At 46.2% G+C, this 72,089-nt stretch overlaps 2 protein-coding genes and 2 long non-coding RNA genes across 5 annotated transcripts in view; all 4 read left to right on the forward strand.

Annotated features, from left to right (window-relative positions):
• The window catches only part of LOC144104370 (uncharacterized), a 4,344-nt gene extending 3,421 nt beyond the window's left edge, over positions 1-923 (forward strand). For both annotated transcript variants that reach the window (XR_013308514.1, XR_013308515.1), the window contains one exon: positions 795-923. This is a non-coding gene — a long non-coding RNA (uncharacterized LOC144104370). The remainder of the gene's footprint in view (positions 1-794) is intronic.
• A 16,253-nt stretch (positions 924-17,176) lies between these two features.
• LOC144103829 (uncharacterized) lies at positions 17,177-22,143 on the forward strand. Its single transcript, XR_013308330.1, has 3 exons — positions 17,177-17,351; positions 19,612-19,674; positions 22,121-22,143. It is a non-coding gene; the product is annotated as an uncharacterized LOC144103829 (long non-coding RNA).
• Positions 22,144-22,250: 107 nt separating this feature from the next.
• LOC144103680 (uncharacterized) lies at positions 22,251-36,292 on the forward strand. The gene is made up of 5 exons (XM_077636339.1): positions 22,251-22,275; positions 24,841-25,062; positions 30,129-30,286; positions 31,606-31,893; positions 34,398-36,292. The coding sequence occupies exons 1-5, from the start codon at positions 22,251-22,253 to the stop codon at positions 35,976-35,978; spliced, it is 2,274 nt and encodes a 757-aa protein (XP_077492465.1). The 3' UTR covers positions 35,979-36,292.
• A 35,484-nt stretch (positions 36,293-71,776) lies between these two features.
• LOC144103681 (uncharacterized) overlaps positions 71,777-72,089 on the forward strand; it is a 10,801-nt gene continuing 10,488 nt past the window's right edge. Inside the window, exon 1 of the mRNA XM_077636340.1 lies at positions 71,777-72,061. Coding sequence (XP_077492466.1) covers positions 71,777-72,061 — 285 coding nt within the window. The remainder of the gene's footprint in view (positions 72,062-72,089) is intronic.

The raw sequence follows: 72,089 nt of genomic DNA on the forward strand, positions 1-72,089 counted from the left end.
GTATTCAAGAAATGTTCACAGAATGTGATTGAACCTTCTGTTATAGGAAAAGCCTTAGGACGCCAGCAGATATACACAGCAACACGAAAGCCGTTATAATAATTTTGGGACAGCTGCTGGTTAGCGGCCGTGATTATGTTTCAGATGATCTCCCGCTTAAGTAAGACAGCGCCGTCGCTTTTCCTCACATTAAAAAAACTAAAGAGGAAACAACAGGGTTGTGCGGAAACGAAGGAATCTCAGAGCAGTTTTAGATTACAAGAACGCGAGTTTTTAAGAATATGCAGCTACACTAGGTTTTACAGTTTAAAGAATTAAGCCAATGGTGATGACTTCACTCTCCTCTGCTCTGATTATAAAGACCACGCTCGATGTTCGACCCATAATTCCACGGTTCCATTTAAAATGAATATAGATCACTGCAGCAAATATCACAACAAATTTCGTTGACATCAAGCAATTCTAACCACGTTTTGGGGATGGTTACCAACGTTGTTAAACACATGTCAGCGCTGTCTCACGTCGTAAAATAGATGTACAGTACTCACGGATTGAAATAGGACATTCGGAGCGCGTGGCCGTCGCTGCATGCAGCGCCGCCCGTAGACGCTCATGGAACCAAGGTGGTGCATTGTGGTATGGCGTGAGAGGGAGAACATCTACAAAGCAGAATTGTTCCTTCCAGTAGCCAATCAGCCGGCCTGTGGTTTACCACATGCCTGCGTGGCACTGCAAGGCTAGCGCTCCGAATGTCCTATTTCAATCCGTGAGTACTGTACCTGTTTTCATTGCAGAAGTGCCTCGGCGACAACAATTTGACATCAGACCCTTTCCAAGTATCCGTGGATGGTTTCTCGCTCGCTCAAGCCGCAGCCTTAGCATTCGGCTGGAACTGAATAAAATGCATGACGTATGAAAATGCACTGCATCGTGTCATTATATTGCCACTATCTCGGCCACAGCCAGGATCGAACCCGCGTTTTTCGGGCCAGCAGCCGAGCACCGTAACCAATCAGCCACCGCAAAGCTCGCTAGTAGAGGTTTCGCCTTAAAACATATACCAGCTTGAGTAGGAGCGGAGACTTTTTCTACGGCGCATCATAAGGAGCCGATGTCATGCCACAAGGTCAGGTGACGTGGTAGTTCAGGGACTGCCGCTTGAATCGGCCCGGGAACGACCGTCACCTCGTCAGAAAATAACCCGCGCTAGTATTTCCACAAGCGCTCATTAAAGAGTGTCGGTATTCCCAATACAATTGTTAGACTTAAGCGCAGCGTATGTAAAGATAGGTATTATTCTCATTTACATCTTCTGATGAGCTACGGCTTTTCTGAGGCGGCTAGCTGCCTCCAAGAGTAGGCGACACGCGTTGCATTGCATTATCCGTTGCACATAATGAGGGCGTTGTTCGCGTAGCTACCGAGTCACCGACACTTGAGACCTCGCTGCGACTGTTCTCTGTGGCCGACGCAACGCTTTTCCGCGCATGTCGTGGAAAAAAGCTGCGTTATTTTCACCGACCAAAACCATTACCATATATAGACTGCAAAAAGGTGAGCACGGAATGTTTACTATGTTTTGCGCCCCTTGATGTGCACTGCTCGATGGAAATACGTTTCTGACAAAGGAAGAACACCAGATGTATACACCGCGTTGCATGTACTACCTCACCGTCCCGACACTGCCGTTCCCTTTCCCTTGTCCCAATTTAGAACAAATGCGACAATTTGTATGGAAGTCTTTGCGTGGCTGCAGTAATATACTGATTAGAGTATTGCTTTGAATGCTTAATAATTTGCTTTTTGTGTGCCTCTGTATGCTATCTGGCCGGGGAAAAAAATTCTGACGAGCAGTGATAGGTGGCGGCTTAAATGAGTAGGCAAAACAAGGAGGAAAAAAACTGATCTTAGCTTAAACCTCACCTTTGCTTTGATTTCATCCAGCATAACTAGCGCTTTGCATCATAGAGGTTCATCTGAAAGGACATCCACGTGGTGAACATCTTCAGTGTCGTAGTTTTAGTGGCACAAATAATAATAATAGTAATAATAATAATAATAATAATAATAATAATAATAATAATAATAATAATAATAATAATAATAATTGGTTTCGAGAAAAGAAAATGGCGCAGTATCTGGCTCAATGCTCAGAAAGGGTTTTAAGGGTGCGAGGCACTGCCGATGTGGTGTGCTGTGTGGGCCGTAATCGACACCGTTTTCATAAGACTGAGTTCGGGTTTTTTTTGAAAACAATAACAAAGACAAATATATTCCTGGCAAACATATCCTGCAACAGTGAATAAACAATTGCAGCGCCTCATTGCGCTCTGGATAAACTTCTGAAGCTCCTTTGGTTTCGAGCATGGGTAATGTACCCTTCCGCTGAAAGCCGCCTAATTCCGCCCATCGCAATAAACCCAGGTGGCTGCTGACCAGGCACGAGACGATTCACACTGGCGAGAGGCCCTTTCGAGGTGATGTTTCCCGCGCAGTCTTCTAGAGGAGAGAGCATCTCGAAGCTCACTTTCTCACGCACACCAGCACCAACGGTCGTTCTAGTGTCCCTGCTGTCTCCGACTACACAGGGCGGCTTCTCGTTTGCGAAGGTAAAGTGGCGTCCACCACCAATCAGGAACAAACGCTGTAATAATATTTATTGGGCCAAATATCAACAAAATGCACAAACATGTGGCGTCCTCAACCACATATGGCTTGAGCCGCAAAGCCCGACAGGCAGTGAAACCGTGCACATATATACGCAGGGCATGGAAAGATATAATAAATACGACAAAGCATCAAATTTGTTCATTCAGAAACATAAGTGAATAAAAACACACGGAAAAATCGTGTTCAGTATTGAATACTTTTCCTGCTAAATGTGTCGCGGAAGTGGAAGTTAGGAATATCACACGGCAACAACTAACATCAGTGGAAATAGAAATACAGGAGAAATTCTATTTCGACGCATGTGCTCAAAAAAACCGATCACCATACTGCTATGGATGCAGGCGGTATGCAGTTCTGAATTTTGAAGAAAAATAAACCCTGTGAATTGCTCTACTCGTAAGATTTTGCGTGAGTATATATATATATATATATATATATATATATATATATATATATATATATATATATATATATATATATATATATAGCGAGAGAGAGATAGAGAGAGATACGAAAATAAGTTGAGGAAAGGGGAAAAAGAGCAAAAGAAAAACGCGCTGTCGCCCGCAGCAGCCACGGGGAGCAGACAGAAAAAAAAGATAAAAACTGAAGAAAAGAACAGCACCCAAGAAACGCGAGGGGGAAATAGGCACCGCTCACGGGGCCTATTCTCCCCTCTTTATTTTGCACGTTTGCACTTAGATTCCAAAAACAAATGTGCACATGGAATTACGCCTTTACTTACAGGCCATATCTTATTGACCTTCGTTTTTCGCATGATTAAAATTAGCCAAACGCATGCCCCAGCATTAATGCGAATTTCACTGACAGCTGGGTTGGCACAATTGCCAATATCAGTCGGAGTGTTTAGTAATTTTGAATGGGATTGTAAGGAGCTGGTGCAAAGTAGGGTTACGGAATAGGCGTCTCTCCAGGGAAGCCGTCCGTCCTCGTGCGACCGAGCGTCGCACACATTTTTGACAAGTAGGTTATCTTTCGATAGCTGACCGTCACGCTTACAGGCCCATGCGTAAAGAGCTCCATGGGCCACGGCACGTTGTCATGAGGTCAGTGCGTCTGCTTAAGCTCTCACCTTCCCTGGTCGAACTTTTCCCGCCGCACAAAAGCCGCAAACCTGGGAACGTTCCCCAAAAAAAGCTGCCTCTCGAGAAATTGGAGGGGACACTCAAGCTCCGCATTGAGGGTATGACGCGATAACGTAATGGATTATGAATTTCCTACTTAAACCAAATTGCTACTTTTTTATTTATTAATCCTTCCGGGATTTCCCGTTCACGCCCAACACCTTCGACTCCGCGTTAACCTGTTGCTGATGATGCTACGTATGGTGAAACGGACGCGCGGAGCGGCAAACCACGTAGAAGCACTGCCAGGCGCCTTGCCGAAACGCGCGGGACTCAAGTTGCAGTCGTAGTTCGTCGACACATCGCCTTCGACAAACCCGATGCCACGGACACCAGCATAGCTTCCGCGCCGAACGAACGGGCAGCAAGCTTGTTATATCATAAAAGGGAAGATGAAGAATCGACCACTGGCACGGGTGTATAGCATGCACCAGGCTCGCAGCCATCGAACCATGTCATCACCATCCTTCATGTCACTCTGTCATCTCTGGGTTGCCTAATAACAACACTAAAAAGAAACATAAATCTGAGTATTATTTCTCTGAGCGAAACGGTTGCGATCCTTATCGACAGCATGTATTTGCACACACTGATTAGTAATACTGTTACACAGGTAATGCGTCATAAATGAAATGATGCATTGGACGCGAGCGCTAGCTATATTAGGTAGTCTGTGCTCGTGCCACCCAGGCACTTTGTGCCAGTACACGTAATGGAGCGCCTGCTTTTGTGGTTGTTCACAGCCACATGCGTCATTGAACTGGCCCTCTCGTTTTTGGTTTGTGCTGTCCAGGTTCATACGGGCAAGCAGTGGTTTCACTTCATCGCCGCGCCAAAGCGCAAGCAGCATTGGAATTCATGTCTCTTCTGAGGGACCTCTTTTCTTCTTCCAGTACCAGTGCCTATCAAATCTACGTGGTGCAAAGCCCATGATCCGAGAGAAGAGTGTTTGTTCAAACTTGTTACAAGTTGCCGCAAGCACTTCTGCTACAAGAACTCCACCAGCGACAGACAGGAGCATTATATAATGCACGAAGAAATTCCTGAGTTCCAACCGACCTCCCACGCCGACCTCCTCTCCAACGCACACTGATGAAGCGTGCTCCAACAGTGACCCCTCTCGTACTGCTTGCATGAACCTTCTCATGGGCCAAATCGCTCTGAAGTATTTACTGATCGGATATCCTGAAAGCACCAATGTAAACGGCTCTTTGAACTCCCCGATTTCGGGAACGAGACTTTTCACCTCGCAAATCCGCATTTGAGAAGTAAAGCAAACACGATTTGCTGCCCTCGCGCATCTAAGACAGTCTCCCGTCGAGCTTGTCACAAGCCCTTCGTCTTTGTGAGCTAAAAAGGCGTTTCGGAGTTTGTAGAACAAAAGGTCAGCGCCTACTGCCCCTCTTTCTATGTGCGAATGGGTGCCCGACCATTTGATTAGGCAAGGCAGAACAGAACTGCCGTCAAGACTACTTTCGAGCTCCTCAAATGTGTCCAGATATTCTGCTGGACGACTTATTGTCACTAACGATGTCAACTGGCTTCTAAGGTACACCGAGAAGGGCATGATAAAAACCAGCCATACGCTGTACACAACTAAACGTGGTTTCAAAGTCTTTTCCAGCTGTGGTTCATGCGTTGATGTGCCTAAAAGTGACGCTAACAAAAAGAGAGCCTCCTCTAGTACACACTGCACACTTTGTGCTCTTGAGTGCATCCTTCTAGCAACTGCAATGATTACTGCACAGCACATCAAGCATGAAAAGGCAATGACTACACAAAATGAGCTTCCGATGGTTTCGAAGAGAGACAGCACGCGGGTATGATTCGCTCTTGCGTAGAACGTCTCATATTCGAAACCAACCTCGGCAAAATTCACCGCACGTAATTCATAATTCCCTACTTCTGAGTTTGCAAGAAACATATCAATCTTAAACAGCATTAGGTCCAAATACGCGTTGGGAAGGCTGGCGTACAGACTTGTCTTCACTGAAAGATTTTTGTGCGTCATGAGATGAATGAAGCCCAAATTATGCTTGTCTGTGCACGAGTCCATGAAATCGTTCGTTATGCACCCAATATGGACAGATTCCCCTGAAAATTCTCTCAGCCGTCTTCCGACGCTTCTGTGCTTGTGCCTCCATTGACAAGAAGCAGAATAAGATAATGCGCATTCCTCCTGCGCTTCTTGAATGCGGAAAATTTCACTCAGCTCCTCTTGTTTGTCATATAAAGTACTAAAGAAATTACAGGAGGACTCATTTGGCAAAAGCTTGGCAAGAGGCTTCGTGCCTTTGTCATCTGCAAACAGCATCCAGTGAGTTAAGATACCCTTGTAAGGCCTTCCCTCCAAATTGTGCACAATCTTCTGGATGTCATCAAGATTTGCTGAAACGATTACTCTGGTTAGCTTGTTCGAAACTTTGTTGCGAGAAAGTACACCTTGTAGACGGCGAGCACCAGGCTTCCACGAAGTATACCGGTGAGGAGCTTGCTTAAGCCACTGGAAAGGCGGCATTCGGATATCATAGCGAATTAAAACGAGATCAGCGTCTTTGGAGTAGACATTTTTTATGTGCGCTCTAATTTTTGATGCAGTGCACACACCTGATGCAAAACATGGTGCAACATTAAAAAGCAAGAGAACAAGCAAGGGCAGATTTTGAAGCATCGTCAGATTTTGCTTTCCGTATTAACGTTTTTTTTTTTTCCTCACCAAAGAAAGCTCACATTCATACGTCGTTCCTTCTAGCCACAAGCTCTTCCTGAACGATGACGATGTCGTTGAACGGCGCAAACAATTACAGCGCTGGAACGCCTTCTCAAAGTAAGCCGTAAAGTGCAGAACAATAGATTAGAACATTCGGTCATTCATTCCTTTGCGCTATTTCCACAAGATTGGAGCAGTCTAGGCAACACGGCGTCCCTACTCGTCGGCGCGAGAGGCATGGTTGCCAGGGAGATGAAGAAATTGCGTCGTGTCGATATGTGCACACGGTGCCAAAGGTGTCTGGCACGCATCCGAAATGGCGTCAGTTGCTGTTTTTGATTTCTCTGAAAGATAAAGAACTGCAAATACGGCGGTTTCATATTCCGCTTTGGCTCCTTGTTAGCCGTGCTGTGTACAGGTTCATATTACAATTTACGAGTTGGCACATTAGAAGAGGCACTAATGTATTCTAATACATTCTTCCTGCAGACGCTCTTTTCCAGGTGACATCTCATAAAGAGAATTAGAGTAGTCCTTTCCGTGCAGATTATGCCCGAAATAGCAGTTATGGGACCTTGTCAACAAACCGTCTTGTGCCAGATTGGTAAAGTTGAAGAGCTCTTTTTGCAAGCTCATCGATCTGAAAACTTCAAAATAAATTGCAATAATTTAGAAAAAAAGCTAAGCATGCGCAAGGCTCCTCACTACACGGAGTATCATGCAATTTTTGTTTTCATTCAGACGAAATTAAATACCATGTTAATATAGTTAATCATAAGTATAATTTTTATGTATTTCCGTTGTTTGTAGATATGGCAGAAATGACTTAGAATTGTCAGCAGAAATGACGCAAAGGCTTTTTTGTTTGGAAAGGATAAGGAAAAGAAAATACATGGAGAAAAAGAGAAGCTTTACCTTTAAGTACTCTTAGCACAAAAGAAATGATAGTGCGAGGTAGCTGTTCTACAACGCAGTCGTTATGTGAAAGTAGGGGAAATCCCAAAAGCGACGCCAGCACGGAAGACACACAGCTTCGAGTTAAAGTCACAAAACATTTGAGCAAGGAGTAGAGGTGATCAGACTCTGCGTGCAAAATACGAAGGAAAGGTTTAGGGCATCAGCGGAGAAAGCTTTTAAGCGGGCAATAGTGAACCTGTTTTCTTCTCGCAAATGCGGCACCTTGCGCAGAGCGTCCGCAGTAAGCAATACTTTAGATTAGCTTCTATCGAAACCATATTTTAGTACATGAGTTTATGTTAGTAAACCGCCAGCTAGACTCATTTATTCAAGTGGAGGAATGACGCGTTCAGAGAAATATGCTAGGCAGCTCTCGTATGCCTAAAGCGTGGAGAACTTCAACTGAAACGCAGAAACACGCCGCGCGTAGCATAGGGATAGCGATACTTCGCTACTGATGGATAGAGGCGGTGGACGGCCGCACTACAGAGGCACTACAGAGCTTTTGTACCCTCACGGCTGTGCCCGAAAGCAGCATTTCGCAGGTGGAAGAACTCGTAATCTCACCTCCTCCCTCAGCCAACAATGTGTTTATTCTCTCTGGAGTTTCTTTCGTCTTATTTCGTTTAAAAAGAAGTAAAGAACGTCACGAAATACCAGAGAACGGTTAAGGAAGATAGAAACAAATTTCTTCTTGTGCACCTAATACGGTGGCGTCTCTCGAGCTGTACTGAAGCGAGTTTCAGCTGTGCTTAGTTACGCTACAGTGTGAATACGCTCCAGGAGCATTATATTTTGGAGACATATGGCGCACATTAAAATGCACGTCAATCTTTTAGGATGTTCGCAAGAAACTCAGTAGTTGTACAGCCTAAGTGCCAATAGAAGTCACAGCATAATGACTGCCCTTCAGGGCAGTCACATTTTCAAGGACTGCGCCGAATACTGAAATGCTGAGCAGCCTTCCAATTGTCCATTTTCGGAAAAGTTTCTGCGCATGGGTGGTGAAGGTGCAGGCAGCGCCATCTATAGGCGGTTTGGTTTTTGGTTCGAAAACATGAGCCGGCCGTGCATTCCTGTGCTGTAGTGATGTGAGCTGTAACTGCCACGTAACTGACAGGTAACTGCAGCGCGTTTTATCTAAGCTAACCACGTGTTTTGCAACAGTGAGACTTGCACCTAATAAAGGCCGCGACGAGATACAAGGCGCAAAAGACGAACCCGTTGATGGGGCCAGTAATGCGCACGTACAGCACGTTACGAAACGGGTGTTGTTGCTTTATTTCGCGCTTACTGCCAAGTATACACTGACCGGTCGTTCTAGAAGAGTTTTGCCACTGACGCAGGAAAACCGAATGATACATACTAGTATGAACATTCCCCATAAATGCTACAATGTGTTACCTGAACAGCGGGAGCACGGCCGAGCGCAACTTCACGTATATCCGCACATTCTAACGCTCCCGCGGCCCGTTAGCACTAAGAGCAACGCTCTGCCGTATTAGCACGAGCCGGGATTGAGATAGTACAACGGGTCGTTCACAAATCAGCTAAGTGTGCCCTGAGGCAAAAGGTGTTGCGTTAAGTTAGCAGAAACACCTGCCGTATCAAGGAAGCGCCAACGTAAACGTCTGTGCGCATTAGGAAAGTGCATCCATTATACTGTCACACTCGCCCGCGCATAGGCGCACATTCACGCACATTTTCACTTGGTCATTCGGCGTTCCGTTGAGGTACCAGAGTGCAGGTATCGCCACACATGGTCGCTTTTCAGGCTAAAACGCGCAAACTCTTCGGCCCACCCCGTTTCTAAAAACGGAAATGGGATGTTCGCCTCTTGCATCATACACTGTCGTTAGCAGACAGACGTTTCCGGCAAATAAACAACACTAAAACAACAAAACAAGCGCACGTGAACTGCTGAACGCTGCCTTGCGCAGGCTTGCTCGAGAGCCCCTTTCCAACCAACAGTGCCGGCGGAGCTTCTCTGCTTGCACGACAGGCGGCGCTCGCTTTTACGCTAATGGTCAGTTCAATACCTTTGACTAATCTAGCTTCTAGTGACGAAGTATATCCCTCTACATTCTCGTTCTTCAGCACCACGATAGTATGTATGTATGTATGTATATATATATATATATATATATATATATATATATATATATATATATATATATATATATATATATATATATATATATATATATATATATATATGTGTGTGTGTGTGTGTGTGTGTGTGTGTGTGTGTGTGTGTGTGTGTGTGTGTGTGTGTGTGTGTGTGTGTGTGTGTGTGTGTGTGTGTGTGTGTGTGTGTGTGTGTGTGTGTGTGTGTGTGTGTGTGTGTGTGTGTGTGTGTGTGTGTGTGTGTGCTGCAAAATACGCATTTTGTTTATAGACAATGTTATAAGACGTTGCTTTGCTTGAAAGGTAAAGAATATATATATATATATATATATATATATATATATAGGCTGAAGGCTCGAAGAGTTGGCGTAGAGTAGCTCTCGCTACAAAACATGGAACCCAATGCAAGAGCAGTGCAGAAAGAATCGTGAGCTTTTGGCCGCCGTAACAAAGCTTTTCGCCTCCACCAAGAAGGTAACGTTCTTGAGACGTTACATCTAGCCTTCACCTTTTCTTGTCTGCTCACGATAACTTCGAAAGGCGCAATAAACAGCAACGCTCCATAACAGAAACCGAGCTACCACATAGCTTTCGGTGAGTGTAGCTTTATAGGTGACGACATTCAATTATTTTTTCTCTTGTGATAGTGGGATTCGCATGCCGCACTGCAAGAACTCTTGATACCCAACTTGCCCTGAGAGCAGCGGCCATAAGTGTACTCCTACACTGTGTCCATGGGTGGGTACACGCGCCACCAAGGGCGGCTGGCACACACTAAAACGCTGCCCACTGCTGTTGTTTCTGGATTGTTAAGAAGAAGGAAGGGTTTAGAATTGTAGTTTTTATATATTCTGCTACAGTTGATTGTTTTTTCATGGTGTGGCTTTGTATCATTACAGTTTCAGTAGGGCGGCAGGTTGGTAGATTGGATGGCACCACCCAGATTCATGCATTAAATTTATTTTAATCACTCTCACTCAATTTTTAACCCAGCTCTTCAGAAATTCTTTACAGGTGGTATCACCACCCGCGTATATATGCGTGAAATAGCAATAATATGATCGATGGATGTATGAATGCAAGAATGGAGCGGTCTCTTTGAAACGGGGTGTTGGAAGCTTCCCCATGCTCCGAATTTTTTTCTTTATATTTTTAACGGTGTTATGACTGAGTCTATAAATTTGTCAATTTGTTTAAATAGATTTTTAATTCTATACTTGTAACCTCACGTCACCTCTCTGCTTTTGAGCCAGCAAACTTCCAATCGTTTTTTGCTAATTTCCTCCCCATTTTCATTCACTTCGCAATTGTTAACTCTAAACCTATGTCATCAAGGCTAGTAACTGTCCCTGCATCGACATCCGGATGGATACCATCACATTCGAGTGCAAGATGCTAAATTGTTTCTACCGATTTACCACAGACTGCACATGTGTCATTTTCTTAGTTAAATTTCTTTTTGAATCTGCGCGTTCTAAGACACCCTCAACCAGCTTCAAAGAGTTGGGTACTGCCTCATGAGTTATAATAGAACGATTCCTTCCTGATCCGTCTTTTCCAGCTGCGATATTTTTCTACACTATGCTTCTCTTTCATTGAACTAATCCAGTTTTTACCTTCAGCGTTTTTTTACTCCTCATTTAAAGATAATTTCTTGTCGTTTCTTGCATACTTACTGGTTAGTTTCCGAGTCCTTTTCGGTCGCTGTGAGTCAGCGCACTTTCTGAGTAAGTACTTAAACACCTTTGCTGCCCACCTGTTACGGTTAAATTTCCTCAAGTCTTCGTCAACAGAGCGTCCTCTGCCTGGTTGGCACGGCTGATGCTTTGATCCTCCAAAGCTTCTAAATCTCACAACTCAAATTATTAGATTCAATTTCAAGAAAGAGCAAAACATGCGTAAGACTAGTCTCCAAACATTGCAAGGTAATTTGATGCTCTAGTTTGTGAAAAAAAGGCCGCCACCCTCTGGAAGACGTTGAAATAACAAGCGTCAGCTTTATTGGCCATGTGTAAAACGGAAGTCTCCGCATCCAGCGGGGCCAGTGAAGAAAACCATGAGCGGTTCGGAAAAGTAACATAACTTTTCCACCTAGAGAGCGATCGACGCCTAGCGCCATCTGTCAGTGAACTTACGATTCACGTCTACTTGTTGTCGAGTTGCACCCCCTCAAGATACGTCCAAAATGGAATTTGCTTCGTTCTGGGGGGTCAAGGTGGGCCCAGAATTCGGCCTGTGGTGCGATATGGTACGCTTCAAATAGTAATTTGATTTATAGGATGCTTACCTATTCTTTAGTTGTGGTTTTATTTCTATACCACAACCCTTAGGGTTTTATTTACCTACCAAATTCGGTACACAACTGTCCCCGTATGGGTGCCCCTTGTTGTCGGAGTGTATATATATATATATATATATATATATATATATATATATATATATATATATATATATATATATATATATATATATATATATATATATATATATATATAATTATATATATATATATATATATATATATATATATATATATATATATATATATATATATATATATATATATATATATATATATATATATATATATATATATATATATATAAGAAGAGAGCTAACAGTCACCGAAACCAAGGTGCATCGGGGAATGTTTTTTTATGTGTTGTGCTTATCAGTGGGATATTATAGTACTTAGATTAGTAAATCGATCGCTTAAAGAAAATTACTTATAAAGCAGCAGAAAAAAAGAGCACCGGACGCGATATTCGGAGGTCGTGGGTTCGGATCCCACCGGCGGCATGGTTGTTTTTTCTGCTGCTTTATAAGTAATTTTCTTTAAGCGATTTATTATTCTAAGTACTATAATATCCCACTGATAAGCACAACACATAAAAAAACATTCCCCTATGCCCCTTGGTTTCGGTGACTGTTAGCTCCCTTCATAAGTTTGTCAAAACGGGCCCCTCGTTTCATTTAACTTATCTGCTTATATATATATATATATATATATATATATGTGTGTGTGTGTATGTGTGTGTGTGTGTGTGTGTGTGTGTGTGTGTGTGTGTGTGTGTGTGTGTGTGTGTGTGTGTGTGTGTGTGTGTGTGTGTGTGTGTGTGTGTGTGTGTGTGTGTGTGTGTGTGTGTGTGTGTGTGTGTGTGTGTGTGTGTGTGTGTGTGTGTGTGTGTGTGTGTGTGTGTGGGGCAGGTGGTTGTTTATACATCGCTATTGGGGATGGTGCTACAATGTTAATGTGAGATGTCCTGTTTTCTCGTTACTGCCACAGATGGCGCTGTGATCTCAGAGTGTTAGCAGACCCCCACGGAATCTCGAAACGTGATGATTAGTTGCTGCCGCAGATGGAGTTGCGATCTCAGTGTGGTAGCAGATCCCACGGAAACTCGAAACGGTCTTAAACTTTTTTTCTGCCTCAGACTATAGATGGCCGACCGTCATCACCTGGAAGGCTACACTGGACTCCACGGAGCCGGTGAGGATCTCTTCCGGTTCCGGCCAGCGTCACACGCGGTTGTTGGTCGCACGCTCTCGTCGCATCGTCGCCTCGCGCGGCAGGCGCACTCAAGATACGTGGCGCACCACCGCCGGACTTTTGGTGCAGGGTAGCGATTCTAGCGCAGCAAACGCTCGCTCTCGCCTCCTACGCCTGTAAATGCTCGGGGATGGCTTTGCCGCATGCAAGCAGTGCGCACGGGAAGACCCGGCCGCCAATATTGGCGCGTGCAAGAGTTAACCACCGATACCGCCAAAGCTTCGCCATCCCATAGGCGGTTAGCAGGAAGCCCTTCTTACGTATCCTTCTATTTCCGAGGAATGTCTCGATGAAGTTGTGCAGCTATGTAGGCTATTTGCAAGCTTAATAAATAGCACTCAAGCGTAAACGCTTTGTACTGACTTTGTTCCCTGGAACTAGGAGTCCTAGGCTCAATACGGCCCCCTAACGCCACAGTGGCAGCCCAGCGTGGTTAAAGCTCTTGGGGCAAAAAACGACAGTCAGTTCGGTTTGTAGCATGCCTTCCCGGACCTGAGCAGCGTTAGGGCTAACCAGGATACACAATTACCGGCAAGGTTAATATGCGTTGTTGACAGCGAAGTGAGCGGTATAGCAGCCTGAAAGAATTGTTGGGTTTGATAAGCTTTTATTTAGCATTTTTTTCGAGAAAACGTTGGAAGGTGTAGCTACGAGGACTGCACATGGAGCGCGAGACAGAGCCGTACACGGAGAACAGCAAGCCCATTACAAGTGAATGCGGAATCCGGTAGGGTAAACCAATTATTTTTGTTGTGTGTAGTTTCAGACATACATCTCTCTATCTCTTTAGGACTCTAGGAGCCGAGTGCCGCAATCAGCTGAATTATATTCCGGTTATGATTGCTGATAAAGCACCGGGAACTCCGAAACCGAGGGAAGTGGTGGGCGCCGTTCGCTCGGCAGTTGCTGGTCTAGCAGCGAGTGAGTAGGGACACCTTGACAGAAACGTATCTTCTCGCAGTGTTGTGTTCTAGCTGCTGTCCTTGGCCCTTTGTTGGCACCCTCAAATATCAGAGCGAGAAGTTGTGAGGCGCTTTGGGAGCAGTCTGTCGCACGTGGAAGGACACAGTAGTACTGCGGCACTCAGAATACGCGAACGCGGTTCCCTGTTTTGATTAACCTGGCTCGAGCGGAGAAATGTCACTCGATTACAGAAAGCTGGCTGATAAAAGGAACTGGGTATCTGCCGACAGCGAAGCTTGTGCTTTGTGCCTTTAACAGAGCAGGCATCGCTTGAGCTTTACCGCTTGCATCAGGATTTGCTGCACCTTGCGCCGTTGCAATTATAATATATTTCCTGCCAGTCTTAAACAACGGGTACCGTGCGATTTAGCATCAGAAAATTACTGCCTAAATTACATTACGGTTTAGTTGAATCGTTCAGAGAGAGCCGTGATGTTTTAACGGAACCTAGGCCTTTTTAACCAGTAAAATTTAAACCTTCTTTCCATTTTCATATCTCTTAGACCGTCACTTAATTTTCTCCTCACCTTCTACTTTTCAGCCTCTCTAAGCTTTCCTCTCTTCTTTCTGTCTTTATCTTATTCTTCTTGCCCTTTAGCTTCCTCTTCTTTTTTTCTCGTTTGGCTGGGCTAGGCTTGTCTTGGTGCCTCCGGTGCACTTGGGCGCCACGCAGGCAAGTCAATCCAAGCCAAGGGTACGACTTCGACTAGAATAAGCTTCAGTCACGACAACGTAAACGGCTAACGCTGCAAAAAAAAATAGAAAAATAAATCAAGCAAGCCCTAGTCTTTGTTTTATCAAGCAAGAAAACACATTTACAAAATATTCTTTTTTGTTGGACAGTTCCGATATATACTGCCATCGGGCCGCCATCTAAGAGATTTAGAACAGACTTCATGGCGAGACAAAGGCGATGCTTCTGGCCTGCGTTCTGCATCACATCCTAAAGGAGGTTCTACAGAGGCATCGTATTATCCAAAAGATATTTGAATCATTGAGAAAAATAAAAAAGAAAACACTATGAAGCAGCGACAGCCTGCTGTCGAATTTTTATGCCGTCCTGTTAAGCATAGTTACGAAGCCAAATAGTGCTTACAATTCAATTCTGGTACGTTCTCCAGTGGCCCAACTTGTTTTCCCGATGGGTTTTTTTATTCCAACGAAAAACATTACAAATATTGAGCCTTGCTGCGTTACTAGTGCTAAAAAACTTTCAAAATATGTGTTTATGTAGTTCTGGATACTTTTCGTTCCATTGAACAAGTACAAATCATTACACAAAAGAGTATAACTAAGTAGGCGATGTGTTCATTAGTTTATGAGCAAAGTTCAGCAGAAAATGTCTAAAATACATGGCAAGGATGTTACTCACACTGAATCCTTAAAGGCCAAAAACTGCTCATGAGCTATGAAAGGCGCTGCAGTGTAGTACTCCGAATGAATTCGGTATAGCAGGAGTTGTTTAACTTGCCATGACGTCGCACAGCACACATGTGTCTTTTTAGTCAGCGTTAGACAAAATGAAGTCGCTCAGTCCATATTTGTTTCCACTTCCTTGGGCACAGGAACCGAATCACGTATTCACTTAGCCACCGCGGTGGGTTGATGTCCCTTCGACGCACTTGGTGAGCACAGAAATAAAATATTCAAAATTTGAAATACGCTATTCTCTCCATTTATCTAATGTATGCGCATCCATGTCTATCAGAAGCAAGCAAAGTGTAAGACTTGACTGCCATATTTTGTCTTGCGAGCGTTACTTTATATTACCGCTGTTCTTTCCTGCAATTTTGAAATGTTTTTGTAAGGTTTTATGTTGGATGCTTTCTAGCTTTCGTTTGCGTTCAAACTGTATCAAAATATTTTCATTCCTTTCCTGATGAGCTCAGTTATAACCTCAACGGGTGCTTACATTCTGTAGAATGTGTACTGCGCTGTTTTACGGGCCATACGGCCGACTGGCTAATTTCCTTCTATTTCTACATGAGTCAAAACACAACGGACTTATCCTGTAGTTCCCTATCGCTTAGATTTCTGCATCGGTTACTCCAGCTCGCTTCCCTATAATAATCCTGGGGTAGCTGCTATGTGCCTCCACTATGGAACCGCTCACTTGCGCCCCAAGGAGATCTTCTGAAGACTGTATTTGCAGCGGCCCCGAGACCAGAGTGGTAAGTGGAAGGTTTTGAAAGTGGTACTTCCGTCCACTGGACACCATATAGAAGGCTACCATGTGGAGCATGTAATAAACCGCATAGCTTATGTATTAAACACGTTCAAAGAAAGCGGTTATTTTCTTAGGATATTGCCCGTACCTCACAATAAGTCGCTCAGTTCTCCATGCCAGTACTGGAGAACTAAATTCGAGGCTGACGATAATCAGAAGAACAGCCACTACAGAGCAAACTCACTGGTTTAAACCATGTGACGCAGCGCGTCGTTGCAAAAATTTCTACCGGCAATTTTCCAGTCACGCTATAGCATAGCAAGGCCGCTTTCATTTCTTTCTTCTCTTCATCGTCGTCCACTGCTTCGTCGTTTCTTTTTTCTGTCTCTTCTATGTGTAATCCTTTGTGCACAGGAGCGCCATCCTTAGTTTTTGAGACAACCACTAGCCTGGAATATGTGTCGTTGTTGTTGTTAGCCTATCAAAAGATGGCACATACCCACACTGGGGGATCGGCCAAGAATCGGGTGGCTATTCACCTGAACGCAGTTAACAAAAAGGAAAAGCACGTGGGAGCATAACCCCGGTGAATTTTTCGTCATGAACAGAAAACGGATGAGTGTTTTGATATTAAAATTTTGAAAATAATAATAAAGAGAGTGATTAAATATTAATGATTTAGTCAAAATGTAATAATTGATAGAAAAGAAAAGGTTGAAACACTTAGCAAGGCAGTCGGTGAGATTCTATCAGGAAATTTTGAACAGCGGTGCAAACAGATCTGTGGCTGTTGGTCATACAAACCGTTTCAGTCATCCTCTTCGTCGTCTCCAAATGAATCAAATCCCCATCAGCGCAGCGCGAGCATCACGTGACACCTTGCAGCCTGAGCCAGTTGACCCGCATTTTTAGGCCTCCGCCGTGAAAGGATTTCCTTCGAAAAGACCGCACAGCCGTCCTTCCCTCGCAGCCGAACCAAATCGACCCTTGGCCAATACCCTGACAACGACCCTCCAGGACAGCGATTCCACGTGAAGCCGCCGCGGTTAAAGACCAACAAAGGCAAGCACTGGGCTCTTTTCTCCACCTAGCATTGACGCGAATTGCCGAAGCACTCGAGCAGACTGGAATGTGTCAATTCCTTCCTTCTTAGACCGCGTATTATTCCCTGTCACTGGGATATGAATGATATTTAGGATGCCATGCAACAGCATGCGATGTATGCACCTTGCGTAATCGCACGAAATCCTTGAGAGTATAAACGGCAGCAGCGGATATGGCCGCCGCATGGTATCAGTACCTGAGATTTCGCCCCAATCTTGCGGTCAGCCATTACGTTATACGATGGCCAGCATGGCGACCTGCAATGCTGGCTAACATTTCAGTGCCTCATGACACGTGCTCGAGACTTCATGAGTACTCGCGAAACTTGAAGGGACGATGAAAATCCGCTGGCGCAGATAATGGGTAAACTTCTGCGCTAGACGTCGCTCCGAGGGTTGGGCGTTTAGTCTCCATTGATGCCCCATTGACAAATGTGTGCATGGTTGAATAAGTCAGAAAATAGGCTGATAGTACATTTGGGTCGGTATTGTAGGATTTTTCAAAAGTAAATCAGACTGCGAAGGACACCGTAATGGAGGGTTCGAGATAATTGGAGTTCGCGCTTTGATATCGCACAGTACACGGGCCTCCTTTGAGATGCGGCCGCCGCGGGCGCGATCGAACCCGCGACGTTCGTTAACTGTGCGACGTCAGTGCTTGCTAAGAACCCTAGGGGGGCGTAATCATCCGGTGTTTACTACCACGGCGTTCCTCACAGCCTGAGTTGCTTTCGGTCGTTAAACCTATAAACCCAAACTAGTGTTTTATTTTTTATTATTCGCTTGCACATGGCCCGTTGCCTGAAGGGCCGAGTTTCACCTCCGAAGACAATGTTGAGCCCATTTTACGTTGGTCAACAGATGCTCTTTCATTACGTGGTCTGCATGCGTCGTGGTGTAAGTAATCCTGTGCCAATCCTCGCATGAGAGTTTCAACTCTTCCAGCTAAAAGCGGAAGGAGTTAGAGGTCTTGTTTAGCTATTTTTCGCTACGTGAGAATAAGAAAAAACCTCGACTTTAAAACGTATTTCTTGCGGCCTTCACTGCCTGGATTCGCGCTAAAGGATAGAAATTGCCCCTAACTGCCCTAATTTGCCATCTTTTTGAGTTACAGTTACGTCGGGCAGACACAGAAAATTAGAGATTAAAAAGACGTTTACTGATTTCTGACTGCCAATACATCTTGTGGCCAGGAGTGAGACACGGCTAGAGGTTTTCACTGTAAGCACTTAAGTAAAATAGCAATTGCCTGTTTGATATACTAAGGGAAACAAAGAAAACTTTTGGAACACTAAGGGGATGTCGGTGCATCAGCGATATGCATAAAGCCTCTCTTCACATTACCCAAAACTAAAGACATTAATCGTCACGATTAAAATAACTCCGTCTTCTGCCCTTTGTCCTTTGCCAGATTTTTTATGAACGCTGCGCAAATAGATTTGTGAGAAACGTAGCGGCCTTCAGATATAGTCTTAGAGAGGACAATGTGCATTGATAACAAAATAATAACAAGAATGAGTGGAAGAAGTGGAGGATTACTGTCTAGCGTGATCTAAAGCTTAGACGTTCGTTCCGACTAAAACAGAATAACAAATTTTTCTTTGCTTGACCACGCCGTACAGTTGTAACAACTCAAGAACAAAGCTGAAGATTCTCATCAAAAGAGGCCTTCCAACCAATGGCGTCGACTGATCTTTTGATGTCCTGGTTAATCCTCTTCTTGGACTTGCTACCATGACCTCGAGTGGGATGGTAGATGGAAGGGCATTAACCAATGTTTAATCGCATTAACCGCGGTGTCACGACAATCGATGGCGGCCATTGAATGGAGGCTTTGTTTGGAAAGGCGTCTGCCACCGCTTCTTTCTCGAATTGTATCCGACTATGGTCCGGAGCAGTCATGACGGTGCAGGATAGGTACATCGTTAGGCTGCTAAGCTCAGGCATTCGTTGCAGCCTTCTTGCAAAAATAAGCCACGGTAGAGCAGTTCAACAGCAAAAGGTTAACAATGGAGACATAAACATCATTTCGTGTTAGACTGTACGCGCCCTCCCTTCCTGAACATAGTAGTACCAAAAGTACCAGAACAGCACCATGTCGACCTTCAGCAAACAAAGTGGCATGATTGTTTCTGGAAAACACTACGTTTGACGCGCGAGTGTACACGTTAGAAAACTCTGACTTTATTCGAGTGACATGAGTGCACATGCCTTTGAAGGACCGAATATGGAGAGCAGCCAGCCACGAGAGGAGGGCGAGCGGACAGGGACGACGTCTGCAGGTGCGTAAGCACTTTCTTCCTTTGCATGTCCTGAAATGATGCCCTACGTAGTAAGGCTGGAAAAAAAAAGAAAATAAAGCGGCCGCTCGCAAATCTACTAATGCTTGCTAAGCGACAGCAAGTGAGCACTGTCTGTCACTGAAGAAACCCGAGAAAATAATGTCTTAATTGAAATGAAGAAAAATAGGGCACGGATTGGGCATTGAAAGCAAACGGAATAAAACCGATTGCCCTTTGGGACAACAGGATATATACCACTAGATCAGGTGGGGTGATGAGAGCAGGGAGCATGCGCGGATACGCTTTGGCTGGAGTTGGGGTAGGACAGGGCTAGCTGCAGGTTAAAGGGAGAGGCTTTTATGCTACAGAGCATGTTAGTCAAATGATGTTGATGACGACACCTAGTATTTAAAAAATCTAGCGACCGTTTGAGAAGATGCATGTTTTCGCGCATTACCACTAACCTCATGGACACTAATTTATCACTGTTTGATCTGTTTATGCCTCATAATTTACTAGAGATGTGCGACAAGGAGGAATATAGCACAGACAAAGCTATTTCGGGCCACGTTCACGAATATTTCTCTACTTGTTGCCCAGTGAAGTCGTAGTCGCAACGTGAGGACATGGTTTGCACACCTGCGCGCTAGGCACGCGACCAAATCAGAAAAGAACACCTGTGAAAGCTTTAGATGCAAAGAACGTTTGAAAATACTCGGCTTGTAATGCATTCGTTACATTCCCCGCATCTGCGCATCAGTCCTACTTTGACAGTTAATCATTCATCCTTTGTACACCAGGTGTCCCGTCATGGGGCGATGCATGTAAGGTGGAAAATAAAAAGTGACTGCCAGAGAGATGCTTATGAATAGGCATGGTTTTCTACAATGGTTGATTTATGTAAAACGGAAGTAATTTCTTGTCGGAAAGGTTGTTATAGTCTTTGGCTGTGCAGTGTACATCAAACGTGTCAAGGCCACTGGGTCTGTGTTTCAGCGATATGTTACGGCAGTTTAGACGTTTAGGAGGCTACCAAGCTTTTCAGAGGTGAACGTGATAGTCCTCCAACCCTCCAGAGAGATAACGAGGCTTGGGGCTGTCGTAAATGCCTTACTACACACCTAGAAAGCAGTTTCTATGGCCTGAGAACTTTTGGTCAACCTTGTACATTGTAAGAAGACTGTCAAATTGCACAGTAAGCGCGCGCTAGGGATGAACGGCGTTGACATGGCTATGCCAGGAAAGGAAGTGAGCTATTCAGAAAAGGTGGTTGTTCGTGTAAAAGCTGACAAAAAAATACCTGCCCACGGTGGCAACTTACCTACCGGGGTGGCAACTTGCCTACCGGGTTATGGGCTAGCTCTCCACCGTGGCAGATCGCAATGAAAGTAATTCAAATAAATTCATTTGCAATTACCACCTGCCTGCCATGGCACTCCGCATTCGGTCACTCGGGTCAAAATAGCCAGCGTCCGGAAGAACGATGTGTGCAAAAATTAGCCTTATGGGAGCGCTGGAAGAGCAACCTGCATTTGAGGAGCTTTCACGGTGACTTTGTTAAAAACAGCGACCTGCGGCGGTGGTGGCGCACTGCTTAACCACTGCTCCAGTAGGCGTATGAGGGCTTCCCGCAATCTGTAACTGTATGAAGAAGGTGTACTTGCGCCCGGGAGGTCTCTTGTTCTACCGCCTTGTACGCTCGAGGGAAGGTTGCTTCGTCCAAGTTATTAATGAGTGAGTGAAGGGCAGTAAGATGACGGCGTTATTCTAAAACGATGATGCTTGAGTTTAGTAGTTAGAAAGAACGAATATGTATGCACGGTGTCACTCGAGAAGGCTGGTTAGGTTACACAATTAGGAATGCAAATGGCACTAGCGTATTTGTTTTCCTCGCTCTAGTGTCACGTAGAACAGTACTAGTTGCTCCCCAAGAAAAAACATAATCTCGAGGCATGTCCAAGTAAGGCTTTGCTAAACTGAAAATTATGCTGTGAATTAGCGCCTTAAATGAACCACGCTGGAAGATGAATGTATGCTCAGTGATCATAGGCGGATATATGCTGCGTTTGTCGAGCACTATTAAGTTGAAAAAAACTGACGAGTACGCTCTTCATATGCTGATGTTTATTGACTTTTTGCGCGTTCTTCTCGGTGTGAAATAGCTTGACGTGGCCTCCCACGGCTCTGTACTACATATGCAATATTTAATATGAAAGACCATAGCTACCTAAGCGTTCGATATAGCTACATATGTGTACTTACCTTTCCATGCTTAGACTGCAAAGAATAAAATCTGTGGAGGAGCAGAAGTGACCTGAATCTCGTTCATAAGCAAATTAAAGAAATAAAAACTCAGAAAAAAGCAATAGTATTTGTACTTCATCCGACGAACTCGTGATCGCAACAACTTTCTTTAGTCCAATGTATCGTTTTTTTTTGTTTTTAGCAGTCGACGAGAGCAAAAGTAAGTTTATTCTTTCTTTGTTTTTTTGCCTGATGATTTTATCCGCAAGTGCACAACGTTATGCCCTCGAGGGAATACATTCCGCATTCTGTTCTAACACTGAAAGATAGCCATGGACAACATATGCGCTGAGCCCAGTAAATGCATCAATTTTTTGTTCATGGAAGCGTGCTTGTTATAGCCGCTGAAAGAATTTAGTAATTACTGTTTGTTACAAACAAAAATAAAGAGAACGCCCGTTTTTTTTCGCCCAGAACCTGGTTTAGAAAAACTGAAATCTACTGTGTCTAGGGCGCAGCGTTGGACAATGTCTGTGTGGAGCCAATTGCCTGCTTTATATTCCATGTTCTTTACGGAAACGCTATCCATAGTAAGTCTATGCCCGTTTACCCGTATTTCGTTCGCAGGGGCGCGTTGCTGTTTAATTATTTTGTATATATACGGGTGCTCTCAGCTTAAGGCCACTCGCATTGCAGTTCTCTTTTTTACTTACAGGGAAGCGACACAAGTCGAAAAAAAGCCGAGGTAAGGTCATTGCTTCATTTCGCGGATAACACGCAGTTGGATGTGGAGGTCATCATCATCATCATCATCATCAGCCTGACTACAGCCACTGCACGGCAAACGCCTCTACCATGTCTCTCCAATTAACCCTGCACTTTATCAGCTGCGCCCACCCTATGCCTGCAAACTTAATCTAATCCACCCACCTAATCTTCTGCCGTGCCCCTGCTACGCTTGTCCTCTCTTGGAATTCACTCCGTTACCCTTGAGGACCAGCGGTTATCTTGCCTTCGCATTACATGCCCTGCCCAAGCCCATTTCTTTCTCTTGATTTCGACCAGGATGTCATTAACCCGTGTTTGTTCCCTCACCCACTCTGCCCGCTTCCGTTCTCTTAACGTTACATCTATCATTTTTCTTTCCATGGCTCGCTGCGTTGACCTTAACTTGAGCTGAACCCTTTTCGTTAGCCTCCACGTTTGTGCCCCGTAGGTGAGTACCGGTAAAATACAGCTGTTATACACTTTTCTCTTGAGGGATATTGGTGACCTGCTATTCATGAACTGAGAGACCCGGCCATATGGGCTCCACCCCATTCTTGGTTTTATAGGTATTCCCTCTTGTGATCTGGATCAGCTGTCACTACCTGCCCTAAGTAGACGTAGTCCTTTACCACTTCCAGCACCTCGTTGCCAAGTGTGTTCTGCTGTTCCCAGTTGAACATTACTTTGGTTTTCGGCATGGTAATTTTTAGACCCAGCGTTCTGCTCTGCCTGTATAACTCATTGATCATGATTTGCCGTTCATCTCCTGAGCGCCTCAGCGAGTCAGTGTCATCAGCGAATCGCAGATTACTATTTATTCTCCGTTAACGTTTATCCCCAACTGTTCCCAATTCAGGGCTCGGAATACCTCTTGTAAACAGGCGGTGAATAGCATTGGCGAGATCGTGTCTCCTTGCATGACGCCCTTTCTTATTGGAATTTTATTGCTGACTTTATGGAGCACTATGGTAGCTGTACAGTTTATATATATATATATATATATATATATATATATATATATATATATATATATATATATATATATATATATATATATATATATATATATATATATATATATATATATATATATATATATCCTCCAGTATTTTGACATAAGGCTCATCTACACCCTGATTCCGCAGTGCCCGTATGACTCCTGAGGTTTCCACTGAGTCGAATGCTTTCTCGTATGCTATGAAGGCTATATATAGGGGTTGGTTATATTCTGCACATTTCTCTATCATCTCATTAATAGGGTGACTATGATCTATTGTGGAATATCGTGTAAGGTTGTCCTGACTCTATTAGCGATTACCTTAGTAAATACCTTTCAGGCAACTGAGAGTAAGCTGATCGGTCTGCAATTTTTCAAATCCTTGGCGTCTCCTTTCTTATGAATTAAGATTATATTTGCGTTCTTCCAAGCTACTGGTACGGTCAAGGTCATAAGGCACTGCTTATAATTTCTGAGGAAAACCAACTCTATGTTTGAATACCGTAATTTATTTTTTAAGACATTAGAGAGCACAGTACTGTTTCTAGCAGCTTGTTGGCCTGATTTGCGAAAAATGGTGAGACGGGCACAATAAAAAAAAAAGAAAACGCTGCACGGTTGTAGCAGGGAACTTAAGCATCAATCGCTATTGACCAGATTCTTTATCCCCGAACCACCGCAATCAAATCGAACCCCTTCCTTGCGATCGATTGCATGGAAGGCGGGACGCTGCAAGTGTTCTATACACAGCCGATTTGGAGCCCACATAATAATGAGGGTTCAGGGCAGCCGCAGCTAATACGCTTGTCTTTAAGTGTACAGAGAGCTATTGTTGCATAGTAATACAAGTATTGAAAAAGAGTTGTGGCGGGCCCCAGATGTATCTCGTTAACTACAGTTAAAACGGTTCTAACTTGCTATAACACATGCTATTTGAAAAAGTAGTAAATGCGCTAAACTTCGGTTAGCACGCTATTCCGATTGTTCTTTCATGTCAACTATAGTTTACTACAAGTGTTCCGTGTCGACCATAGGTTACAGGGCGGTTCCAGTGCCTCGCACATGTGTGTGTCAAGGGGGGCACACTCCCCAGAGACTAGAGAAATGCTACCAGTAGTGCAGATCACTTATTATCGTGTTTCCGGGCTCGCTTGTAGGTCAGGAGGAAGCGAAAGAAACTGAGCCGAAAAGCGAACAGAAGAGTGTGCCGCAGTTGCAGCACGAGGAAGAGTCCCGCTCACGAAAGGCACTGAAGGCACAAGAACAGAATCGGCCGCAGCAGCAGCAAGAAGAACAACAACACGGCGCAGAGCTCCGAGAGCGCCAGGAGAAGTCTGAGCGACCGCATCAGCCCAAGCAGAGAGCTGATGGTCGTCACGGTGAGTAAAAAGAGCGCCTCCTCACGCGCTTTAAATAACTACTACATACTAGCACTAAAAAAACACTGCAATAATAATTTATTCATACATATATCAATTTATTATTCATTTCTTTTCGAACTGCTAAGTTCTCTGAAAGATCTGCTGACTTTGATTTTGTGACAGCGGAATATCAGGCTTGCCTTAGTGGATTATCCCCAGAACTAATACTTTGGCAGCCGCCGCGGTGGCAGAGCGGTTAAGGCGCTCCGCTGCTGGGCCGAAAGACGCGGGTTCGATCCCGGCCGCGGCGGTCGAATTTCAATGGAGGCGAAATTCTAGAGTCCCGTGTACTGTGCGATGTCAGTGCACGTTGAAGAACCCCAGGTGGTCGAAATTTCCGGAGCCCTTCACTACGGCGTCCCTCGTAGCATGAGTCGTTTTGGGACGTTAAACCCCTATAAGCCTAATATTCTTGGCTGACATGATATCAGCGTCGGAACAACTCTTACCTTGCAAGCAGCCATTCCAACCACTTTAACCTCAATTCAATTCAATTCCATTTATTTCTCAGAAAATTCTGGCTGGCTGCCTGGAATAAAAGCTGAAGGTATACAGCTTGACGAGACTCAGGCAGCCGTTACAAGGAACCGCTAGGCAGACTCAGTTCAAGATCGTTACATGCGCAGAAAAAAAATGAGCAGATACAGTTGAAAATCTTTACATACATAAAATATAAAGTGAACACAAAGTCAGGTTACGGTTTCCACAAAAACAGGACGGCCAAAAGCACGAAATCATCATTAATGAAAATACGGAAGTGCAAAAAACAAATTTGCAAAAACATACAAGGGAACAGCTGTACTTGGGCGCGAAGGAGAAGTCAGGAATTATTTCTGAAGAAATAATTCACGCAATGGATTTCTTAGTAGGGTTATTCAAATCTTTATATCTATTTAAAATGATTTGAAGATTGTGCTGTAATGATTGCTTGGAACTCATAGTCAGTACGAAAAGGGGGAATCAACCAAGTGGCTGTGTTGCGAGTATCAACTGTGTGGTCGTTCTGTTTCAATAGCTCAGTGCCTTCTATCATTGACCTAAAGGATAACGACAGATGAAATGAAAGCAATATACGGAATTCATACATACTTTGAATTCTTAACACACTGAGCGTTTCAAAAGCTTGCCGTGTGTGGCTTAGGTAATCAAAATTAGCAAGTGACGCATGGCTTTCCTTTGAAGAAGGTAAATTGTTTCTAGGTTGCTTTTAGTAGTTGTCAGCTAGACTAATGAGCAACAACTTATTTGTGACACAAATAAGGCATTATATATTTGAAGCTTTATTTTAGCTGGAAGGAATGCGCGGCAACGAGCAATTGCAACTGTCCCCAACGCGAGATTTTTTGTTAACTCCTCGACATGCGAATTCCATGTAAGGTCGGAAGAAAATGTTGCTCATACTATGGTGTGTTCGTGAACAATTTCAATTTCTTCACCGCCACAAGTGATGTTTTCTTCTAGGCGAAAATTTTTGTTTCTTGTACAAAATAATATAACTTTTGTTTTTGCAAGATTAATTTTTAGTAGATTAACATCAGATCATTCATGCAGCCGATTAAGAAGTTGATTACACTTTGTGCCTAGTTCATTTACATCAGGACCAGAGAACAAAACCGTGCCGTCCTCAGAGTAAATAACGAATTTTAAACTTTTGTCAATGTTCACAATCCTATTTATATGGACATTAAATAGAAGAGGGCCTAGTACCCTTCCCTGAGGTACGCCTCTGATTAAAGGTAGTAGAGATGATTGGTGGTTTCTAAGACACACACACTGTTGCCTGTCAGCTAAGTAAGATTTTATCAGAGATAAAGGGTTGCCATGAGTTTCATAGATTTAGAGCTTATGAATTAGAATACAAGGATCAAGGGAATCGAAACCCTTACTAAAGTCTATGAAGAGTCCAAGGGTTATTAGTTTCCTATATTTTGCAGCACGTGTTCCTTCAACCCTATAGAGCTAGCTCAGTTGAACGTCCTTTTCTGAAGCCGAACTGTGCATCAGAAATGAGATAGTACAATATCGTTTCGAAACCATTAGCAAACGTGGGCATTATTGATATTGGACGGTAATTTTTTGGCAAGTTTTCATCGCCTCCTTTATATACAACTGACACCCTAGACTTTTTCATTGCAGTGGGACATTCTCCCGATTCAGTAGATAGGTTGAAAATATATGTAAGTAGAGCAGTTATGTACTCTAAATTATACTTAATGGGTTTGATTTGGATATTATTAATATCAAGCGCTTTACTGTTGTTCAAGGACATTAATGTTCTGTAGACTTCTGCCTGATCTGTCGGTTCAAGAAATATATTTTCAGCCCGTGAGTGTCCTAAATCTTCGCTAGTTATGTAACTCTTAGTGTGTGCTGAAGATCCAATGAAATGTTTATTGAAAAAATCGGCAAGAGCACGACCGGTAATTGGTTGGTTTCTATAAATCAGTTGATCAGGGACTGCTTCTTTTTTATATCTTCCTAGTGCACTATTTATTACTCTCCACGCTGCAGCTGGTTGGTGTCTATAGATGTTTACAAAACGTTTTTCATAGTAAGCAACCTTTGCTCGTCGCAGTTCAGCATTTATTTTTTCTGGCAGTTTTGAATTTTTTTAACACATTAGGACTTCGAGTTTTCAGAAATGAATTAAAAAGAGCATTTTTCTGCTTTATAGCTTTTAATTGATTGTGGGTCACCCAAGGTTTTCTTATCTTTCTTGTTAGCTTAAAGGTTATTATTGGGAACTGTTTGTGATAGATTTGAGAAATCCTTTCAAGGAATCTTAAATACGTCTCACTTTCACCTTCTGGCTAATTACCAAACAGATGTATTGCATGGGCTGGTTCCCAATTAGAAATTTACCTTATTGGTCCTGTATACAATGTTCTCCACTTCTCGTCTTCCTACCAAAGCGATTTATATTGTTCCGAAATTTCTCCCGACCATCCCTATTTTTTTCCTTGCCTGCAGAACAAAACTATCGTTTTCCGCTTTAATGTTCGCTTCTACGACGTCCTGGACTTGCAGCTTGCGCTGTCGGTACATGTCTCACTTTGTCCGCGTCATCTTGTCAGCCCGACGCTTTTCGCCAATGTGTTGTTCCCTGATGCCCGTCTTCTTAGTTCTGTTACTTCTTTGATGTGACATTCTATGAACTGCGCGGATTTTCTGCAGTTCCACTTTATATTTTTTTACCTTTTCCATTTACTTGCTGATCTAGCTAGTGAGTTTTTCATAGCCCGGTTAATTTGTTCGGGTTTCCACTAATTTTTTATGAATCGTTTTACAACGTCCGCCACTTGCTACCTGATCAAAAAGCATCTGTCACCACGCTGCAATAAACTGCCACGCTTGCATTACCCACGCAGAAGTTAATGAGTTTGTCTTCGTTCCCACGGTTTCGCTCCATTTTTATTTGCTGTAAATTTTCAATCAACCTCTCCGGGGCATTGCTGAACTCCCGGTATCTTAATTCGTGCATTGCTTGCCGGTCACATTTCCCTTCTCTCTTAACTATAACGACATTATGTTGATCCATAGCTAAGTAGGAGTTCCCCGTTAGTGCCAGGGTACCAACAGAGCTTCTCAGTGTGGCCGTCATGTCCCACGCCACCTGCCAGGTGGGAACCATCTGACTCACCCTGACAGGTGGCGTGTTGGCAGGTAGTAGCAGAGTTAAATACCGACTAACACTGCGAGTGCGTAGCAATGGACAACCGGAAAGTCGCTCCCACAGGAAGATCCCGGAGGGGGGCTTGCAGCGTAACATGCCACCTGCCAGCGGTGGTAGGTGGCGTGTAAAGAGCTACGCTTAAATTACCCATTACTAACTATGGTAATCATCTCCCAATCTTTACAAACGTCTGCTAATCGTCGGCCATCGCAGTCCAATTCACGGTTCCCCGCGGAGTATTTTTTCCCAACCGAAAAAGGACATTTGAAGTATAGTCGCTCTGCTCTTTTTCGAAAGCGCTTCGAAGAGGATTTCTGCCAGCCAAAAAAAAAAAAGACGTGCACGCAATAGAGGACCGCACGGGACAAGAGATAGACTAACAAATGAAATTTTAGAGCTCGCATTGTCGTTCGGCTGCTCATCTCAGTTCGAGTGATTGTATCCCAGCTGCGGCGACCACATTTCCAAGACAGCGGAATACAAAAAACACCAGTGTGTTGTGCGGTGTCGGCGCAGGTAGAGAACTCCTGGTTACATCAATTACAGCAAAGCCCTTCACTACTTCGTCCCTAATATCCAATATGTAGCTGCTTGACATTAGGCAGTTTTAGCTGTGCGTACGCAAGTTCGTGCGTACGCAAAGCGCTACGGCACTGCGTGCGTTACGCTGTCCGCTCCGAAATATAGTTTTAGCTGGCCGTGGCGTAGCCACCTTCATGTGCACGCGTAAACAGTAGCGCCATCTAGTGGCGACTTCAAAGCACATCAACGCTCGGTTGAAGAAAATTTCGTCCGTGATTACTGATAACTAGTGTGAGTGCATTCTGAGCCTCTTTTTGTTCCAAGAAGAAAAACTATGCAAACCGAAGAAAATGTGAGAACTGGCTAAAAGCCAGAAAACAGCTTCGCCAGGTGTCGTTGCTACGAGGAAAACACACTGCATATAGTTAGGCCTAGGAGCTTGAAAATCGCCAAATAATCTGAAAAACAGGGGCTAGTTATCGCTTATACCGCTGCGTGTGGGCAAGAGTAGGCGAAATAAAAGCGAACCGCTACCATCTGAGCGAGCTATTGCGTCGGAGAATCCAGCGGCGACATGTATTTATTCCGAAGCGGCCGAGCAGGCCGCCGCCATCTTGTCAAAGTTAGCGTACGCAAGCTACGCAAGCGCCGCAACGCAAAATCCGCTGGCTAGCGTGCGCCCGCAAGACGCAGGGCTTGCGCTTGCGTTCTGCGCATGCGCACTACCGTCCCCGCAAACTCCTTGCGTACGCTAAGCCGTTGCATACGCACAGCTAAAACTGTCTATTAAGCCGTACGCGCTATACCAATACCGTTACCTTGTTTTTAGGCCCTGTGCCACCTGCAGGTGACTCCTCCCGTCACACAAGTCCCGAGACTATTATGACTGCGTGCGTCTTAATCGCCGGCGCCATCATTTTCGGGGTTGTTCTCGCGACGAGTTCGTCCACGCGCAAAACAACCTGCGACAAGCCAGCCTGCCGTGAGGTGAGCAGTCACGCGACCATTTACGCAAGTATTCCCTTGAAAACACAAAATTCACTAGGCCTCTTGCATTACTTTGTCAGCATTTACCATGGTGAGCACCGTGGCACCAGGAGACGCTAAAGGCCTTCAACAAGAGTAATGTTTACCCCTGTCACACGGCCACCGCAAAGGCCTTTAAGAATCAGGTCCTTATATCCAAAGGCGTAAGGGGTGCTATATCGTATAGATTGGGATGATAAACAGCCCCCCCCCCCCCCGTCTTCTAAATGCGGGGGTTGATCTTTAATGTTGAAACTCCAACTACAGCAAAGGGCAAACAAAGATAAAATTGGAGGTGAGCTAGGATATGTTATGAAGTAATTTAAAACAGCTCCCTATACACGATTAAACGCGAGTAGATGTCACGCTCCTCGGAGTGCACAGGGCTCCTCGAACGTCATCCCAGAAATCGTCAAGTATACGCCCTTTTGGCGAATCGATGGCAGGCTTCTTTTGTGGTGTTTAATCGAACTAGCTTGACAGAATTATTTTCAAAACGCCCAAAAAGATCTATAAGTTATGTTAGAACATGGTACATTTTTGCGTTATGGTCGAAAGTAACTCTTTTACGCACCCACAGATTTCTGTGGGCTGTGAAAGGCCCTGTCCTTGAAGCAGGCCTACCTCCTTTCACACAGGAAACGGCTCCTTTTTCACGGTTTTCCTGTGTGAAAAGGCCTGGGGGGAATTCGGCAATGAAATAAGTATTCTCACTTAATGCGCACTCATGAAAGGCTGCGGAGTGGACATAATGAAAGCTGGTGATAACGCTGCGAGTACATTGTAACAAGCTTTTACGGCAAAATTTACAAGACTAATGAAAGAAGTCAAAAAGAATGACAACACAGCCGGTGGCGACAATGGTCGTTCGTGCCAAGGACTGCCTTCCACTGGTCCACATGCCGTTCTTAACGAATGCTCTTCGACAAAGCACCTAGCATGTCGCTGTAGTGCTGTAAACAAGACGGAGTCGTCGGTTATACTTCCTTTCAGATCATACTATTCAGGCTCTCGTATTTGAGATCAAAACACACATTGTTCGTTCAGTGACGTGAGCCGGGATCTTTTTTTAACTTCTGACATGAATCTTCTTTACTGTGAGCGCACTACTTCTGCAAGGGGATTATTGGAGAACGCTTAGAACGGGATCCAAGCTCAAACTCTTGAGCAAACGCCCTGTGCATCGTGTACTACGTTTTTCAGGCTGTGCTTCACGCGCAGTCGTGAACGAGGAGAATCACGCATGGCGTCTGGATGTGTGATTCCATCCTGGATTTCAGGTGCTGGACTACATGGACGCCATCGTGGACAAAAGCGTGAAGCCGTGCCACGACTTCTACCGACACGTCTGCGGCCGATGGATTGGGAACGCCTCGCTTCCTGAACCTCTCGCCTCGTCCTTCATGGCCGAGGTGCTGCTCAACTACACCGCCAGGAGGCACCGGGAGATGGTGGCGCGACAAGCACTGGCGGAGCCCGCCGACTCAGTGTCTCGCTACTACAACAACTGCGTCACTTACCTGGGCGTATCAAGGACCATACGCGACATAGTCGACAAGGTCTTGGAGGTGAGAAAAGGGCACCCTGCTTGCAGTGCTGAGAACGTGCAGGGTGCGTCTTGGGACAGATTTTACAAGGCAGGCAGAAAGTGAGTTTCAGGCAGCTTCTAGTAGTCAGATGCATTATCTCCTTCCTTCCTTCCTTCGCTTCTCTAGCGTTTCTGCCACAGATCTAGATTGTTCAGGCATCATCATTATTGCCGGTCACCTAGTGCAGACAGCGCCTCTTTTTTATTCTCATCACTAAAAGGCAATAAAGCCTTCAGCAAGGTGAAAATTTGAGCTAGTTGGTGCATGGTCATGCAGCAGGAACAGCGCAGCACGAGACAAAGAAGGGACAGGTGGGACAGCGTCGTGTCCCGCCTGACCCTTCTTTGTCACGTGCTGCGCTGTTCCTGCCACAATAAAGTCTGCGTTTATTTATTCTTCTGTCTTTAGGTCTAATATCTCGCTGCGCTGTGTTCAATTCTTTTCCAACGAATATTTCCTACGGCAACGCAGCCTACGAATTCTTTCAGGACATGATCTGATGCGGTGTGACCCGTTAAATGCACCTAAGCATTGAGATGTATAGCCAGCTAAAAAATGCGACCCGTTCAGATTCTTCATCACTAATATATTCCTAAAATTTTGGAATATGGAGTAAGGTATTAGGAGCAGTTATTTTTTTAATGTTTTGAATTAAAAAACAATCATTCAGAATAACACACTAAAAACGAGATTATCTCTGCATCATGCGCGAGATGCGAAATCTAAATGAAACATTCTGTGTGTGCACCGCCAGTTTCTGCACAATGGGTGCTTTTCTTCAAACTGGTGAAATAGCGGCATTTTCAGCCTCATGTGAGCACACGCGCGAGCACCGTCTATTGTGGCCAGTGAAGAGTACTTATTCTAATATTCCCTGATTCAAGATACGCTGTAAACCCAGATGGTGGCTCTGGCGTGAAGAATGTCCGTTCAGGGACAACGTACGCGTTTGCGTGAGCCCAAAGGATGCCTTCTAATTATTTTCTGAGCAATCAAGCCGTGCCGCCTATGTATAATAAGATGACCGCACTTCTAGGCGGATGAGGAGGAGGGAAAAACTTTATTTTAGGCCAACAATAAGTCTGCACTTTGAAGCCAACTTCAATAAGCGGGTATTTGTGCGCGTCCACAAATGGGGACATGGCGCCTGAATGCCGAAAATATAAAAGTGGCATTTTCACCCCATAATGCGTTGTTTTTGTGCACGTATGGTACAAAATGGGCTTAACTCCTTACGGACGTTGAAAACTATGCTTGTACAAAGAGAACGTCGTACGACTCCAGCGCTGTAGCATTTTTCATGAATATAGCCGATGGAGAAGCACTTCCGAAGAAGTGCGGCCGATCGAGCAGTGAAGACCCGCAGATGGTTGCAAAGAACCGCCACTTAGACCGCTGTCCACAAACACAACGCACTATGACCAGTGCTTAAAGTCAGGGAGGTGCGGGAGGTTCTTAGGCCCCCTAGCAATATTCAAAAAGAGATCTGAGACCATTCGTGCTAGATTGTAGAACGCATTAATCTGAAGGAAGCAACCATTTTCAGTGATGGTCAGAACATTTTTTGTCTATCGTAATGAAAATTTCGCTGCGGATTTTAGCAAGAATCATAATACTTTGTATGAAACCCAAGACGGAGAAAAATACAACGTGGCAGCACCGCAAAAGGGAGGATGAAAAAGGAGAACTCGTGCCCTTACACCATGGTCAGTTCAGAGCTGGCCACTAAGCTACAAGGCTACAAAACAATAATCAGCACACTCGTAGAGCGACGGGAGTGTTTGTTACAGGTCTCTGACATAAACTGATCAACAAAGACATTAGAAAATAATTTCTCATTTTTAAAAAAATAAACATGTGTAAAGCAGGCCGCAAGATGGTATCTCTCTCTCTCTACTTCTGCTCAGATCACTCGAGATGCCTTCCATGCAGCCGGACTTGAAGCATTACTTATTATGGAAGCAACCCTTGTCCCTAGCTTCTGAACACGTTAATTACACAACGATGTCGACGTGGTGGACGCACATCTAAAAGCCATGTTCGGGGCCCGAAATATCTAATATTCCTGTGCCTCTCGGCACAGAATCGCTGCTTTTATCTGTTTTATAAGTCGTGAACTGCAGAATAATTCCCTGAAGCGTATATTTTCAGAGCTAAACATTTATTGATGTATAACGATCAGCTACAAAAAGCAAGCAAATGAAGAAGTGTTTATGTTCATGTATCAGGTTTAAGGCGCTAAGTCCACAACTGTGGACGCCAATAAAATGTGCTTAAATATGAATATTTTTGCGAAATCTTTTGTACATCACTTTTACTTAGTCTATTGATCGTCATTTATTCAAAAGAAGATTTTTCCTTTCAGCAGATTTAATTGGCGCCTGAAGGAGATATAAACGAAACCGAACCATGCTAGTGCTGTTTTTATTAGCTAGAAGGAACATCTTGCAGACTCTAAAAAGGGAAACATTATTTTTCTGCAGGTGAGCGGCACGAAGTTAGAATCCTGGCTGAAGATGTCTTCTGACGAGACTTTTTTCAAGCTGCTACAGTTGTCCTTCCTCTACCGGCTTAACGCCCTATTCATAGTGACCGTCGGAACTAAAGACAACAAGACACACCTAGCAATAGACAGATGGAGATCCTTCAAACAGCGATTGCCTAAAACGGATAAAGACGGCCAAGGCAACACTTACCTCACAGCCGTGCTTAAAGCCATCGGAACCGAAAGCATCAATGACGTCATCGCTGCACAATGCCACACACTCGACGATAGTATCGGGCTGAACGAAACGCTGCGGCACAGGCAGCGCTCCCCTTTGGCGCCGACATCAGCAGCCGAATGCGCAGAGTTCCCACCTGATAAGTGGATTCAAGGGACGAACGCGCAGGAGAAACTGAAACTGTCTCCTGACACACACGTCCTAGCGAGAGATTTCAAAGCCATATGCAGGGATGTCAAGTCCGTTCTTCTACACAAGGCGCTGCCGGTGAGGACCGTGTATCCTCTTGCGCTGCTGGCAGTTGACTTCCTTAAGCTCGACTTCATGCTCAGCACCAAATCGCCGCAGCTTGAGGTAGAGGTCGTGCAGAGGATTTGCCACCAGGACACCATGACCACATTTAAACGCCTCTGGCCTCCGGCTCTGTCCAAAGTACTTTCTATCTCGCCGGACACCACCGAAGCAATCAGTGGCTACTTCAGGACCTTGAAGATGATGATTGAGGAAGCCGGTTTCAAATACCCGAAATGGGCTAACATGAAAGATCGAATCACCGCGCTTACCAGAGCGAAAGAAATGCGCATATCGACATTCAGCAATGGTACCCTTTCCAAAGAAGACCTGGAGAACAGCCGGTTCCAACAGAGTTTGAAAATGAGCGGCAGCGACTGGATATCCAACAAGGCCACAGTTCTGAGAAGAACAAAGGCCCCCGATGACGTGGATGAGGACTCCACGATGGCCGAGGACGAAGAGCACTTGGAGACCGCTGAGGTACAGTTGCTGGCAGACGCTGCAACAAACACCGTAATCGTCCCGCACATGTTCGCTGTGCCACCGGTCGTTTTCCCGGACGTATCTGCAGGCACCTACGCCAACCTCGCGATGTTCGGCTTCCACATCGCCCGGAAGGTGATGTCGCTACTGCTCGGGGTGCGAGGTGCCTCGCATTGGTCGAAGGAGACTACCGGCTACTACGCAGCAGCGCAGAGCTGCTACGCGAATAATTCTGGCGCCTTCCACAGCTTGTTGGAGGACGCGGAGTTTGATGAGGCGGTCGGAGCTGCCTTCGCTTTGAGGGTTGTCCTTCAGGTCGGGTTCTTGGCTGCGAAGACTGCACCCGCCAGCGAAGCCCCGTTTTTTTCAATGGAGCTGTTTTTCCGACGCGCCTGCCTTTCTCTCTGCGCTGGCGGAAAGACGCGGGCTGACTTCAATTCTCTCGACCAGGACACAGCTTCGGCCGCATGCACGCTAGCTGTATCGACCATGGAGGCGTTTCACCGTACGTTCGGCTGCAGCGGTGACGATCAGATGGCGGCGCCATGGCGCTGCAAAATTTAGTCTTCCGCTGTGTTTAGTGCAATAAAATAGCAGCCACATAAATGCGCGCCCGGACCTAATAAGGAAGGTGTCTAATGTCTATTAGTTTGTTTTTTTCTTAGCCCTCCAGAAGTGTCGCATGAATCTGCGCCAGTTAGAACGAACTATTAGAAACAAAAGGAACATACCCCCTCCACCCCGCCTCCAGTCGTTTCGCAATTGATCTGGGTGCCTCCGGACTGCACACCGAGGAACTGCGCTGGTCGCGGCACCTGGCGACCATCGTAAGGAGGCACCCGCATGCAGAGCGGCTCGGTGCGGAACACTGAAGGGAGAAATTTACTTTTATCCCAGGTATTGCCTGTGCTTTTCACTGCTTCTGAAGTTTATGCTATACAACCAACTCATCCGCTGTCCGCAAAATATGAAATCTTCGCAGCCAAGAGTTTCTATTGCTTCAGTGTGTGAAACCTCTGTTGGTTCAAATCGCAGCTTCTGCGGTCGCTTTTCGATTAATGGTAAACGTTAGAGCCTGCGTTGTATGTTATGTTGGTTCGCGTCAATTAACCCATTATGGTCGAAATTAATGCGGGCGCCTCCACTAATGCTTTACTTCTGGCTTATGTGGAGCTTCGGAAAAAAAACCACATGTCGTACCATTCCGTTCTTTTCTGCAGGCGGTTCTTTTGCATGGTACTGAGAGTGACTTTGCTGCAACACTTAAAGGAACCCAGAAACGGGGTCTCGATAAAGGTGCGCTATGTCTGGGATCTAAAAGACGACGGTTCATAATTATCCGCCAGCAAGAATTATTTTAATGCGTTCTGTGGAAGCTGAGTTATATGCAGACAAAACTATGCACTTCCGTGTCTTCGCGCCTGTCCCTCTCCTCTCGCACGCAAAAACGGCGGCGCTCCTCCGCCGGCCCTACTCACTCGGCCCCTCCCCTACCTCCGCCGGCTGCGGCGCCCGCGGAGTGGCCGCGGCCGCGGTAGCGCGTGACGTCTGAAAGAGTTTGGCGCTGTGAACCAATGATAACCCCAGCTGCTGACGTCATTTGCAAGACGCGACGTCGTCTGCCAGGTTCTTGTGCGAAAGCCCGGCACCGCGCGTCGCAGCGAGGTGCAAAAGCGGGAATTTTTAAAAATGTATTGTAAATTTACCGTCCGCTTCTAAGGTCCCGTACGCGGCATGGACGCTCAGTGGCCTGTACTCTACATAGTACAAGCATTTTAAAGCCAAGCTCAAACACCCCTTTCTGTGGCCCTTTAGCCGCAGAACTTCCGCGTGTAAGCTTCGAGTGGCAGTGTAAATATTCATACAGAAGGTTCAGGTCGTGTATGTTGTATCCTGCATTTGAATTCGACAATTTCTAAGCCTGTGGAGGTGTTTATTGGTCAGGGCTGCGTGCCATCATTTAGGTACAGGGCGCCGTTGAGGGGGAAGCGAGTGGTTTAATGGAGCTTCGCTTGAGAACGCCGGCAGAATCACTCCACAGTCTGTTCCCAAGTTCTCTTCTCTCTCGACACGCGTGTCGAAACACGCTATATTGCGGCAGTCTGCCTGCTATCCCGACATTCCTGCATTTGTTACTGTCCTCCACACAGTTTTACACATCTCGCAAAAAGGCACCTTGGCATCCTTAAAGAGTGGCCTGGGGCTCCAAACGATGCCGTAGCGTACGTGCATATGCTTGTAATTTGCGGCTTAGTGATTATGCGCTTGATGCCCTATAGAATAAACTAGACAGCGCCATGCACTAAACAAGTAACTACCGAAAAGATGCCAGGATATATATAAAATTGCTTGTGCTAGCGCATTCCCCTTTTGGGAATTCACTTTATTCCTTCGAAAAGGCTTAATTTTTGCGCACCCAGGGAGGTGTTCCTGGGCGCAATGGCAATGTTAGTTCCTTAAAGGAATTGGTACAGGTTGCGGAGGGAATGTTTTTTATGCCTACCGGGTGGTTTTAAAAGTAGCCCCTCGGTAGTAATTTTACTACCAGTTAGGAATTAATGAGGAATTTATTTGATACTTTTTTACTTAGGAACATATGTCCATGAGTGTCCTGCTCTCATTGAAGGTTCTCTTGAACCTAATGCACTTGATGCCTTTGAGCAAGAGCCGAAGTGATACTATACAAAAATTTTATTACAACGCATACGTTCTGTTTTGCAGTTACAGTACTATAATAAGACATTTTCCACTCTCAAGGGATGAATGAATAAAACCGGGGTGGAGGTGTCACGGGAAGCATCAGGCGACTTAATACAGGAAGGTAAGTAGAACAGGACGGCGGCACTGCACGCTATAGCCAAAGCGACCCTGCGACGGCCAGCCATGGCTCAAGTAATCCATGACGACTTAGCGGTAGCGCCAGCAACATGGAACATCCGCGCTTAGCCATGTCGGTGGACACGTCTTCACACACTGCCATTCCCGACATGCACAGCAGTCCCTTCCCACCCCGGATATGAAGATCATTGCTGTCGCTATACCTGCATGCGCCAACCATCACAAGTACTGACTGCCATCTCCGCGCACCACGGCCGCAGTGCGCGAAACTGCCGTTCTAACAGCCCGGGAAGCTGTTTGAGGGAGCCCGGTAATCCATGAAACGAGCGCCGCAAGGTACGTGTGAAATTGAGGGTGTCCCGTACACACCAAGCCGTCCTTAGCTGCAGCGAAAAAAAAAATCCAGCTCCCGGGCGGGCGGCTCCGGCGGCGCGCGCTCAGAGCAGACGAAACGGGTGTTTGCTTCAGCGGGCACGCCGGGATGTTGTATGAGTAAAACGGCAACAGTTCTTGTCGGTGTCAGTTCGAGGGCCGTAATACGAACAGAGCTGCTACGCGCAATGCGGTATCCTTCGCAATTTGCTAGACTAAGATAGGGCGCAGGTGTTTTGTTCGAAATTACGAAATCGATTACAAGTGTTGCAGGGAAAGGTGAGCAAGGTGAGAAGTTATTGCCGCTTGTTGCCTTCTCGGTTGACGTGTAGCCATAAACGCTGCGCTGTACGACGCACGCGTTCTCCTCCAGCATTTGAAACTTAGCGTGGCCACATACTCGACGAAGGTGAAGGCATGTTTGCGGTAAAGAAGCGCGCGAGAGCGCCCTCAATGAAAGGCAGGCGCGCGCGGCCGAACGGGAGTAGTTTCTTTCCAGGCCGCCAGTTGCCGCCAGCATGATAGTGGCGCCGCGGGCATGTGACCTTTTCTGGTCGCCGCTGACAGCGGAGTTTCCACTCCTGTATAGTCTTCCTCCGTGGCCCCGGTTAATGTCGACGCGTTCTATGATTTTATTTTCTTTACGGTGCGGCTCAACGTTTTTGTTTTCTTTAATGCGAAAGCATTACTAAGCTTTGTTCTGTGCGCAGAACGTGTCACCAAAACGTGTCCGCAAAATGTGCCACGTGTAGTGACGTCATCACCTGGTAACGTCACTGCTGTCACTCAGTAGTAATTGGCAGTATTCACGAATGCATTCACCAAAATTTTGAGGAACCGTTCGTCGTATAACATTCCGAGTGGTGTCATAGCATTTCTCTTGCATATAGCTCACATGTTGCGGTCAAGCTAGAGGCTAGATCGCGATAGGGGTTCGGTCCAGTCGCATATGCACCTTCAATTGTATGCTTTCTGAGACTACGCGTTTCCTTAAGGGGCGGTTAACGTGTCCACCGGGATGTCGAGATGTGAAGTTGGAGGGGTTTGGACCGATGACATATGCACCTTCAGTCGCATGTTTTAAGGCACGGTTGAGGTGTCCACCAAGATATCGAGATCTGAGCGACTGTGTTCTTTCCTTTCCTCAAAAACTTTGCCTTTCCTAGAAACCCATGCTTTCGCATTCCTCCACGTAAGAAGACATAAGTTCCCTGAGAGTTTTTAACGACACTGTTAGGTTGTCCACTGAAATCGAAGAAGACGATGACTCTACTCCACAAGCTGCCATGTTTTGAACGTATGGCCTGCCAAGCAATTCTACTAGAGAACATTTACCTTGCCTACTAGTGACAACGAGAGCGACTCATTTTATTAGAATACATCAAGAACAACTGTGAGGCCGGTGGGCGTACAGAAATGGTGGTGGTGGTGGTGGTAGGGGTTTTATTAAAAATAATAGTAAAAATGAAGGAAAAGATTTTTGCTTGCCCCGGCATCTGCCATCGATACTGAAGCACCTGAGCTGGGGCAGCGGAAATAAAGGATAGCAGGCAGAATGGAGAAATGAAATGAAAGAGGTGAGGAGACAGGAAGAGAGGATAGGGGGAGAAGTAATATGTACAAACTATTTACACAATAAGAAATGTGTATAAGTTGTGCGCGTGATTAGTTCATTTTAGAGGAATTAAATAACACATGCGCACAGCACTGTGTTGGTTACAACTGGAGTGGGGCGTCCAGTTATTAATCGTTCAAGGTAGAACTCGTGGAGCGTTCGGTCACTGCGTGTAACTAACTGATGGAGAACAGACGGGACGTCAAGCCCGTGTGTTCGAGGAATGCACAGAGGCTCAACAAAGTTCGCTCACGAGTGCGCGCACTGCCCTGCGGCCACAATAGCGTCTTGATGGAGTCTGGTAGTATGCCCTGCGCCCTATAGGCCGCGAGCATATCGCGACGAGCATCGGCGAACGCGGCACAGTGAAGTAGCAGGTGTTCTAGTGTTTCCACTGCACCGCATCCGTCACACACATCACTCATCGCGATTCCGTGACGCACCCGTCGTTCCTCGGGCCACACGCAGTCAATGCGCGCGCGGTACAGAAATTCCTCTGAAAACCTTTTCTGGAGAGCAAAATTATCTTTATTAAAAAAGAAAACTTCTCAATTTATTAGGCACTGATGGAACATTGCAAACTGCAGTACCCGCTCGTATACACCAAAAATGTATCGTGTCAATTAACATAAAATTGAACATATGAAAAATTTGAAAGACATCACCAAAGGCATTAAACACTGTCAGCCGGTACGCATGCAGAAACGGCTAAGAAATTGCAAGGGCGCCTTACGCCGCCGAGAGCAAATCATGGAAGCACTTCAAACATTATCCGAAGCTGGTCATCCTTTGCATATCCTTCACTGACCAACTTGTCTAGGTTGAATGAAACACTCAAATAGTAGTACGGATCGTTTGACTGCGAAGGCTTCTGCATACAGCTTAAATAGCAAAATTCTCTCACTTCCAGTGCAAGTTGATTGTGTCCATTTGTGTGCAAGATATTCATCTTAACCTTTTTCCGGAAGGGCCACTGAAGAGCTTCGTCCATTGCACCGTTGTGTAACTGAATCCCAATGTAGAGTTCCGCAGTGTCGCCGGTTTGAACGATGCAGAAACAAGGAGTCACACAGTAGCCACGTAGGTAAACTCGACGATCACCGTACTCTGCAATGCCGACCTTGCGCGCCTTCTCTGCAAGGGACTCCACACCGTTTACAGTAAAGAACTGAGAGGACAACTGAGGCAGTCTTTGAGACTGGTAGGATATTTGCAACATTATCTGAGCACTTAGTTTGACTCTTTTTTTGGTTTCTTCGACGGAAAGCGAAACTCGTGCTATAATTTCGCGGTTCTGACTGGAGATACTTGTCCACCGAGATACAATATCTTCGTACGACCTGCTTGCACTCTCGGAAAGCTTTGATATTTGCTCAAGATTCGAAAATAAGCAATCATTTGCTTTTTCAGTAGTCACTGCGATCTCGTGTATACCTTTCGCCAAGCTATCAAGGCTTTGTTCAAAAGGTTCTGCCAACTCATTCTGATTTCCTTCCATCATTGACCGGATTTCATCAGCAGGTCTTTCAGTAACGTTCACCTTTCTAGTATCTATAGAGCTGGATCCTGTTTGAAGCGCTTCCCCACAATCGCCTTTTCTCTGAATAAAGTGTACTTCCACTGCTTTTGCTAAGATATTTAAGTTATGAGAGAGTTCGCCGTGGCTGTCGCATTGAACCTTTGCAGCGGTTCTTAAACGTCCGAGAAATGTCTTCATTTCTTCCGCAATCCCCTCCAACACCCCTTGCAATGACGTCAAAGTCACTGCCTCGTCCATGCCAACCAACTGTACATCCAATTTGGTCGCCGTTGTGCCACAGCCAGACTTCAGGTGCGCGAAGACGTCCTTGCTAAGTATCCTGGCCGAGCACGAGGGGCACCGGGTTAAGTGGTGCTCGCATTCGCGCTGAAAGTGCGAGCATATTTCTGCAGCCGTCATCACGTGCTGGCAACCGTTTTCTTCATTCCAGCACTTCACCTGTAAGAACATACGCAAACTTGTAATTCATGAAGACATCATAACTTCAGCTGCTAATGGCGGCTTGTCGACAGTACTTGTCGACAGATGGCGAAACAGCATTGTTTAAAGTGGAGGAGGAAACGGCTGAACACTTGATACTTTTCTGTAAAGGACTTCACCCTACTGTGGAAAGCAGCGGGGCTGATTTATCCAAGGCATTGGGGCTTAAGGAGGGTGAAGGGAAAGTAGATTTTAAGCGGGTAGAAGTAACCAAGCGAAGGTTATCTGATTGGTGGCTAAAATCAAGAGAAGAGTAAAATTTCATGTCATGGCTAGGTGGCTTGAGCCACCGCCCGATTTAAAGGGTTCAGCCGTATCTATCCATCCATCCATCCATCCATCCATCCATTCATCCATATAAGTCCTTCATGCTGATAAGCAGCCCTTTCACGACTAAGTGCCTCATCGTGAGGAATCAGCGTTTAACCCGGGTCTTTAAAGCTCGCATGCGTGACGCAACTGGGCGTCACGCCCGTTTCACGCAGGCCTACCGAGCCGCAAGCCATGAAAGCGAATCTTCGTATTTTCGCACCTTGACCACACTCGCCTCTCTTCTTTCGTTTTGCGTGGTTGGCATCTGCTCATCGAAATAAGGTAGGGCGTGAAAGCAATAAACCAATAACGGCCGGCTATGAAATCACTTGACCGAGCTTAGCTGCCTCAATTGTCGAGGCACACCTCTAAACAGCATTAAAAACTTCAAGAGGAACCAAAGTTAGGCGGCCGTTTTTCCCGTGTCCCTCGCACACCCCGTGTTTTTCTAAAGGCATCCCCTTAAGGGGCCTCTGAAGTGATTTCGATGGGCGTGTTCGAGTGCAATAGATCTGTACAGGTGGTAATTGCGGGCAATCGAGTCAAATTTGAAAGCTTAGCTTGTATTACTAATTTAGAGCTAGTTTTAAGAAATGGTTGCGAACTACTCAGAACCGATAAGAGCGACCCCTCAACCGCCTCGTTCCTCACTCCAATGACGTCAGTGGGCAGTCTTGGCGAGTTTTCCATGCTCGCCCAGACTGCCAACTGACGTCATCGGGGTGAGGGACGCGGTGTTGAGGTGTTGCCTTAATCGGTTGAGAGCTATTGGGAGCGGGGACTTTTTAAAATTACCTCTACATCATTAAGTCCATGCAGTGCTTCCATATCAGACTATTGCCCGCAGTGACCACCTCTGCTGGTCTGCACTAGAATATATGGCCATCGAAATCGTTACAAGTTAATTTGTAACAGTTTTCAGGAAATTTTGTTTAATAGCATCGGATAGGGGCACGTGTGCGATGGGACGCATTGTCCAAAGCTGGCTTGCTGTGTAAAGGAGCAACCGGTGACCACAGCCATCGCCGAACGGTCTTTTCCGATTCCCTAACAAGGTTCGGTCGTCAGAAAGGGGGCCCCTCCCTAACCATGTAAATGAGCTGCTGAGCATCACCATTGCAGGCCCGAAACTACCAGACACCCGAGATGCCACTGAGAGTGCGTTTTTATCGATTCTGTCGCGAAAGTGTTCTAGTGTTACAGTATAGAAACCTAGGTGAATGTTAGTTTTCGGACATCAATGCTCCGACATCTGAGCTCTTAGAAGGGCCACATTTTTCTTGTTCACACTTGAAGATTATACCCTGGCTGCTTAGAACAACGTGCAGAAAATGAGCATTGAATTGGCGCGGGGATTCAAGTGTTCAAATGAGAGAGGGTTCAAGTACAGTTCGGAGATTAGCGAAATCTTTAATCATTGTTTTGATTACGGTTTACAGTGCATATGTCCACCAAGAAGGTACAGAAAAAGAGACACCCATAAAACCTGCCATTCTAAACAAAATACTTACGGGAGGCTGAAGCTTTGCCTTTAAAAGTAGAATGCGATAGCCTGTAATTTTCCCATGTTGCCCAATTCAAATTATCGTACTCATGATTGCTTACGTATGCATCCGTCCCATATCAGCAACAAAGGAAACGCAAACACAATTGAACAGCCAACAGCAAAACCAGAAGCCCTTAGCGGAGGGAACCTCAATACTAGCTGGGGGTAATTTCATTTCGAAGGCACGAAAACTGTCCTTTAGAAGTATTAATCAGCCTCAGTTGTATTTCTTTTTGGCTACGTTAATACGTTCGCGATTTTGTGCCGGCACTTCAGTTCCTATGCTCGCGTAGAGGTCGTTGCGGATGGTACACGTCTCTTGAAAAATCAAAGCCGCCGCAGCGGTGGCTCAGTGACTATAGTGCTCAGCTGATGACAAGAAAGGCGCGGGTTTGACATGGTTTACGCAAAAAGCGTACAGGCGCTAAAAGACGAAGGCAAGCACACTCAAGACAGGACAGGCGCCTGTCCTGTATTGAGTGTGCTTGCCTTCGTCTTTTAGCGCCTGTACGCTTTTTGCGTAAACCATGTCAAGCTACAACCAACTAGCTCAAATGAGTCTTGCGCGGGTTTGATACCGGCCGCGGGTGTTGCATTTCGATGGAGGCTAAATGCTAGAGGCCCGTGTACTTTGCGATATCAGTGCGTTGAAAAATCCCAGGGGGTCGAAATTATCTGGAGGCTTCTGCTACAGCGTCCCTCTTCCCGAGTCGCTTTGGGACGTCAGAACGCAAAAACCATAACACCAGGAAGCTAAGTTGAAAACAGCAACAAATAGTGGGTCCACCTTTATTCAGATCGAACCAACGAGCCTTCCTGGCCCATGAGTAACTTGCCCGTCTCGCAAATTAAAGGACCCTGGGTTCGATTCCCACTTAGTTTACCTAAGTGTGCTTTTCATTACGATTACTTTACTTTGCATATTGAAACGCTTCCAAAAAGATTGCGGCCGGTGTTCTGACATTAGTTAGGACATTAGTTAAATTTTTTATTGGCGTTGCTTCCTTCTGGATTTTCGCGTTAGAAAAGCAACGGCGAGCCCGGAATTTCTGCCACACGGGGCCCTTAAAGCTGCCGCGTTAAAACAAGAGTAAACAAATGCAACATCTTTCCAAGACCGCTTTGACCGGCATGCTCAAAAATAGCAATGACATCACATACGAGTACACTTAGGAACTGTCCCTTTTGCATATTTTGAAATGCGATTACTGAAAAAATGGCTGAATGCAAAGCAAACGTTACTGCATCGAATTGAACGGTTGGAAGAACCAAACCGTTTTTTCTGTCTAAAACCAAGCACCACAGCAACATGCACCAATAATGCCATGCAGAAGACACATAAGTCAAGTGAAAGTGCCAATTCATTTAGGATCGAAGTTCTGCCTTGCGCGGATGGTTTCAAACCATGTATTTAATTTCTATATAATCGCATCCAGCATAAGACAGCTGCGCGTGTTTGCTTGTCGAGATTTCATACCAAAGACTGGACATGCGCGTAAACGCGCCCAGTTTGCCAAAAGTTATAGGCGACGATGTTTATAAACGACCACACTGCGTGCTCATCCAACACTGCAAAAAATAACTTTTTTCAAAAACACAGAAATATAAATCAGACTCATGGCAGCATTTCTGATATCGGTACATTAGGCATGCTATAGTTACTTCATGCAGTGCGAGTTATTTCGAAACCCAGAGCCACTGCTCGGGTAGCTCCTGCTATCTTCTCTGAATAACGCCCTGGTCCCGCACATCAACCAGCGATATTCTGATCTGCTAACATGTTGCTGAGGCTGTTGGAATATATTCCACGAAATCACTGCGGGATGCAAACGTTATCAAACGAGGGACGACTGTTCTGTGCTTAATATGCTCCTATAGTGGCCACTACACACTGTCTGAAGTGTTTTATACATCACGCTTCAGCAATTACACACGTGTTTGTTCCTAAGCTCAGCACGCCGCCACCTTCCAACCTTGCCACTTTCAAATATCACTTTACCGCGGTGTTGAGCCAGCAGTTAAGCAGCTGGGAAGCGCGACCAGCGAGATAAAGACTGCTTATTCATAGGCCATTTCAATACTTTGGTGTCAATGGACCGCTTTTCTTCTCTTAAAATATATGGGTGCCTCGATGCAAGTCTTGGTTTTAACCGAGGCACTTTATTAAAGAAGAGCTGCTTGTAGTTGCCGCAAAGGCATGAGCACGCAGCCTATCGTTTTCATTAGCTGTCTCAAGTAAACTTGTACTTTCAGAAGCAAGCATAACAACTGGAGTGCGTGCTTTATTCACACCATTAGGCGCCTCAGCCTAGCATTTCCTTGAGCTGCCAATGCACCGTCCTTCATTGTCACTGGCGCGCTAGTGGTATTCATACCCAGACCCCTTGGAGCATGCAAGGACAATTTAAGCAGCCATCTATTACGTCCGGCAAGAATGTATATTATATGTGTGCGGTGCCTAATTAACTTTCTACCATATGAAAGCAACACACTGCATAGACTATTTCGCTGTCGCATTTACCAGATATCTTTTCGTGCACGATTGCTCATCACGTAATTTCATGAACTTTTGTCTTGCTGTTCATTGGACACACATTCACGATAGCGTTGAGAGCGTAAAAAACCTATTCGACGTCGTGGCTACTGCCGATTTGATTTATGCCATGGAAATCAATTCTGTATAAAAATGCAAAGCTGGGTGCATATTTGCCTACAAAGAATCTTCTTACTCCTCCTGCTCAATATCACCTTTAGTGCGTTTACAGCAACTAATGCTTAGATAACAATCGGAAGCACATTATTAACGGTAACGGAAAGGAATGAACCCTTTCTTCGCGCATCAACTCAGTGGTGAGCGCGCACTTCGTCGGTCTACGGCCGTTCTCCGGTTCTAATCCGATAGCATTACAGTTCGCCTTAGGAGCGAAACATGCTAGCTGAAGTCACAAAATTAAATCATTGGTCGATAGAGGTCAAGAGATATTGCGACGTTATCACAACCTGCCTGCCATTGCATGCGGCAGCCTGACCATCGGAACGTGAACAACCTGCCCACAATGGCAGGTGGCAATTAAGTTCATGATTGTTCGGGGGAGGTCACGTGACCCTGTGACGTCTGCAAACATACCGAAGCTGTTAAATGCAGATGTCAGCGCTCTCAAAGCATAGCGGGTACCTGGCTGCTTAGTGCACGCTTAAGAATGCCTAAGCCTGTTCACTTTTTTTTTCTCCGCCGTTCTGGTATCAAGAGGCCCCTTTTGAGCGGCGGACGTGATATAGAAGCTTGCTGATATTGTATTGACTCAACAGCCCAGCCCTTAGTTTCTGCAAAGAGAACACGAAAACGCGTGTTGCTGATTATGGATGCTCTTTAGGACACCGTCTTTTTCTTTCCTCACAGCTGTTGGAAATCACCGACATGAACTATAGCATGCACTAACTAGCTAGACGATCTGAAAGCTGAGCTTATTCGTAAGACGCAGAAGGGTGTCGAATGAAAAACTCCACCTGTCTTAGATACCGAGACTACAAAAACAAAATGACGCCACCGCCATCTATAACGCAAAATGAATACGGAATATAGAGCCATCCTTAAAACATCAACAAGCAAGCTATGTTGGCAGCCTGCCGAAAACTTTCTGCTACCTAATAGTTACAGGCAGCGGCTATGCCAAACCATCAACACTCACGACAACGCCCATGATTTTGAAGCAGTTTTGCAGCTGACTGTTAAAACATTTTATAAACTAATGCCGGCCCCTATCAGTTTTAATTAAATTACGAGTATGAACGCGATCGCGTTCAAGCCCCCGCTCAACAGAAATCCAGTGTCGGTGTTGTGAGCGAAAAAAGTCACGAGCATGGCCGCTGACAGATGACAGCCGACATGGCCGGGCTGGGCTCTGGTTGGTCGTCGGGTTGTGCAACGTCACATGACATCGAAGATTTGAGAGGACCTGCCAACACGGACCTCTCAAATGAAATGAGAGGCTGAGGAGCTTACATACTCCCACTAGGCCACGAAGGCATGGTCGTACTCTGTGTTTAAGCGGAGCGAAGTATGGGCGTTAACCCACTAAAGCTATCACGTCGTACCCCCAGTGTGGGTATGTGCCATCTTTTGATAGGCTAACAACAACAACAGTTTGTTACCCTCCTGTTGCAAAGGCATAAACGTAAAAGAAATGCAGTAGCCAGCTTTTGTTCTGCTGCATGCGTTGCTCACCTTTGCTTCCAACACGCACTTAAGTGGCAAATCCGCCCAGACAGCGTCCTCTTTTCCACAACGGTGTCCGTGACGTGGGCAGATGAGTACGCCGTCCTGAGCATTCTGCTCAAAGCAAACGTGGCACATCGTGTGGCTGCAGGGCAGCCAAGCTGCCCTTCTGCGCACCAGTCCGCAGGCGCTGCATACACTGTTCCCTGGAAGATCCTCCACAAAGGTCAGGGGCCTCCAGTCGATCAGTGATAAGAACCCTACTAGCGTGTACCGCGTACCTGTCGGAGGCATCGTTGACTGCATTCTCTTGCCTCGCCGAGGGCTGCTCAAACATACGTGCAGATGCGGTCGAGTGCAGCGCTTATGTTTCTTGACATCCATCGTTATCAAGGCTACTATCGCTGTGGTTTTCGGTGTGTGCACTCTTGCTTATCAGAATCATGTGTGAGGAAACAGATAGTCAGTGCGCTTGAGGGCCCCACCTTTCATCCTTGAGGCTTTCACTTACAGGTAACAGAAACTGGGGCGATTTGTAGCAAAGAAAAGAAATAGCAAATGCTGCGGCATGACCTTGCTTTTGGTTACAATTGTGGCAATACTGCTGCATGACCTTGCTTTTGGTTACAATTGCGGCGGTGTGTTAAAAATTCTATTGAAAGCGCGCCTTCGTCTGGCTAGCGCCGTGTTTTGCTTTCTGTGGTAATCAAAAAGCAACCAAATTTACATGAAGACCGAATTCGCCTGAACGCGTTCATTAGCCTTTTTAAATTTTTTTCGCGTGCACTCATGACTTACAGCAGTTTAGCATCAATGCCGTCATCTTTGGTTGTGTGACCGCGCCGCCATAGTGCCCTTCAAGATTCTTGCTTTGGGGGCGGTTTTCGCGTAGGCGTGCGCCTCAAATCTGCCATTCCGGCTTTCGGAGAGGGTAACAATGTTGTTTCGTGCAAAGCAGTTTGCTCACTGACGTCCCGGCGTCCTAAAATAAACTGCACGCGTTCCTCAAAGCCCAGCTACGTGAAGACGAGAGCAACCTGGTCGAGAGCGATGGAGCTATGGGCTGGCAGCCTAATAAAGTAAAATCATCGCATTGTTGCTTTCCTGCTTTGCCGGCGCTTCCGCCTTTGTTTGGTTTATGGGGGTATAAGGTCCCAAAGCGACTCAGGCTATGAGAGACGCCGTAGTAAAGGGCTCCGGAAATTTCGACCACCTGGGGTTCTTTAACGTGCACTGACATCGCACAGCACACGGGCCTCTAGAATTTCGCCTCCATCGAAATTCTACCGCCGCGGCCGGGATCGAACCCGCATCTTTCGGGCAAGCAGGCGAGCGCCATAACCACTCAGCCACCACGCGGCCCGCTTCCGCCTTTGTATTTCATGCATCTACCACGTGCACTTGAGCGCAAGCATGACATTCATTACCTGCTATAAAATTAAGATTACTGTTATTCACAAAGCACTGCCCAAGTGCTCTATATTCTGATATGTATAGAAAAAGCGGCTTTTTCCCGTAAAAGGACCCCCTTCCTAAAAAAGGCGTTGGCCTATACTCATGAACCAGCTACCATGAGTAGAGGGACAGTGGAGGCAGAGGTTCGATAATCCATGGAGGGGACTATCTCCGACAATGCAGAGAGGCGCTATCTCCTTTTATCTGTCGTTGCCTGCATTGTCACGGAAGCAGTTTCATGAGAATCAGGCGATCTCAATGGCTGGATGCGGGTCCTTAGATCGCGAAAAGCCACTTTTTTTTCTTGAATTGTAAGCAACTGTCAACGAGAAAGCTCACGCCCGCACTCGTAAACGCTCCCCTGGCCTGTTGCATAGGGGCTTCCGGAGCTGGGTTCACGGAAGCACGGGAAAGCTAGTCGGCGTCTAAGTGTTTACGACCGGACTTGTGCTTTACAGTCATGTCATATTCCTGAAGTCGTAAGCTCCATCTTGAGAGGCGCGCTGATGGATGCCGGAGGCTGGCTAGCCAACAATGCGCGTGATGGTCGGTGACGGCTTTGAAAGGCCTCCCGCAGAGGTATGGACGAAACTCGAAATGCCCGCACGATGGCAAGGCACTCTTTTTTCTTTGGCAGCGCTGAAGAGGGCAACGAAGATTCCAGAAGAATTGTTCGGCTCATGCTCTCTCTCGGCCGTTCTTGCTGAACGCTGCTGTGGCTAAGTCTTCGGGATTGGTTCCTGATCCGCCCGCAAGGCTACTTACGTGACCTCTGGTGGAGGGCGCTGGGTAAGCATTTGATGTACCGGATGCCCGCTATAAGCCAGGAATCAAGCCCGAATACTTAGACACCGCAGCGGTCAGCAAGAACGGCCGAGAGAGAGCACGAGCCGCATGCTTCTGAAATCTTCGTTGCCCTCTTCAGCTCAGGTGGCAGTATTCTACATTTCGTAGCGAAAGCTCCATTTGCTTGCCACGAACTCGCAGTTTCGACGTGCTCGCATTCCCACCGAGGTCGCAACGCACCACGTGACCAACCACTTGATTGGTCACGTCACCAACCACGTGATGAACCACGTGACCGTCCACGGTGCCGCGCCGCCGGCAGCTGCTCCGCACCACGTGACCAACACCGTGGTCGGTGGCGGGAGCCACTGAAACCCCCGCACACTCACTGAATAAAAAAAAACCCCGTGTCCTGGCTAGGAATCGAACCACGGCCTTTGGCGTTTGAGGTGGAGACGCTACCACTCCACAACGACGATCGGCTTCTTTTGTAGTTATTCCCTCTTTTGACAGTTTACAACAGATCACAAACATGTTCTGCGCTGCACTCTCAAACATCAAGAGCGGACATGCGTTTCACTCACGTGATAAAATCAAAACTGTTTCAAGGAACACAACTCTCCCATCAACTCGATAACTGCATCTCCAAAACACAGCTCCTTGTACACTTCACGCAGCTTAAATATGTTTTCTTTGAGAGAAAGAGAGAAACAACTTTATTTAGTCACCTGCAGAACGACACCATGACTAAATGGCGCCGCGACGCGGGCCCTGACGTCTTCTCAGTGGGTGGTCTCTACTCAACTCCAGCGCGTGCTACTCCCGCGGACGGTCGCCCTGAGGGGCAACGTTCCGTCGGTTTCACTCGGCCTTTGTCTTTCAAGAGCCACCGAGACCTACTGGACGGCCCAGGTTTGGACTTCATGGTCATAGCATTCCGCCGCAGCCGCGAGTCGCGGCGGAACCGTTGTACTTGTTGAAGCTTCGTCAGGGAACTTGGTCCAATCCCATAGGATGTGCGTCAGGGTGGCCCACTCCGGCTGGCACACGCGGCACACATCACTCACGTATACTTTCGGGTACAGATTATTCATGAACATTGGGGTGGGTAAGGAACCAGTTTGTAATTGTATGAACAGCACCGCCTCCGCTCGGCTCAGCCCCGGGTGCGGGGGGTGGGAAAGTCGTTCGAGCTAGGCGGTGAAACTGTGTAAGTTGGTTGAACGTCGTCATGCGGTCCTTGGCACTACACCACGTTGGACGGTCGGTTGCAGCGTCGCGATTGGTTAGCGCTCGCGCCACCGCGTGTGCCGTCTCGTTGTGGTTATCGTGCTTCTCCGACGCATAGTTGCCCGCGTGCGCCGGGAACCACTTGATTTAACATACCTATTCTCTCGTTGCAGGTCAGTCGAGCTCAAAACGCGCACAGCCTCACCACACACTTTCCCCTTGGCATAATTCCGCACTGCACTCCGCGAATCACACAACCCCGTTTGGCACCCGGGGTCGGCAATGGCCACGGCACTGGCCACCTCCTCCGCCTGACATGCTTCTCGGACCCGAAATTCGCCGTTGCCCTCGTGGCGCCTTACGACGCATCGATGACGGTAGTTACGAACGCCGCGCTGTCTCCCTGGTATTCTGCCGCGTCCACGAACCTTGCGTGCTCGTCCTTGGCGTGAAAGTCGATGAGGACCTTGGCCCTCGCCGCTCTTCTCTACTTGTTAAACTCCGGGTTCATGCTTCTCGGGATGAGATCTACCCGAATCCGGCGCCGGGTCCCGTCTGGGACAGGAACGTCGCTACTGGCTTTTTTCGCCCCGGGCGTGAAGACCAAGTATTGAAGTATGCGCCTGCCAGCCTCGGTCATAGAGAGCCTCTCCAGCTGTGCATTCTGTCGCGCTTCTGTAAGTTCCTCAAGGGTATAGTGTACCCCCAGGCTCAGGAGCTTGTTGGTGTTCGTACACACAAATAGTCCGAGCGCCGCCTTGCAAGCTCGGTGTATCAGGGCGTTGATCTTATTCTTTTGAAACTGCATCCAGTTGTGGAAGGCTCTAACGTAAAAGACGTGGCTGACTACGAAGGAGTGCACAAGCTGAATTTTTGAAGTAATCTAGGACAGACCATACATCTTCATCGCAGCATCGTACAGCCATCCTGCTTCACCAAATACTGTACAGGCCAAGAAGGAAAATTACATCGTATTTATAATGATCCGGCTCAACGTCCAGGAATCGTATCTCATACGGCGTCAGGTGTGTCTTTCTTTATTGTGCGCTGGAGCACGTCCCAAAAAAACAGCGCATCCCAGCAATCAATAAAGACATGTTCTATCAAGTCTGGTTTGTGACACAACAAGCAGTCAGCCCCTCATGGTAAAAACAATCCCTTATCCTCCATCCAAGTTTTAACCGGCAACGTGCCAATGTGCAGCTTCAAGAAAAACGTCTTCCCACCCGCTGGTACCACCATTTTTCTTACTCCTTTTAAAACATTTTCTCCTTGGCCTCCACTATACAGAGATCGATATATTGGCTCGGGGAAGACACAGTCAAGCAAACCTTTTAGCAGTTTCTTACGCGTGAAATTTGAAAAGTATTCCGATCTCAACCGAGCATTTAGAAACTGGAAAGCAAAGATCACTTCTTTCATAAATCTGTTTGCACTGTATCGCATCCCGTCTACAGTGGAAATAACATAGTTTGGCAAAGCAGAAGAAAGCCGCACTTGAGTAAAAGTCCCCAGGAAAGGGTCGCGTTGATCTCGAAGAAACATAAATCTTGACACCACCGGCCTCAGGTACATGTGTGGCAAGGAAAGACCCCCCTTTTCTCAAACGCAGAAATAATCACGTTTATTCCTCTCCCATGAGGACTACCAAACAAAAACTGCGAAGATACGATGAAACTTTTGAATGCTAAGTCGAGAGCACGAAAGGACCTGCAACAATAGCAAAATTTTGAAACCAGGTATACACTACATATGTTTGCGCGTACGAAAATGGACAGTTCCTTTCCCGACCATTTCTGTGTACGCGTGGACAGTTCTTGAATTTTCTCCTTTCAAAAGTCATCGTTATCTCGATAATATTCAAGAGGAACATCTAGGTATTTGGAAGGGACATGTGACCATTTTACACTTGCATGAAATAAAGGCGATGATGTCCAGTTACCACTTCCAAAGGCCCGCACATTTGTCCAGATAAACAACGTTATTGGTTACATCACAAAACCAGCGAACAACCGACATCGCATGTTCTATGCTGCTGTGGTCGCTACAAAAAATTGTCACATCATCGGCATAAGCCAGTACTTTAATTTCACATGCTTCTAGTTCAAAACCACGAATAGAGCTGTTTTTTGTTACATTCCGGCAAAGTGGCTCTAGGTACAGAGCGAAAAGTAGCGGTGAAAATCGGCAGCCTTGCCGCACGGATGCTCGCACGGCAATTCTGTCTGTGAGCTCTCGGTTAACAATCAGATTCGTGGTACTGTTACTATAAGCCATTTTAACCCCTATTAAAATAACTACCCCAACACAGACATGTTCGAGGATTTTAAAAAGAATGCCATGACATACATGGTCAAAGGCCTTCTCTAAATCAATGTGCAACATTGCGACTCGCCTTAAGTCAGCGTCACAGCATTCAAGTATACTCCGAGTGACATGAACATTCGTGAAGATGGTCCGCCCTTGAATTCCTCATGTCTGGTGGGGGGCAACCAAGGTGTCCATAACTGACTGTAAACGTTTGGCTAATACTTTCATAAAAATTTTATAATGGACATCAGTAAGCGTTATCGGCCGATAACCAGTAACTTGCATAAGCTTAGCAGGATTGTCAGTTATCGGTATAAGTACTGCATGAGCACGACAAAACGACGGTGGTAAAATACCCATTTTAAATGACTCTTCATAAACGCGTTGTAAATTCATAGCAGTTTCGCATTATAACACCTTATAAAATTCCACTTTTATCCCATCAGGACCTGGTTATTTCCCCAAGTGCAGCTCATCGTTAGCGTATTCCAATTCCGCTGTTGATAAGTCGGCAGACAGGATGTCAGTGTCTTTACTGGGCCGTTGGAGTAATAGATTTAAAAATTCAACCTGAAAGGCCTCGACATCCGCCGATTTGGAAGCGAACAAATCACGGTAATACTGACTGAAAGCCTCCCTTATTACCTTCGGGTCATTCGTCAGAGTACCTTTGTTTTCAATTGCTTTGATATCATTCCTCATAGCGTATCTTTTTTCTGTCGCCAAATTCCGCCTACTGGGCATATCATCTGCCAGCAAGCGATCCGTTCGTGCACGGATTGCAGCTCCCTGAAACCTTGTCACATCGATAGCCTCAAGCTTGGCTTTAACTTGGCCACGGCGACTCAATGTTTTATCATGAATAAAGGCGCATGTAGTGAATGCGCGCCTTTCATATATTAACTCTTCCGAACCAGATGTCGCCGCGCTTTCGCTACGTATATCATGGCCTAACAGATCTAGGCTATAAACAATTTTTTTTCTTATTTCTTTGAGGTTTTTTGTTTTGTTGGCCATAGCATGAATTTTTTCTGTGAAGCCAGTGTCGTTGCGATTATGTCAGCATAGGCGAGTGATTAAGTAGTTGTCATTTGGGACGTGCTTTGTTTTCTGCGTATAGTTTCTGGTTTTTTGTTCTCATTAATGAGCAGTTAGAAGCCTGCACTTGTGGCATTGTTTTCATGCATCTCTCTTTATTCCTGCCTTTTGTGCAGTTTACATTTTTAGACTTGAACTAAGCCCATGGTCACGTCGTACTAAGCTTTGTAGTTGGAAAAATTTATTACATACTTTCTTCTCGGTGCAGGCCACTTATATGGTGCATACTGCTCCCACCTGTACGGAGAAGACTGCCAGGGCCACTGCTGTGATACGGTGTTGCATGTGGCAAAACAAATACGACGGTATAATTCCTTCTTCGGTTTTTGATGAATCCGTTGTGTGCGTTCCGCAGTAGTACCTGCACCTGAACACAAGATCACAAAGCTCATAACACATGAAAGCTTTGTCTCAACATTTCGACACTGCCTGCACTTCCAGAAAGACAACGGCTTAAACCATGTGGGTCAACTTTAGTCCTGCATTCCGTGGGCAGATTTCAGCTACAGAATGGTAATAGTACCCTTGTGTGGACAGTATATATATACCACCATAGTGCATAGATACCCTTTGCAAAAGTGCATTAAGTTTTACCCCTAGAAGGGTAACATTAACCACCATGTGAGGGTATACCTGGTGAAGATCCGGCAAATCAGATCTGTTGAAGGACGGAGGGGAAATTGTGCTAGAAAAACTAGCCACTCTCTATACGCAATGCCTTATGACAACGGCCGTAGCAGAAGCTTGGAAGAAGACAAACATTATCTTAACTCATAAGAAAGAAGACACCAGTGACTTGAAAAAATACAGACCAATTAGTTTATTGTTGGTTGCCTCCAAGGTATTTACTGAGATAATAGCAAATAGAGTCAGGGCAACCTTAGACTTTAATCAACCAAATGATCAGGCAGGCTTTCGTAAAGAATATTCAACAATAGATCATATTCACATTATCAATCAGGTGATAGAGAAATGCGCTCAATATAACCAACCCCTATATATAGCCTTCATTGATTACGAGAAAGCATTCGACTCTGTGGAAACCTCAGCTGTCATACACGCATTGCGGAGTCAGGGTGTAGAAGAGCCTTATGGGAAAATACTGGAAGATATATATAGCGACTGCACAGCTGCCATATTCCTTCACAAAGTCAGCAATAAAATTCCAATAAGGCAGGGCGTCAGGCAAGGAGATGCGACCTCGCCAATGCTATTCACCGCCTGTTTACAGGAGGTATTCAGAGGCCTGAATTGGGAACAGTTGGGGATAAGAGTTAATAGGGAATACTTAAATAATCTGCGATTCGCTGATGACATTGCCTTGCTGAGTCTCTCACGAGGTGAATTGCAAAGCATGATCGATGATTTAGACAACCAGAGCAAAACGGTGGGTCTAAAAGTTAACATGCAGAAAACCAAATTAGTTTTCAAGAGCCAAGCAAGAAAACAGCAGTTCACACTTGGAAGCGAGGTGCTGGAAGTGGCAAAAGAATACGTCTGCTTACGGCAGGTAGCGACCGCTGATCCTGATCGTGAGAAGGAAATAATTTGAAGAACAAGAATGGGGTGGAGCGCATATGGCAGGTTCTCTCAGGTCATGAATAGCAGACTACCAATATCCCTCAAGAGAAAAGTGTATAACAGCTGTATCTTACCGGTACTCATCCACGTGGCATAAACGAGGGGGTTAGAGACAAGGGTTTAGCTTAAGTTAAGGACAACGCAGCGGGCCATGGAAGGAATTATGTTAGGTGTAACGTTAAGAGACCGGAAGCGGGCAGACTGGGTGAGGGAGGAAACGCGTGTTAATGACATCCTAGTCGAAATCAAGAGGAAGAAATGGGCTTGGCCAGGGCATGTGATGCGAAGGCAAGACAACCGCCGGTCCTTAAGGGTAACAGAGTGGATTCCAAGAGAAGGAAAGCGTATCAGGGAGCGGTAGAAGGTTAGGTGGGCGGATCAGATTAAGAAGTTTGCAGGCACAGGGTGGGCACAGTTGGCAAAGGACGGGGTTAATTGGAGAGATATGAGAGAGGCTTTTGTAGCGATAGCTACACTACGCCAGCCACTTCGCGAGGTCGGCGTGGCTGCGCGCTGAGCCGTGGCATCACCGCTCCGCCAGCTGTGCGCATGTGCGGAATGATGTCATAGTCCGCAGATGGTGTGCGCGCCGTGCACCTCACCGCTGCGCCGACGGCGGAGCTGACGCTGCCTGCCTCGTCAGTAGTGCGCATGCGCGGAGTGACGTCAGATCACGCAGTTGGTGTGTGTGCCGCACGCCTACATTCCTCTCGCATTTCGAGCCTTCAGCGTGGCGGCACCGTGGACACCGTGGCAGCTGCAGGCGGCGCGGCGCGCTGGCGAAACCGACTGGGGGAGTAGTGGAAGAGGGAGAGAGTGAATCTACGTCTATGAACGAATATGGAGCAGGAGCGCCTAGCGAAACGCAGCGGCAAAAAACTTAATTTGCAATTAGATTGAGCGAGTTCCACTCGACCAGCTGTGGCTATCGCGTCACTCCAGGTTTAACCAGGCTGATGATGCCGATGATGATTATGAAGGAATAATTGACGAAAAGCGCCGCTGTTATCAAGAGCACTACGACTACAGTTGTGTCGTTGCGTTTGCTATGTAATACTTGTTTATTTTTTGCTCACAAAGAAGCATCGGACTAATGCTTCATTTAGTGGGGAGTAATGCTGCAAACGTTTGTACTGTTTGTTTGTTCATGCTGATAGCCGCCGGAATGCGGCTGTATCACTTTGTTTGCAACGAGAGATGCAACAAGGTTTATCTCGAACGTTCGCAGCCACGTTCAAGTGCTTCTACGTTGTTCGAGATGGTCGTAGTTCCTTCTGAAGTCTGATCTCGAAACTTATTTGAGAGCTTTAAATTGAGCGCGACCGAGAATGACCGCGGAGCACATTTGCTGCCATCGCCGGAGCCGAGTTTTCAGGGTTTGTGGACGCCAGTTAGCCCGACAAAGAGATCGTTTCAGTACCAGGTTAGTCTGCGTATCTGTTGCCCAGGGCGTTATCATCATCACATGACAACATGGCCAACCCTACATAATTTTACCGCACTGGTCAGTTTGTTCAGCAAGAAAGGGGAATGAAGACCGAAAATTGGAAGAAAACTTAGGACTATTGCTCTTTGGCGCTGAGAGTATAATAATGTATGCAGGACGACAAAATCAGTTTTGATCAGTCATCTGCGGCTTCACTCATAGCCTATTGCACAGGCTTAGTACAGTCTCTGCCAAAAGTAATCGGGCACAGCTGGTTTGATACCTAGCCCCGCTGCGAAAGAGTTAAGGGAGCCCTTAAGTTCTGATTCTCTGGAAAGTAAGGGGATCCTTTGTCCTCACGTTTAACACCTTTCCATCTTTAGGGGTGCCGCAAAGCCTTCGTTATACGGTTGAGAGGCGAAAACCTGATGGTCGATAATTTTTTGCAAAGGGGGTACCTAACTGCCAATAACCTTTATAGGAGTCTAGTCAGCGTGGTTATTTACAGCCCTTGTTCTTTCTTACTGCTTCCATACACATTTAACCTTCTATTCAGGACGTAGTAGTTCCAGTCATAAAGGGTTGGAGCAGCATCAAGCCGCTGATGAACGAAGTCGCTGGAATCATTGATATGCTGACTGTTCCTAAAAACAAGGGTTGAAAAACTGCATTTTTGCAGCCTACCAGTGTCATCCGTTTTTCAGCACATTTTCCACAGTAAAAACTAGTGCCTTCTTTTATCTATACGTTATCGTAGAAATGGGCGGGGGAATGTAGGGGGCTATAAGCGACGTTACTTGATCTGATAAACAGGCAGGCACCGTGGGTAGATGGCACAGCAATTTTAATCGCGATTACGGCGAGTAAAAGAGGAACTAAAAGCAAAAGAAGGCGGCGTTTGCCGAAGTGGCTGCGGCAATCCGTGCAGCCTTCCAGACACGAGTGGACGTGGGTAAGCCATGGCTGTTGGAAGTCCACGAGAGTACACGCTGGTCGGGTTCTCTGTTGACTTAGACTGGAGGCCACTGCGCTTTGTGGAGCCCATTGAAGAATACAGAATATGCAACGTGTGCGGACTAGTTCGCAAGCACTCCGCGAAGCTTCCTTGCGGACACGTCTTGTGCGAAAGCTGTTACCGTCAGTGCGCAGATGCAACGACATTCCTCTGCCCCCTTGATGGACAACGATGGCCAGGGGAGCATGCGAAATGGAGTACCTTTCCTCCCGAAGATTTGCTGAACAAGAAGGTAAGCGAAGCTTTAGGGCAACGTCATTCGATTTTTGGGTGCCTCCGAATGACTCACAGTGCCAGCCATTTTCTCGCTTAGAATGAGCTAGAAAAGTTGCGAGAACAAATAAGCGAATATATAAACTTGGACGCACGAAAAACAGGAAAATGTCTGGTGATCAAACGAGCAGGACTGGATTAACTGCGCCCAGCGTTCGCAACGGAGTGCACGTCAGCTAGTTAGAAGTAGCGTTAAATCTGCAGTGCGAACCGGTGCGTTTGGCGTTTCGATTTGATCCCACGATGACGGTACCGAATGCTGGCCCCCAGAGCCGCATTTCGATGTCGGCAAAATGTGCCAAGCTCCAGTGCGCTGCGCGACATAACGTTACAACATGGCGAGGTGTTCAAACTCAATCCGAAGCTCTCCAGTTCGGCGCACCTCACAGTCCATCCTGCACACTACTTCGTAGCACATTCCGCACACTACAAGCCACAAATGGGTGTTTCAGCAGCCGTATTATTTTGTCATTGGCTTGATTTCAAAGCAACAGTGGCGGAAACTGGAAACTGCATTCGTCCTTGCTACAAACGCAATCTCGGCATTTCGCAACCTGTTTCGCTATGTGCATGCCTAACTGACAGCTGGAGGCAGGTTAGCTGTAATCATAGTCGATAACTTGGATTTTTAATAGCGCTTAGTGGCTCATTCGCAGCGAAGATAGTACCTGCGACACCTTTATCAAGTGTTATAGCACGAACAAAAAAATTGCTGTGCTTAAACTCTGACAAAGGGCGTCTGTGTTTGGACAGAATCGTGACTTCGCCCTCGAGAATCAATTCCCAAACCATAACTGTCACAACTCTACATATAGTACTCGATGTGTCTCCTCTGATGTTTTCGAATTTCACAATTGGCACCGGTGTGCCCGCTAAATATCGGTAGCTCTGACTGGCCGCGTCTACTGAACACTGTACCCTACGGATCCCACTTTGTTCTCAGCTATGCCCTAAGCAATAATACCTGCGGTGGAGAGCTACTTTTTTATTTTGGACTAAACGGCACTGGAACATGGGCTTTGTTTTTCTTGCATTTTGTTTAAACGCAAAGCTGCAGTGTCTCCTCGTTTGCTCCTCTGTCAACGTGCTGAGCAAAACTGCCTGTTTTGTAGGCGCTTGAAAAACAAAAATTAAAAACTGACTCCTTCCCAGATTTACCAAGAAAAGGGAATCCTAAATTAATTTTTCTGTGCACCAGTTTTTGTGGCATAGTATAACCAGTTTTGCAGTTATCGCTTCAAAATGATTTTGACATTTGAGCAAGTATACGGAATCCCGTGTCCCTCTGTGTCGACAGTTCAATCTAGCTGTCGATGCCAGATACCTAACGAACAATATTCGCGCGGATAAGGCTATCATACGAAGAGGGCAAACACAGCAAGGGGCCGCATACCGTTGCTTTATTTGTCGCTAGCCCAGGGCGGTCATTGATAACAATGCATCTGACGCTGTAGGGCTGCTCCGTCTCGTTGGCGTGCATGTCGGACAGCAGTTTTTTGACTGGGCCTTGCACCAGCATTTTTCTTTGCCACAACGGTGCTAGATTCTCGAGTGCTCACATACCGCGTATGTTTGCGTAAGTGCCGCACCCGCTGTTTTGGAGTACATAATAGAGAAAAAATTGCGTTTGTAGGTTTTTTTATTCATGTATAGGCCGCCCCTTGAAGATTCATTCCTAAAGTTAATCAAAGAAAAGTGCGCCCTTACACGACTTCACACGGTGTGTAACGAATGAGGGAGAGCAATTGTGCCGCAGAAACCTTTGATTTTCTCACTGCCGAGATTGAAGCGACGGATGCCACTTTTAACGCTCTGACCCGAATGATATGGGTGCTATCCTGAGAGGGTGTCACATTTGCATGGAGGCGAAATGCTTGAGGCCCATGTACTGTTCGTTGTAAGTGCCAGTTAAAATCTGTAAATTGTACAAATTACCCGGTGCTCTTCACTATGCCGTCCCTCTTACCATGACTCACTTTGAGGCTTTAAACACCTTAAAAAATACACTCATTAAATTGTGCTACAGGTGTGCGCGTGATAGCATTACGCTAAATACATAAGTGCTTTTTCAGAAATATTCCAAGAGCCAGATTCACAAAGCCAATTCTTTCGCCGGAAGAAATCAGTAAAAAATCCGTTGTATCCTTTCGAGCCGCTGAAGTATATATTTCATCTAGGCTCAGACGTGCCCGCAAAAGGAGCAGGCCGCCTGCCACAAAATTTACCATGGCGATCGTAGCGTCGCAACACACGCACACGTGTAGTATTTCACTATTCCAATGACTAAGGTGCAGCGCTTTTCACCGTCAGGCGCCAGCACAAATAGGCGTGAGTATCTGCGCACTGTCAATTCCACCCGTGGCGTACGTCACGTTGGCTACATTGAGAGCTTCCAGGAAAGGGATGCTACCAGCAAAATAGTTTAGAATCCTGAGTCGCATATAACAGTGAGGTTAGATTAGTCGCAACCGACAGCGAGATTAGTTAGAGGCATTAGGAGTGCTCACAATGTTAGCAGTGCTACGGCCGTATGTCGAGATCGTGAGGCGTCCTGCGTCAGTAAGAGGTTTGCTCAAATTGATTTATTTATTTGTTTATTTGTTTATTTATTTGTTTATTTATTTGTTTATTCATTTATTTATTGATGAGGCTGAGCCCTTTAAATTGGGCGGTGGTTCCAGCACCCTAGCCATGACTTGTGAAATATTACTCATGTCTTGATTTTAGCCACCAATCAGATAACCTTCGTTTAGTTACTTCTCGCTTAAAATCTATTTTCCCTTCACTATCCTTAAAAGCCAATGCTTTGGATAAATCCGCCCCGCTGCTTTCCACTGTAGGTCGAGCCCTTTACAGAAAAGTATCAAGTGTACAGCCGTTTCCTCCTCTTCTGCGCACTCAACGCACAACGTGTCTATCTCGTAGTACTTCACTCTTTATGTCTTAGTCGCAAAACTCCCGTCCTGGCCTCAAACAACAAAGAGCTTCCCCTGCATTTATCATAGACATTTTCTTTGGCAATTCCTTGCTTAAAGATCCTGTATGTTCCCAGTGCCGATTTCGTCAGCATCCCTGTTTTCCATAGGGCTCTCTCTGTTTTTTAACCTTTTTCTTAACCGATAAATGCTTGTTTTCCCCACTACCGCTGTCCAGATATTTGCTTGTCAATTTTCTAGTTCGCGTTCTCCATTTCGTGTCAACATTTCTCATGTACAGCTATCTGAAAACTTTCCTAGTCCACCGCTTTTCCCTCATTTTTCTCAATCGCTCCTCAAATGCTATCTTACTGCTAGCTTCTCTGCTCTCGAACGATGCCCATACCATATCACCCTGTACCCCCTGATTTGGTATATTGCCATGTGCTCCCAAAGCTAGCCTCCTTGCGCCACGTTGTTTGATTTAATTCTAACCTTGCTTGAACATCTGGTCTCATGCATAGGACCGCACTACCGAAAGTCAGGCTAGGAACTATCACCCCTTTCCAGATCCGCCTTACCACTTCATACCTATTGTAATTCCACAGTGGCCTATTTTTCATGGCAGCTGCATTCCTACTAGCTTCAGTCGTTGCATATTTTTCATGCTCTGTCAGATACTCAGCACCGTTATTTGTCCACACCCCAAGATTCTTGTACTCATCCACTGCTTCTAGCGTGAACTCCTATATTATATGCTCGCCGCCTTCATCTCGAAGCCAGTGCGAACAGCACGCGTAGAAGAGCAGACAGTAATTATAGTGTTAACAACATACCCGCGCTTCTCCCATAGCGAGGCACCGTGGGTACGCTCTAATAAATCGCTTTTGCTGACATTGCTGGAGTAGCCTAGTGCAACACAGATCGTAGGCTTTCGGCGTGGAGGACAGCTACGTAGGGTAAACGCGCGTGACGCCCACCGTGACGCATGAACGCTCCCCAATCCGTAAAGCGGACAGCTGGGGTGTAAGACGTGTAGGGGGGTGTATGTACGGGGAAAAGGAATTCGAGTCGAGAATGAGGAGTGAGACGTGGAGTGCTCCAAAGAGTAAAATTTTAAAAAAAATTCAGTTTCGTGAGCTGCACCCATGAACTAACACGATTAACCACAGCTTTGAAATCCACGTTGCGTATGGTTCCTGGCCATGATGATTTGACGCGATAGAAGGTTGGGGAGAGCTTTCCTACTTATTTCAATACATCTTTGCCATGCCTAGAGCTAGACAATTCGCAATGACTGTCCTGAGCAGTTCGCAAGAACTTTATTAGCGCTAAATACTTTTTTCGATTAGTTTATTTTCATTAGGGGCAAAGTTTGACTAATGTATAAGAGATTCAAATGTGCTGCTTCGCAACGTATTAACTTTCTACACATTTGCAGGTAAAATGCTGGAACGAAGAATACGGGTGCCGCGCTGTATTGACAGCTCGAGTCGTGTCCTCGCACTTTCACCATCAGTGCCAGAGTCACTCAACTCGCTGTCCCACGTGCTCGTCTAGGGTTCTTTGCTCCCACCTATGCCAGCATGTGATGTCTGGCTGCAGGTCACCGGCTGCGATTGCATCATCCAGACTCGAACCATCTAGCCTACAAAGGGAAACAGACATTGTGGCTTGCGCCACACGGGCCATACGCCAGGAAGCGGACAAAATGATGTCATATTTAGCGAACCTGATTTCCAGCAGCGACATGCTGTGTGGTAGACTCGACGAACTCTCACATGGCATGAACATTTTCAAAGAATCAGTGAGCGAACAAATTTCTGAGAACGCACGCATACTTGCCGATATGATGCGAGTAATATCTCAAGGCATAGACGCGATAGAGGAGGCGACGACCCAGCATTCGCTTCAGGGGAGAAGCAGTGAAGAGGAAGCTTTTAGGCAGGAGCTGGTAGATGCAGTAAGGCAGTGCCGTGAGGATTTTCTTCTACTCAGGCGGGACCTTATTGTGGCGATCGAGCAGCAGGGGGAACGCCTGTCCTCTCGCGGCGATGTGGTCAACAATGTCCCCAACAGCGCGAGAAGGCCGAATTCGACTTCAAACCCCCCTCGGTCGTCAAGTACGTCCAGTACGAACCACGCTGGGTTCTCACAAACTGCACCCGACGTCCCTTTAACGATTGCCGTCGGCAGAAATGGGCAAATGACTGTTGACCTAAACATGACAAGCTGTGAATTCATCGTGCGTGGTGTCAAAGCTCTCGAAAACATCGCAGTGACTGCAGGCAGCGTTCGTTATGAGTGTGAACCGGTATATTTGGGTGGTTACCTTATTACACCCGGAGTTCAATTCATAAAGAGTGATACTATCGCTATTCGTGGTCACTTGTGCATGCACAAGGGGGTAATGAATGATGTCGTCCGTTGGCCTTTCCAGCGCAAAATAAAGATGATCATAAAACACCCGACCAACGACGAAGGCAAAGAGCTCGAGGTCAAGCCGTACGGTCTTTTCCTCTTCTACACAAAACCTGAGGGATCGCGCCATAAGGGGTGCTGCTTTCCACGCTCCTCACTCGGCCTCGATGTTCTTGTCAGTGGCGGGTACGTGGAGGGTGACCAGCTTCGAGTGAAGTGGGAGTTGCTTCCCTGACTTCAGGCCTCACGTCTGCCTGACAGTTTGTGTTCGCGGCGTATATGTTATGTCTTCGCCGCGTTTGTGTCATTCGCTTGCGCTTGTTGCGCAAATTTATGGCCATGTATCGGCCTCTCATCTTGTGAATTTTAAATGTTTTATGACGCTTCTGCACTGTATGAGCATTGTAACCTTTTATTTCTGACATCTTTTTGCGGTTCCCAGCTTTGCAATTCGTCTGGTAAAGTTGTTCTAGCAAATAAATGTCCCTCTTGTTTCATTCTAGTTTGTTTGGTTCCTCGTCTGCAGACAAACTGCCCGCATATGGCGCCTCCAAGTAATGTATACACTACTGCGAAAAAAAAAGAGAACATGAAAAATGTTCGCTCCGCTTACCTTCCCTGGCACTGTAACATGCGACTCTTTGCGGGCGTCTTCGAGGGATACCGCATGACCTAGTGACGATGCTTGGCCGGACGGTTAGTACTATAACTGTCCCGACGCTAAAACACAGAAGTCACTGAAATCGCGAGCCGTAAAGGACAGGGGAGGGCTAATCGTCCATCCAACACTCGTTCTGTACCTGTACACGGTTCGAAGACACACCTGTGAATCGGCGTGGATATCATCTGAACGTCCTCATTCGTAGTAAAGGGGAAAGGCGACTGGAGCACCCCTGAATTGTAGAGAACTACCCACTTTTTAACTGCGCTCCCTAAATCTTACGTCAGCATGATATGTAATTATCTCGTATAATGAGCCCATGTCTACATGCGTGTAATTGGGGATCGTGCCAGGAAATATACATGCTGAGGCTGATCCTGCATGAACTCGCACTTCCAACAAAGCGGAAGGTTTCTAGAGTTTTCGTCTAAGCATGCGCGCAATCATTCCTAGTCTCACGCTTGACACCGCACTAACTGCTCAAAGTAATGCATTGCAACGAATGACAATAGCGAGCGCTGATCTGGTAGAGAAAGTGTTGCCGTTTCATGTTTACTTTAATAATCGTTTCGTCTCAAACCGCGCAAATGTGATAAAATAAGAAAATTACTGGTCCCAAAAAGTAATGACATTACGTTATAACTACTTTTTAATTTGACTTTTTAGCGCATGCAGAGAGGTGCACTGGTCACAGCTGGCCGCAACTTCAAGAGTGTGATAAACTATCTCCCAAAGCAAATAGTCACTTAGGTACGTGATCGAACGGCGAGGGTGAAATCTGTGCGAGAACCCTGTTATGCTTGCGTCATGTATGTCATAAGAAGCGCCTCTTTTCCCTCCAATTTTCTGGATAATAATTTAAAGAGGGCTTCGAATCTGGCAGTCTTGATGCCGTAGGTAGCATAAGAGGATTCTCGCACAGCTTCCCCCCTCACAGTTCGATCACGTTCCTGCGCAGCACTCACGGCAATACACGACTTATTACGTCCGCCGCTATAGACGAGTGTGGCGCTGGTGAACACTCAACGTTCAGTTACCCCACAAAGCAGAAGATTGGACAGCCGTCACCGTACCTCAGTTTGTAGAACATCAAACGCCAAATTCGGATGTGGTGAGTTCGGATCACACAGGCGAAATGTGGTTGTTTTTCATCTGCTTTCTTATCAAATATATTTCAGCGATAAAATAATTCCGCTATTGACTTCAAATAAAACCACACATTGGTCACGAGGCCGAGCGAATTCTGTCTCGGCGTTACTGTTTCGCTAACAAAACACGTTTACCGGCCGCGGTGGCTCAGTGGTTAGGGCGCTCGACTACTGATCCGGTGTTCCCGGGTTCGAACCCGACCGTGGCGGCTACGTTTCGATGGTGGCGAAACGCTAAGGCGCCCGTGTGCTGTGCGATGTCAGTGCACGTTAAAGATCCCCAGGTGGTCGAGATTACTTCGGAGCCCTCCACTACGGCACCTCTTCCAATCTTCTTTCACCCCCTCCTTTATCCCTTCCCTTACGGTGCGGTTCAGGTGTCCAACGATAAATGAGACAGATACTGCTGCATTTCCTTTCCCCAAAAACCAATTATTAACAAGACACGCGATCGGAGGTTGGAGACAGACGGAGAAGCGCGCTCGAAAGTGTTAGAAAGCGTGATTCATTTGCAGGACGGCATAGAAGATGAGACAGAAAAAAGAACGTTACATTTGTGAGATCCGTACCCAATTTTATTTTTCGACGCTCCAAACGTGCAGAACAGCATAATTCAATTGTTGCAAGTGACAAAGAGGTAGCACTGATGGTTAGCGTGCAAGGTTCGCTGGTTCAGCGTTAACGTAATGCATGTAAACTTCGCGGTGCACTCCTGAAAGCACCGAACGACGTGTTTCGCGGTGCGCGGTGCCCTCTCTTTGCAGAGAACTGGTACAAATTCGTGATAGCTCACGTCGCACACGTGACCAGGTGCTTTTAAAGCGACAGCGCTAAAATCCCCGTTACGCAGAGAATCCGGAGTTAGCGCTGTCGGCGTTAATTGTGAGCTATAAATAGCTTCGCGCAGCGTGCACTGTTAACAAAAATACACCCAAATGGGAGTAAATGGCTTGTCTTCTAGCGCACACCCAGAAGGAGGTTTTATTTACTCTATATAAATGAAGTATTTGATTTACTCTCTAATACAAGGGAAGTATTTAGGAGAAGAAGGGAGTTTTTTACTACCCACAGCAATGGAGCCCCAAAACGGCGTAGTGTTTATTTATCCTCATTCAGGCTCATTCTTACAGCAGTGCCAGCGGCAGGAATGGACAGTACCTGCAGGGTCCGCCGGCAACACAACTTGGGAAACTGAGCTGCCCTAATGTGGCCCGGCGTTGCGCGTTCTTTTCGCCGTCTGCAAGTCCGGCGGCGCCGTAGGCGAAGGCGGCAGGAGTCGTATGCTTGTCGTCTGTTTCTGCTGTACGAGCTTGTTTGTGTGGCTACGTTCGTAGATAAAAGGATATAGCATTAGAATAAATAGTTAAAAACTGAAAAGGAGTCGCGGAGTAGTTTTCACGGTTATGCATTACACTATATTTGACTAAATATCAGAGCAGAATAAGTTGAAAATGAAAACACACCTTAAGGTAGTTTGGTATGACAGTGTTTGGCTTCATATTCACTTCTTCAAAGCTTGGCATTTCAATACGACTGAGGAAAAACGTAGCCTCATCAGATCAATCAAGAGCTCAGCGTTTAAACTATATTCTATCAGAGTTCCATGTTGTGCAAGGAACTGTAATCTGTTGACACACACCGCGAGAGCCACACTGAAAAAAGCTGCGAGAATTAGGCTTAAGAGGCTCTAATAGGGTGGCGACACTAAGAAAGGAAGGTCAGGTATGGTTAGAGCACAGCAAGCTCAACATGAGAACTTCAATTATGCAGCTCACTGTAGCGGAAAACGGCAACAAGCCGATATCTTGTAACGCGGCAGGCGCCCGCGTAGGAGCAGAAGTGAGCAGAGATCCAGTGACAATGGTAGCCAACCGGTCGTCACTCACCGCCATTAGCAGGCGACTAACCACAAGCAGACGAGACCTACGCAAGGTGGCGGGGCGGATGGCGCAAAAGGATTTTTTTTTCTCCTTCGGGGACTTGGGGGCCCATTGAGACCAACAAACTCCATTTTAAAATGGGACTTATAAGGAGGAAAGGCCTTCTTTATACCCCGTTATTTAGAGAAGGGAGTAACATAGGTCATCTAGAGCATTTTTCTCCATACTGATGAATGTTTCCGCATATGAAGAATAAAGGATGGCGCCAACCATTTAAACTACCAATGGGTTGATTCTTGTCTATAGTGTGGTCCTGGCAGCCACCTCCGGAGAAGCAGCCTAGGCGGGCGACCTAGGTCGCGTGACTTTTCGAGTCACCTTAACCTACCAACCGCATTTTGATTAAGGCAGCCTCACTAGCAGGTAGCAGATAAATGAATAGTTGATGGCGAGAGGTTGCTTAGGAAGAGCAACTTCGGTCGCTCAAAACCACGGAGCAAGACTATATATATAGAAGGTGAAACTCCCGTCAGCGCGAGCGAGTGCAGGCGACCAGTTAAAGTCACAATTGTATGCGCCGACGGGGTCGCATGCAGTGGCGGCGCCATGCGGTACCTCGTAGAAGCCGCAGCAAAAAAAAATGCAGCGCCCGAGCAGGCGGCTCCGAAGCGCTCAAAGAGACGACAAGCAGACGACACGGGTGTTTGCTTCAGCGGGCACGCCGTGACGTTGTATTCCGAAGTTTCTTTCCAGGCCGCCAGGCTCCGCCAGCATGATAGTGGCTCGCGGGTTTATGACATTTTCTGGTCGCCGCAGACAGCGGAGTTTCCACTCCTATATAGTCTTCCTCCGTGCTCAAGACCAACTGGCGGCAGTATCTGCGATCGCAGGGCAGTGGCGCATCTCTTAACCGCTGCACTATTGCGCAAGGAATGGTATGAGGACTCCCAGGGACATGTAAATGTAAAGTTGAGACTGACCAATTCTGCATATATAGGTATTGAATAATTAGCGCTATCGCGTCATATCGTTAAGGCGGAGCTTATGTGTGCCCTCCGATTTTTTCGTGATCCAAAGAAGGCAAACAAGGGAGCAGGCTGACGTCACCCAGATTATGCTCGCAACTATGAGCCAGCTCCCGCCACTGTCGGGGAAATGTATCGTTACCTTTGACAACGACGGTACCTGTACGCAAAACTGTTTAACATTAGATTTAACATGCAGTGATATCACTCAGCACGCCTTAAGTGATGTCTCACTCTCAGCGCACACCTGAACCGCATTTTAGTGAAGAAATTAGGGAGGTAGTGACAGACGGATGACGGAAATGGACGCGTAAGATGAGCGCTGATGAACAAATTCGACCAACTGGGTTTTTGCGCTGGCATCGCAAACACATTGGTAATCAAAGGTGACATAGGCGACACGGTTGAGTGACCACTCGAACATATATTCGGGCTGTAGTGTCGAAAAGGTTCGTGAAACGAAAAGGTTCGTAAAACATGAGCTCCAAGATAAACAGGGGCTTTCATGTCAATGCGTGCAAAGGCACAAGAATCGTCTAAAGAACGAGCTTGTTTATTTTCCTCATTAATCGCTTAATATAAGCCGCCTAATCCGCAACGAAGGCCAAGCCGGGGTGTATTTGAGGTGTCTGTTGAAAGCCGCACTTGCACCTATATAGGCCTGAAGACATCTTTTTTTTTTTTTCCTTGAAGCACAATGCCTCTGAAAAGCCACTGATGCCTTAAAAAGCCTAAGGTCATAACTAAAGAATGGCTGAGTGGTTGTCAACAGTTGTTTGTATCAAATGACACGAACATGCGCACACACGTACACAACACACAAAAACACATTCCACAGATTTTTTTTTCGGAAAGAAGGCTCTGCATACTGGTAACTAAGTAAAAATCTCTGCTTTGTAGGAAAGCTTTACAGTCCACATAAATGATCACTTGCTATACCAGCCCATCTATCTCCGCGATGCTGCGATAGTGCATATCTAGTACTTATCCTTGCTTTCCCTGAATATTTTCAAGCGAGGTCCGTATTGCGGAACTCGTAACTAGTTACCTGAACATGGTTATGTGATTACGAAAATCGGTGGCCTAAGCGGAAGATGTAATCTGAAGCTTGGAGCCCGACTGCGTCGATGCAACAGGGTCGGAAAAGAGGTTCTTTTTTCCCATCGAGATTAATGTACTAGAAGAATGTTCTTTTTTCACTTTATCATTCATTGTAATACTGCCCTATTGAAAGCCGCCGTATAATTCTCTGTTGTGTTTTAATCAGTCTATCGTTCAAGTAAAATCCCGCATTACAGGGTATATATCGGAGTGATAATAAGTCAGTAAAAAGGGTCGACTACCGTCGTTTCAATTATTCGAAGTTACGATTATGTATTCTGAGAAGATGATGAACAGCGTGATAGCGGACATCGTCTTAATAACGCAGCGAAAAACTGATATAGGAAGTGAAGATTGCTTTAACTTTGCTAATGTGTCTACGGCTTTGTTTGAAGGTGTTTAAAGTCCCAAAGCGACACAGGCTATGGCGGGCGCCGTAGTGAAGGGCTCCGGAAACTTCGACCACCTAGGGTTCTTTATCGCGCACTGACATCGCACACTACACGGACCCCTAGCATTTCACCTCGATCTAAATGCGACCGCCGTGGCCGGGGTTTAACCCGCGTCTTTCGGATGAGCAGCCGAGTGCCATTACCTCTTCGCCACCGTGGCCACAGTTTATTAATGGGCTAGCTATACCTATATGCGTAATGAAGGTAATTTATAGTTGGACAATGCACTTCAAGGCACTTTTGCTTAAGAAAATTACTAATATTTACTGCATAACATAATTCAAAGGCTACCTCGCAAATCTGCGGTGGACTCCACGATATACTAACGAAATCGGTGCAAGATATATATTATGGCGAAAATACGAGGAAGCAGTAGCAGAACTTGTTCATTTCAGTCCAACGTTCAAGACATCACCCGGGAAGCGGTAAGCAATAAAAAAGAAAACTTCATTTCCAGCATGACTCGTTCTGAAAACAAAAAAAAGAAAGACACTGGCAAATGGCTGCCGGGCCAGAGAGTATTCACAGCTTCCATGCCGTTCATCTCAGCGTCGGATGCCCGTGAGGCGGAAGATAACTGTGCGATTGTCGCCTTGATTTGAGGGGGCGTGAAATGCAGTTGCTTCGGTTCCAAGTGCAGGCAGGCCACTCATTACGTGGTGCAGGATGGCGACTAGATGTGTGCAGTACACGCTGGTTGGGTTCTCTGCCGAGCTGGACTGGAGGCCCCTGTGCTTCGTGAAGCCCCTTCCACGGAACAGGGTATGCAGTGCCTGCGGACTGGTCCGGCGGATGACGGTGTTGCTTCCATGCGGGCACACGCTTTGCGAGTGTTGCTACGGGCAGTGCGAGCAGGATGGCCTCCACGTATGTGCTCTGGACAACTACGAGTGCCAGGATGAAGACGTCGAATGGAGGGACCTTTCTGATGAAGAACTGCTAAAACGAGAGGTACGCGCAGGCGCAATGAAGCGCCGAA

The sequence above is a fragment of the Amblyomma americanum genome, chromosome 9 (genome assembly GCF_052857255.1).
Source record: "Amblyomma americanum isolate KBUSLIRL-KWMA chromosome 9, ASM5285725v1, whole genome shotgun sequence".
NCBI lineage: Eukaryota > Metazoa > Arthropoda > Arachnida > Ixodida > Ixodidae > Amblyomma > Amblyomma americanum.

Excerpts from the sequence above, each read along its gene's own strand:
- LOC144103680 (XM_077636339.1), top strand. The coding sequence starts at position 22,251 with ATGGACAACATATGCGCTGAGCCCA. Across the intron at positions 25,063-30,128 it reads GAGAGCTGATGGTCGTCACG|GCCCTGTGCCACCTGCAGGT; the intron begins GTGAGTAAAAAG and ends CCTTGTTTTTAG. Across the intron at positions 31,894-34,397 it reads TAGTCGACAAGGTCTTGGAG|GTGAGCGGCACGAAGTTAGA; the intron begins GTGAGAAAAGGG and ends ATTTTTCTGCAG.